A 72089-nucleotide genomic window follows, 5' to 3' on the forward strand; every position below is an offset into this window, starting at 1 on the left:
GCCAAGTAGCATTCCACATCAAAAAATCTGTTTTTATCATTTACATACTCGAGGACGAGCAGGAATTAAGCTTGGGGATGCTTGATACGTCTCCAACGTATCTATATTTTTTTATTGTTCCATGCTATATTATATTCTGTTTTGGACATTAATGGGCTTTATTATACACTTTTATATTATTTTTGGGACTAACCTATTAACTGGAGGCCCGGCCCAAAATTGTTGTTTTTTGCCTATTTCAGAGTTTCGCAGAAAAAGAATATCAAACGGAGTCCAAACGGAATGAAACCTTAGGGAAGATGATTTTCGGAATGAACGTGGTCCAGAGGACTTGGACCCTACGTCAAGACATCAACCAGGAGGGCACGAGGAAGGGGGGCGCGCCTACCCCCTGGGCGTGCCCTCCACCCTCGTGGGCCCATGTTGCTCCACCGACGTACTTCTTCCTCCTATATATACCTACGTACCCCCCAAACTACCAGATACGGAGCCAAAAACCTAATTCCACCGCCGCAACCTTCTGTACCCATGAGATCCCATCTTGGGGCCTTTTCCGGAGCTCCGCCGGAGGGGGCATCGATCACGGAGGGCTTCTACATCAACACCATAGCCTCTCCGATGATGTGTGAGTAGTTTACCTCAGACCTTCGGGTCCATAGTTATTAGCTAGATGGCTTCTTCTCTCTTTTTGGATCTCAATACAATGTTCTCCCCCTCTCTTGTGGAGATCTATTCGATGTAATCTTCATTTGCGGTGTGTTTGTTGAAACCGATGAATTGTGGGTTTATGATCAAGTTTATCTATGAACAATATTTGAATGTTCTCTGAATTCTTTTATGTATGATTGGTTATCTTTGCAAGTCTCTTCGAATTATCAGTTTGGTTTGGCCTACTAGATTGATCTTTCTTGCAATGGGAGAAGTGCTTAGCTTTGGGTTCAATCTTGTGGTGTCCTTTCCCAGTGACAGTAGGGGCAGCAAGGCACGTATTGTATTGTTGCCATCGAGGATAACAAGATGGGGTTTATATCATATTGCATGAGTTTATCCCTCTACATCATGTCATCTTGCTTAAAGCGTTACTCTGTTCTTTTGAACTTAATACTCTAGATGCATGCTGGATAGCGGTCGATGTGTGGAGTAATAGTAGTAGATGCAGGCAGGGGTCGGTCTACTTGTCTCAGACGTGATGCCTATATACATGATCATACCTAGATATTCTCATAACTATGCTCAATTCTGTCAATTGCTCAACAGTAATTTGTTCACCCACCGTAATACTTATGCTCTTGAGAGAAGCCACTAGTGAAACCTATGGCCCATGGGTCTATTTTCCATCATATTAATCTCCCGACAACAAGCTATTTCTGGCGCCGTTTTTATTTTGCTTTCTTTACTTTGCATCTTTATCATAAAAATACCAAAAATATTATCTTATCATATCTATCAGATCTCACTCTCGCATGTGACCGTGAAGGGATTGACAACTCCTTTATTGCGTTGGTTGCGAAGATTTATTTGTTTGTGTAGGTGCGAGGGACTCGTGCGTGGCCTCCTACTGGATTGATACCTTGGTTCTCAAAAACTGAGGGAAATACTTACGCTACTTTGCTGCATCACCCTTTCCTCTTCAAGGGAAAACCAACGCGGTGCTCAAGAGGTAACAATATGGTCCAATAAACATTGAGGCTCGCGGCGAGTATCATTATTTTCTGACCTTCATAGATGATTTGAGCAGATATGGGTATATCTACTTGATGAAACATAAGTCTGAAACATTTGAAAAGTTCAAAGAATTTCAGAGTGAAGTGGAAAATCATCGTAACAAGAAAATAAAGTTTCTACGATATGATCATGGAGGAGAATATTTGAGTTACAAGTTCGGTCTTCATTTGAAACAACGCGGAATAGTTTCGCAACTCACGCCACCCGGAACACCACATCGTAATGGTGTGTCCGAACTGAAGGAAATATGCCCTAGAGGCAATAATAAAGTTATTATTTATTTCCTCATATCATGATAAATGTTTATTATTCATGCTAGAATTGTATTAACCGGAAATATAATACATGTGTGAATACATAGACAAACATAGTGTCACTAGTATGCCTCTACTTGACTAGCTCGTTAATCGAAGATGGTTAAGTTTCCTAGCCATGGACATGAGTTGTCATTTGATTAACGAGATCACATTATTAGGATAATGATGTGATTGCCTTGACCCATCCCGTTAGCTTAGCACTTGATCGTTTAGTATGTTGCTATTGCTTTCTTCATGACTTATACATGTTCCTATGACTATGAGATTATGCAACTCCCGTTTACCGGAGGAACACTTTGTGTGCTACCAAACGTCACAACGTAACTGGGTGATTATAAAGGTGCTCTACAGGTGTCTCCAAAGGTACTTGTTGGGTTGGCGTATTTCGAGATTAGGATTTGTCACTCCAATTGTCGGAGAGGTATCTCTGGGCCCTCTCGGTAATGCACATCACTATAAGCCTTGCAAGCATTGTGACTAATGAGTTAGTTGCGAGATGATGTATTACGGAACGAGTAAAGAGACTTGCCGGTAACGAGATTGAACTAGGTATTGAGATACCAACGATCGAATCTCGGGCAAGTAACATACCGATGACAAATGGAACAACATATGTTGTTATGCAGTTTGACCGATAAAGATCTTCGTAGAATATGTAGGAGCCAATATGAGCATCCAGGTTCCGCTATTGGTTATTTACCGGAGACGTGTCTCGGTCATGTCTACATAGTTCTCGAACCCGTAGTGTCCGCACGCTTAAAGTTAGATGATGATCGGTATTATGAGTTTTGTGTTTTGATGTACCGAAGGTAGTTCGGAGTCCCGGATATGATCACAAACATGACGAGGAGTCTCCAAATGGTCGAGACATAAAGATCGATATATTGGACGACTATGTTCGGACACCGGAATGGTTTCGGGGAGTTTCGGACACATACTGGAGTACCGAGGGGTTACCGGAACCCCCCGGGGAGTTTAATGGGCCAAGATGGGCCTTAGTGGAGAAGAGGAGGGACTAGGGCTGGCTGCGCCCCCCCTCCCCGTCTAGTCCGAATTGGACAAGGAGGGGGGCGCCCCCTTTCCTTCCCCCTCTCTCCTTCCCTTCCTTTCCCCCTCCTGCTCCAACTAGGAAAAGAGGGAGTCCTACTCCCGGTGGGAGTAGGAATCCTCCCTGGCGCGCCCTCCTCCTGGCCGGCCGCCCCCTTCCCCTGGTCCTTTATATACAGGGGCAGGGGGCACCTCTAGACACAACAATTGATCTCTTGATCTCTTAGCCGTGTGTGGTGCCCCCCTCCACCATATTCCACCTCGATCATATCGTAGCGGTGCTTAGGCGAAGCCCTGCGTCGGTAGCATCATCATCACTGTCACCACGCCGTCGTGCTGACGAAACTCTCCCTCAAAGCTCGGCTGGATCGGAGTTCGAGGGACGTCATCGAGCTGAACGTGTGCTGAACTCGTAGGTGTCGTACGTTCGGTACTCGGATCGGTCGGATCGTGAAGACATACGACTGCATCAACCACGTTGTGCTAACGCTTCCGCTTTCGGTCTACGAGGGTACGTGGACACACTCTCCCCTCTCGATGCTATGCATCACCATGATCCTGTGTGTGCGTAGGATTTTTTTTGAAATTACTACGTTCCCCAACAGTGGCATCCGAGCCTGGTTTTATGCGTAGATGTTATATGCACGAGTAGAACACAAGTGATTTGTGGGCGATACAAGTCATACTGCTTACCAGCATGTCATACTTTGGTTCGGCAGCATTGTTGCGGCCCAGACCAACATTACGCGTACGCTTACGCGAGACTAGTTCTACCGACGTGCTTTGCACACAGGTGGCCGGCGGGTGTCAGTTTCTCCAACTTTAGTTGAACCGAGTGTGGCTACGCCCGGTTCGTGAGAAGGTTAAAACAGCACTAACTTGATGAACTATCGTTGTGGTTTTGATGCGTAGGTAAGAACGGTTCTTGCTCAGCCCGTAGCAGCCACGTAAAACTTGCAACAACAAAGTAGAGGACGTCTAACTTGTTTTTGCAGGGCATGTTGTGATGTGATATGGTCAAGGCATGATGCTATATTTTATTGTATGAGATGATCATGTTTTGTAACCGAGTTATCGGCAACTGGCAGGAGCCATATGGTTGTCGCTTTATTGTATGCAATGCAATCGCCCTGTAATGCTTTACTTTATCACTAAGCGGTAGCGATAGTCGTAGAAGCAATAGTTGGCGAGACGACAACGATGCTATGATGGAGATCAAGGTGTCGCGCCGGTGACGATGGTGATCATGACGGTGCTTCGAAGATGGAGATCACAAGCACAAGATGATGATGGCCATATCATATCACTTATATTGATTGCATGTGATGTTTATCCTTTATGCATCTCATTTTGCTTTGATTGACGGTAGCATTATAAGATGATCTCTCACTAAATTTCAAGATAAAAGTGTTCTCCCTGAGTATGCACCGTTGCCAAAGTTCGTCGTGCCGAGACACCGATCGGGTGTGATAAGCTCTACGTTCATCTACAACGGGTGCAAGCCAGTTTTGCACACGCGGAATACTCGGGTTAAACTTGACGAGCCTAGCATATGCAGATATGGCCTCGGAACACTGAGACCGAAAGGTCGAGCGTGAATCATATAGTATATATGATCAACATAGTGATGTTCACCATTGAAAACTACTCCATCTCACGTGATGATCGGACATGGTTTAGTTGATTTGGATCACGTGATCACTTAGATGATTAGAGGGATGTCTATCTAAGTGGGAGTTCTTAAGTAATATGATTAATTGAACTTAAATTTATCATGAACTTAGTACATGATAGTATCTTGCTTGTCTATTTTGATTGTAGATAGATGGCCCGTGCTGTTGTTCCGTTGAATTTTAATGCGTTCCTTGAGAAAGCAAAGTTGAAAGATGATGGTAGCAATTACACGGACTGGGTCCGTAACTTGAGGATTATCCTCATTGCTACACAGAAGAATTACGTCCTGGAAGCACCGCTAGGTGCCAGGCCTGCTGCAGATGCAACTGACGACGTTAAGAACGTCTGGCAGAGCAAAGCTGATGACTACTCAATAGTTCAGTGTGCCATGCTTTACGGCTTAGAACCGGGACTTCAACGACGTTTTGAACGTCATGGAGCATATGAGATGTTCCAGGAGTTGAAGTTAATATTTCAAGCAAATGCCCAGATCGAGAGATATGAAGTCTCCAATAAGTTCTACAGCTGCAAGATGGAGGAGAATAGATCTGTGAGTGAACATATACTCAAAATGTCTGGGTATAACAATCACTTGATTCAACTGGGAGTTAATCTTCCGGATGATAGTGTCATTGACAGAATTCTTCAATCACTGCCACCAAGCTACAAGAGCTTCGTGATGAACTATAATATGCAAGGGATGGATAAGACAATTCCCGAGCTCTTCGCAATGCTAAAGGCTGCGGAGGTAGAAATCAAAAAGGAGCATCAAGTGTTGATGGTCAACAAGACCACCCATTTCAAGAAAAAGGGCAAAGGGAAGAAGAAGGGGAACTTCAAGAAGAACAGCAAACAAGTTGTTGCTCAAGAGAAGAAACCCAAGTCTGGACCTAAGCCTGAGACTGAGTGCTTCTACTGCAAGCAGACTGGACATTGGAAGCGGAACTGCCCCAAGTATTTGGCGGATAAGAAGGATGGCAAGGTGAACAAAGGTATATGTGATATACATGTTATTGATGTGTACCTTACTAGAGCTCGCAGTAGCACCTGGGTATTTGATACTGGTTCTGTTGCTAATATTTGCAACTCGAAACAGGGACTACGGATTAAGCGAAGACTGGCTAAGGACGAGGTGACGATGCGCGTGGGAAATGGTTCCAAAGTCGATGTGATCGCCGTCGGCACGCTACCTCTACATCTACCTTCGGGATTAGTTTTAGACCTGAATAATTGTTATTTGGTGCCAGCGTTGAGCACGAACATTATATCTGGATCTTGTTTGATGCGAGACGGTTATTCATTTAAATCTAAGAATAATGGTTGTTCTATTTATATGAGTAATATTTTTTTATGGTCATGCACCCTTGAAGAGTGGTCTATTTTTGTTGAATCTCGATAGTAGTGATACACATATTCATAATGTTGAAGCCAAAAGATGCAGAGTTGATAATGATAGTGCAACTTATTTGTGGCACTGCCGTTTGGGTCATATTGGTGTAAAGTGCATGAAGAAACTCCATACTGATGGACTTTTGGAATCACTTGATTATGAATCACTTGGTACTTGCGAACCATGCCTCATGGACAAGATGACTAAAACGCCGTTCTCCGGAACTATGGAGCGAGCAACTGATTTGCTGGAGATCATACATACTGATGTATGTGGTCCAATGAATGTTGAGGCTCGCGGCGGGTATCGTTATTTTCTCACCTTCACAGATGATTTGAGCAGATATGGGTATATCTACTTAATGAAACATAAGTCTGGAACATTTGAAAAGTTCAAAGATTTTCAGAGTGAAGTGGAAAATCATCGTAACAAGAAAATAAAGTTTCTACGATCTGATCGTGGAGGAGAATATTTGAGTTACGAGTTTGGTTTACATTTGAAACAATGCGGAATAGTTTCGCCAGTCACGCCACCCGGAACACCACAGCATAATGGTGTGTCTGAACGTCGTAATCATACTTTACTAGATATGGTGCGATCTATGATGTCTCTTACTGATTTACCGCTATAGTTTTGGGGTTATGCTTTAGAGACGGTTGCATTCACGTTAAATAGGGCACCATCGAAATCCATTGAGACGACGCCTTATGAACTGTGGTTTGGCAAGAAACCAAAGTTGTCATTTCTTAAAATTTGGGGTTGCGATGCTTATGTGAAAAAGCTTCAACCTGATAAGCTCGAACCCAAATCGGAGAAATGTGTCTTCATAGGATACCCAAAGGAAACTGTTGGGTACACCTTCTATCACAGATCCAAAGGCAAGACATTCGTTGCCAAGAATGGATCCTTTCTAGAGAAGGAGTTTCTCTCAAAAGAAGTGAGTGGGAGGAAAGTAGAACTTGATGAGGTAACTGTACTTGCTCCCTTATTGGAAAGTAGTTCATCACAGAAACCGGTTCCTGTGACACCTACACCAATTAGTGAGGAAGCTAATGGTATCGATCATGAAACTTCAGATCAAGTTACTACTGAACCTCGTAGGTCAACCAGAGTAAGATCCGCACCAGAGTGGTACGGTAATCCTATTTGGAGGTCATGTTACTTGACCAAGGTGAACCTACGAACTATGAAGAAGCGATGGTGAGCCCAGACTCCGCAAAATGGCTTGAGGCCATGAAATCTGAGATGGGATCCATGTATGTGAACAAAGTGTGGACTTTGGTTGACTTGCCCGATGATCAGTAAGCCATTGAGAACAAATGGATCTTCAAGAAGAAGACTGACGCTGACGGTAATGTTACGGTCTATAAAGCTCGACTTGTTGCAAAAGGTTTTCGACAAGTTCAAGGGATTGACTACGATGAGACTTTCTCACCCGTAGCGATGCTTAAGTCTGTCCGAATCATGTTAGCAATTGCTGCATTTTATGATTATGAAATTTGGCAAATGGATGTCAAAACTACATTCCTGAATGAATTTCTGGAAGAAGAGTTGTATATGATGCAACCAGATGGTTTTGTCGATCCAAAGGGAGCTAACAAAGTGTGCATGCTCCAGCGATCCATTGATGGACGAGTGCAAGCTTCTCGGAGTTGGAATAAATGTTTTGATAGTGTGATCAAAGCATATGGTTTTATACAGACTTTGGGCGAAGCCTGTATTTACAAGAAAGTGAGTGGGAGCTCTGTAGCATTTCTGATATTATATGTGGATGACGTATTACTGATTGGAAATGATATAGAATTTCTGGATAGCATAAAAGGATACTTGAATAAAAGTTTTTCAATGAAAGACCTAGGTCAAGCTACTTACATATTTGGCATCAAGATCTATAGAGATAGATCAAGACGCTTGATAGGACTTTCACAAAGCACATACCTTGACAAAGTTTTGAAGAAGTTCAAAATGGATCAAGCAAAGAAAGGGTTCTTGCCTGTGTTACAAGGTGTGAAGTTGAGCCAGACTCAATGCCCAACCACTGCAGAAGATAGAGAGAAAATGAAAGATGTTCCCTATGCTTCAGCCATAGGCTCTATCATGTATGCAATGCTGTGTACCAGACCTGATGTGTGTCTTGCTATTAGCCTAGCAGGGAGGTACCAAAGTAATCTAGGAGTGGATCACTGGACAGCGGTCAAGAACATCCTGACATACCTGAAAAGGACTAAGGATATGTTTCTCATTTATGGGGGTGACAAAGAGCTAGTCGTAAATGGTTATGTCGATGCAAGCTTTGACACTGATCCGGACGATTCTAAATCACAAACCGGATACGTGTTTACACTGAACGGTGGAGCTGTCAGTTGGTGCAGTTCTAAACAAAGCGTCGTGGCGGGATCTACGTGTGAAGCGGAGTACATAACTGCTGCAGAAGCAGCAAATGAAGGAGTCTGGATGAAGGAGTTCATATCCGATCTAGGTGTCATACCTAGTGCATCGGGTCCAATGAAAATCTTTTGTGACAATACTGGTGCAATTGCCTTGGCAAAGGAATCCAGATTTCACAAGAGGACCAAGCACATCAAGAGACGCTTCAATTCCATCCGGGACCAAGTCCAGGTGGGAGACATAGAGATTTGCAAGATACATATGGATCTGAATGTTGCAGACCCATTGACTAAGCCTCTTCCACGAGCAAAACATGATCAACACCAAAACTCCATGGGTGTTAGAATCATTAGTGTGTAATCTAGATTATTGACTCTAGTGCAAGTGGGAGACTGAAGGAAATATGCCCTAGAGGCAATAATAAAGTTATTATTTATTTCCTCATATCATGATAAATGTTTATTATTCATGCTAGAATTGTATTAACCGGAAACATAATACATGTGTGAATACATAGACAACCATAGTGTCACTAGTATGCCTCTACTTGACTAGCTCGTTAATCGAAGATGGTTAAGTTTCCTAGCCATGGACATGAGTTGTCATTTGATTAACGAGATCACATTATTAGGAGAATGATGTGATTGACTTGACCCATCCCATTAGCTTAGCACTTGATCGTTTAGTATGTTGCTATTGGTTTCTTCATGACTTATACATGTTCCTATGACTATGAGATTATGCAACTCCCGTTTACCGGAGGAACACTTTGTGTGCTACCAAACGTCACAACGTAACTGGGTGATTATAAAGGTGCTCTACAGGTGTCTCCAAAGGTACTTGTTGGGTTGGCGTATTTCGAGATTAGGATTTGTCACTCCGATTGTCGGAGAGGTATCTCTGGGCCCTCTAGGTAATGCACATCACTATAAGCCTTGCAAGCATTGTGACTAATGAGTTAGTTGTGAGATGATGTATTACGGAACGAGTAAAGAGACTTGCCGGTAACGAGATTGAACTAGGTATTGAGATACCGACGATCGAATCTCGGGCAAGTAACATACCGATGACAAAGGGAACAACGTATGTTGTTATGCGGTTTGACCGATAAAGATCTTCGTAGAATATGTAGGAGCCAATATGAGCATCCAGGTTCCGCTATTGGTTGTTGACCGAAGACGTGTCTCGGTCATGTCTACATAGTTCTGGAACCCGTAGGGTCCGCACGCTTAAAGTTAGATGACGATCGGTATTATGAGTTTTGTGTTTTGATGTACCGTAGGTAGTTCGGAGTCCCGGATATGATCACGGACATGACGAGGAGTCTCGAAATGGTCGAGACATAAAGATCGATATATTGGACGACTATGTTCGGACACCGGAATGGTTTCGGGGAGTTTCGGACACATACCAGAGTACCGGGGGTTACCGGAACCCCCCGGGGAGTTTAATGGGCCAAGATGGGCCTTAGTGGAGAAGAGGAGGGGCGGCTAGGGCTGGCCGCGCGCCCCCTCCCCCTCTAGTCCGAATTGGACAAGGAGGGGGGGCGGCGCCCCCTTTCCTTCCCCCTCTCTCCTACCCTTCCTTTCCCCCTCCTACTCCAACTAGGAAAAGAGGGAGTCCTACTCCCGGTGGGAGTAGGACTCCTCCCTGGCGCGCCCTCCTCCTGGCCGGCCGCCCCTTCCCCTGGTCCTTTATATACGGGGGCAGGGGGGCACCTCTAGACACAACAATTGATCTCTTGATCTCTTAGCCGTGTGCGGTGCCCCCTCCACCATATTCCACCTCGATCATATCGTAGCGGTGCTTAGGCGAAGCCCTGCGTCGGTAGCATCATCATCACTGTCACCACGCCGTTGTGCTGACGGAACTCTCCCTCAAAGCTCGGCTGGATCAGAGTTCGAGGGACGTCATCGAGCTGAACGTGTGCTGAACTCGGAGGTGCCGTACGTTCGGTACTCGGATCGGTCGGATCGTGAAGACGTACGACTATATCAACCGCGTTGTGCTAACACTTCCTCTTTCGGTCTACGAGGGTACGTGGACACACTCTCCCCTCTCGTTGCTATGCATCACCATGATCATGTGTGTGCGTAGGAATTTTTTTGAGATTACTACGTTCCCCAACAAGTAGACCGACTCCTGCCTGCATCTACTACTATTACTCCACACATCGACCGCTATCCAGCATGCATCTAGAGTATTAAGTTCATAAGAACGGAGTAATGCTTTAAGCAAGATGACATGATGTAGAGGGATAAACTCATGCAATATGGTATAAACCCCATCTTTTTATCCTCGATGGCAACAATACAATACGTGTCGTTTCCCCTACTGTCACTAGGATCGAGCACCGCAAGATTGAACCCAAAGCTAAGCACTTCTCCTATTGCAAGAAAGATCAATCTAGTAAGCCAAACCAAACTGATAATTCGAAGAGACTTGCAAAGATAACCAATCATACATAAAAGAATTCAGAGGAGATTCAAATATCGTTCATAGATAATCTTGATCATAAACCCACAATTCATCGGATCTTGACAAACACACCGCAAAAGAAGATTACATCGAATAGAACTTCAAGAAGATCGAGGAGAACTTTGTATTGAGATCCAAAGAGAGAGAAGAAGCCATCTAGCTAATAACTATGGACCCGAAGGTCTGAGGTAAACTACTCACACATCATCGGAGAGGCTATGGTGTTGATGTAGAAGCCCTCCGTGATCGATGCCCCCTCCGGCGGAGCACCGGAAAAGGCCCCAAGATGGGATCTCACGGGTACAGAAGGTTGCGGCGGTGGAAATAGGGTTTTGGCTCCTGTTCTGATGTTCTCAGGGTACGTAGGTATATATAGGAGGAAGAAGTAGGTCGGTGGAGCTATGAGGGGCCCACGAGGGTGGAGGGCGCGCCCAGGGGGGTAGGCGCGCCCCCTGCCTCGTGGCATCCTCATTGATTGCTTGACGTCCACTCCAAGTCCTCTGGATCACGTTTGTTTCGAAAATCACGTTCCCGAAGGTTTCGTTCCGTTTGGACTCCGTTTGATATCCTTTTCCTTCGAAACACTGAAATAGGCAAAAAAACAGCAATTTGGGCCGGGCCTCCGGTTAATAGGTTAGTCCCAAAAATAATATATAAGTGTATAATAAAGCCCATTGAACATCCAAAACAGAATATATAATAGCATGGAATAATAAAAAATTATAGATACGTTGGAGACGTATCAATCCGCACGCTCAAAAAAATGATGCACCACTTGTCAGCACGAGAGAATGTGGGATTGACATTTACAAATGATTTCCCTTAATTAGTGACTAGTAGAATCTCGAGCGTTGCTACGGGCTTTTTGAAATGTTTTGCTAGAGTTGTTTATATAAACATAATGAATGGAAATTTTCAAATGTATATAAAAGATAGCAAGTAACAATTGGTTATTCCCTAAAAAGTAGCAATTGGTTAATAATTGAAGTCTACTTCACTTGCAATGTAAGTTGATAAAAAGGTAATTTGCTGATGTATGCATAGAGAGTGATGATCTAACTAAATAATCTATTACAAATTAAGATATACTTGATTTGCTTAAGATATTCTCACACAGTATCATAAATGTTGTCTTAGCTTCATTTGCACGATTTTTGAGCAAGTATAATAAAAACTTCTTCCTTAACTCATAACCATCCCGCCCAAGTAATAGATGTAGTTAGTATGAATATTTCATGTGGAAGGTCTACAATTGTGCAATGGAGAATACTCACCGCACAAAGCAGAGAAACAAATTCTTTACCCATGAGAGCATAAAATCGGAAACAAAATAGCCAAACACATCCCATAAATTTTCTAAATTAATATTATCTTCTTTTTAAACAGTTCTAAAATAATATTATATTTTTAGAAACGATTAATATTCTCTTGTGAATATAGTGAGATTCGATCCGGACTCCTCCCCCTCTCGCGACACTCCCGCGAGCGCCGGGAGGGGGGAACCTAGCGCCGCCCTGAAGCCCCCTCCTCGCGATCCTCTCCCCTTTGCCGCCGCCTCGACATGCTGGCGGGCAAAGCCCAGCCAGCGCTGGCGGCGGCGGGGTACTCCTTCCCCCCCCCCGCTCGGTTCTGGAGGGCGCGGGCCTTTTGGGTCGGGCGGCGGCGATGTCTTAGGGCGCGGCAGTAGCTCCTGTGGCGGAGACGCGGGTTGTGTACGGTGGCGTGGAGGGGCTGACGCGGTGGGGGTGTGTGCTTGGCTCCGGCGGCAGTGGACCTGGATCGGCTCAGATCTGGCATGGCAGGGGTCTGGGCGGCCGTCCGCGCGGTGATGCCCAGGCGTTGGCTCGCGCGCAGGTGGTGGTTGGCTCCGGCGGTCGTCTCCTACGATGTCTCCCTCGGGCGGGGGCGGACCTGCTGTCCTCCAGTCAGATCTGATAGTGGTTGGATCCTGACAGCGGCAGGGGACGCGGGCTGGCTTCCTCCGTGGCCTCCGGCGGTGGTGGTGGTCGGCGAGGCAGGGGTTGCAGGTGGCGGTGGTGTGGACCGGTCGAGCTCATGGCGTCGGATCTGGCGGTTGGGCTCTGGTTGGTGGCGCAGGGTGGTGGTGGCGATCTCCCGCCTCCTGGGACGAGCCGGCGGCGCGCGACGCTAGGCGGGTGTCAGCCGTGGTGCCGAGCTTGCCGCACGCGTGACGGTGGTGGCTCTGTCCTAGGGCCCTCGCTCGAGTGGGCTAGGTTTGGTCCCGAAGCGGGTCGGTGCGGTTTGCGCCGGGTAGGTGAGATTGGGCTTGGCCCGGGTGGTGCCCACGCTCCTCGCGGGTGCGGTGGTCGGTGGTGGTGGTGGTCGAGTCTCCGATATCCTGTCCGATGGATCGGTGCCGATGACCATGGTTGAGGCGTCGCGCGAACTGTGGCGGCCGTCGGGAGTCACGGGGTTGTGTCCCCCCGGTCCACCTGGACTGGCTGGGGACGCAAGTGTGGACGCCCCCTACTGTGGGAGTATCGACCCAGATCCCGTGACTGATGCCGGGCTAGGAAGGAAAGGAGACACCTTTCTTTCCTCCTCCCGAGGTTGGTGCTCGTGATGTGGACAGATGATGGTGGCCTGGACGTGGACGCCAGAGCGGCGACTCCGGATGGCGGTCCGCATGGTTGACTCTCCGACGGGCACCATGTCGGTGGTGGTGGCTCTCCTCTTGGTCGCGTGGGTGGTAGGAGGGTAGCGGTGGGTGGCCCGGGTGCTCTCCCTATCCTTGGCAGTGACGTCGCCCCGACCTGGACCTGGGGAGCTGAACTCGCTACATCTGTCCTGAAGACCTCTTGGTGGCACGGGGGAGCTGCCGAGCGAAAGTTGCTAATGTCTACTACGCAATTTTATTCTTGTAGACACGTGTTGGGCCTCCAAGCGCAGAGTTTTGTAGGACAGTAGCAATTTCCCCTCAAGTGGATAACCTAATGTTTATCAATCCGTGGGAGGCGTAGGATGAAGATAGTCTCTCTCAAACGACCCTGCAACCAAATACAAGAAATCTCTTGTGTCCCTGACACACCCAATACAATGGCAAATTGTATAGGTGCACTAGTTCGGCGAAGAGATGATGATAAAAGTGTAATATGGATGGTAGAAATATTTTTTTATAATTTGAATAAATAAAAACAACAAGGTAGCAAATAGTAAACGAGCACAAAAACGGTATTACAATGCTTGAAAATGAGGCCTAGGGTCCGTACTTTCGCTAGTGCAATCTCTCAGCAGTGCTAATATAATTGGATCATATAACTATCCCTCAACGTGCGATGAAGAATCACTCCAAAGTTCCTATCTAGCGGAGAACATAAGAATAAATTGTTTGTAGGGTATAAAACCACCTCAAAGCTATTCTTTCCGTTCGATCTATTCAAGAGTTCGTACTAAAATAACACAAAGCTATTCTTTCCGTTCGATCTATCCTAGAGTTCGTACTAAAATAACACCAAAGCAAATTCATATTCATAATACTCAATCCAACACAAAGAACTTCAAAGAGTGCCCCAAGATTTCTACCGAAGAAACAAAGACAAGAACGTGCATCAACCCCTATGCATAGATTACCCCAATGTCACCTCGGGAATCCGCGAGTTGAGTGCCAAAACATATATCAAGTGAATCAATACGATACCCCATTCTCACCATGAGTATTCAATTGCAACACATATATCAAGTGTCTCAAATCCATAAAAGTATTCAATCCGATAACAATGAAATCTCAAAGGGAAAACTCAATTCATCACAAGATAGAGAGGGGAAAACACCATATGACCCGACTATATTAACAAAGCCCACGATACATCAAGATCGTGAGATCTCAAGAACACGAGAGAGAGAGATTAAACACATAGTTACTGGTACAAACCCTCAGCCCCGAGGGTGGACTACTCCCTCCTCATCGTGGTGGCCGCCGGGATGATGAAGATGGCCACCGGAGATGATTCCCCCTCCGTCAGGGTGCCGGAACGGGGTCTAGATTGATTTTCGATGGCTACAGAACCTTGCGGCGGCGGAACTTCTGATCTAGGTTTACCCCGAGGGTTTTCAGAATTTTTGGGAATTTATAGGGTAAAGAGGGGGTGCAGGAGGCCACCGAGGTGGGCACAACCCACCTGGGCGCGCCTGGGCCCCCAGGCGTGCCCTGGCGGGTTGTGCCCCCCTCGGGGCACCCCCCAGGTGTTGCTCTGCCCATCGGGAGTCTTCTGGTCCATAAAAAAATCTCCAAAAAGTTTCGCGGGGTCTGGACTCCGTTTGATATTGATTTCCTGCGATGTAAAAAACATGCAAAAAACAACAACTAACACTTGGCACTATGTCAATAGGTTAGTCCCAAAAATGATATAAAATGATTATAAAACATCCAAGAATGATAATATAATAGCATGGAACAATTAAAAATTATAGATACGTTGGAGACGTATCAGCTGCTTTGTCACTGACTACGGTGACACTTGCAAGCGCCATTATCTTTCTGAAGACGTCGTTGTGGTGCTCCTAGTCGTGCCAGGGTTCCGGGTGAAGACCCTTGTCCCTTCTGGACTTGGCAGCGGCGACGCTTTGCGTCGTATTCCCTCCTGGGGACGTTGTCGTGGAGCTTAGGTGATTAGGGCAGTGTGTGGTGTTGTACTCGACTTTCCTAATGCTTTCTTTTGGTAGCATAGTTTGCGTGATCCGGTTATCTTGGGATTGGCATTGTATGAGGGCTACTCACCATCTTGTATCGTTCGACCATGTACTTGGTTCGATATTTGCTTTATATATAAAGCGAGGCGAAAACCTGTTTCGAGAGAATATAGTGAGATTCCGCAAAGTATATTTGATTTTTTTGAGACAAAAGTATATTTGATTTTTTTGAGGGGTGAAATTTTTTATTCATCACCAAAATCCACATGATGTGGGATACAACGGGGGTCACGAGGGGTGCCAAACCAGACGTGGCGGCCCAAACCCTGAAAAAGAGAAAAACGAGCTAATCTATGTGCTTCATAATTAACAACGCGTCCCTCGAAAATGAACACATAATTAAATAAAGATGCTTTTGCCCTGATCTCGGCAATGATTGCCCCATGAGCCCCTAGGGTTCCTTTAGAGATGTCGGACACCACTTGCTTACAGTCGCCGGAGATGACACAGTTCGTCAGGTTTAGATCCTCCGCAAGGGCTAACGCCTCCCTGCATGTTACTGCCTCCAGCGTGGTTGGGTTACTCACGCCATAAACGACTAACGCCGAGCTACCCAGATAATTTCCTCTGTCATCCCTGTATACCGCAGCTGTAGCTCCACCTCGCTCATGCCTGAAAGCAGCGTCCACATGGATCTTGGCATAACCCTGTGGTGGAGCCTTGGCTCTTGGCCGGGAAGATGTAGGAGGTATATTTGCCCGATTTGCTACAGGTTTTTGCTGATTTGCTACTAGCTGTAGATCATCGATGAATCTGCGTATGAATGCTTGAGTAGATTGTGGACTCTGGAAAATCCCTTCATGTATTGCTTTCCTCCTAGCATACCAGATGACCCACAATGTGACCGATAGCAGCAGAAACATGTCATGTTCGAGTGTCTCCTTCAATGTAAACAACCAGTGCATGGCACAAGGCCCCGTCACCATCATCATTTTATGTGCAAGCTCGTCATCACTCAACGCCGAGACGCATCTTGATGCAGAACATTCCACTAAGGAGTGCCTCCATGAATCTGGTGCTCCACACAATCCGCAGCTAGCCGAGTCAGTCATGTGTCGGTGTGCTCTTATATCATTTGTTGGCAAGGAATGTTTTGAAAGTCGCCAGAGAAACATTCTAACCTTTGCCGGGACACTAGTTTTCCATAGAGATTTCCAAGCGCCTTCCTTAGCGTTTGTACTTGAAGAGCCGGAGTTGCCCTCAAGCCAAGCCTCTCTCCGTTGCTTAGTGGCCACTAGCATTCTGTATGCTGATTTTATTGAAAAAACTCCATGCAACTTTGGCCCGGTCTCATGACGCGGACGTGTGATCGATTAGCTCTGACACTCTGGATGGCGGGTTCGTTGTGACGCACCATACGGTCGCAATATCTCATCCCGTGATAGCCAGTTGTCCCGCCATATGTGTGTTGTCTTTCCGTTTCCGATCCGTCTGATCAATCCTTGTTTCAGAGTATCTCATTTGATGGAGCGGAGCATAATTTTAGGGAGCCTAATAATTGACCCTAGAAGTCCACCAGGCCCGACCCATTCCAGACGACGCCGAAAGACAGCCCAATAGAAGAACATCGCATTCCCTGCTCTTTCATGCGCCTGAAACCACCCCGTTCCCTTCCTAAAACCCTCCTCGAGCTCCGCGTCGCCTCATCCACTGCCGTCTAAACCCCAACCCCTCCTCCCATTTCCCCCACCACAAGCAGCAACCCAGGCCAAGGCAAAGCAGAAGCTAGGCGGACGCGACGCGAGCTCGCCGCCGCCGCCAATGGCCCTCCTCCTCCGGCCGTCGCCTCCCCCACCCCATCTCCGCCTTCTTCTCCGCCGCCTCCTCTCCAGCGCCCCTACCCCCTCCCGTCTGCTCCCGGTCCCCTCCCCCTCCGCTCGACACCTCTTCAGACCCAGGTGCCTCCATGTCCGCTTCATCCTTCCTTTACGCCTCTTTGGCAAGGCAGATTTCTCTCGCTGGAGCGGCCTGGATGCTGATTTGCTTGTATTTTTTGGCGCGTGTTTTTACCTTCTAGGGTTGTGGCGGCGGCGGTCCCAGGGCGCAATGGGGTCGCGGTGAGGGCTTTCATGGCCTCCACGGCGGCATCCGATGCGATGCAGGAGAAGCGGGTAGCCGGCGAGTACACCGCAGCAAACGTCCAGGTGATTCTCTTGCACGGCTTCTGTGGCTAAGGGGTTAGGTTGGAGTTCGGGTGCAAGTGTTTGGAATATCTGCCTCAAATTTTAAACGATGTGCGGATTATTCGGGAGATTCGGGGAGTACATAACGGCAGGAACAGAGTTAATCAGCTCCAAGCAGCTTTGCAATCCTATACATACGTTTTCATCATGTTTTTTTCCCACCAGATTGCATGGGCTTGCACACAAATGTTACATTGCAGCTCATTTGTTAGGTGGCGGTGACATTGCACCCATTCAGTTGAGACAGTGATGCCGCGGAGCATTTTTGGGGGTCTTTTTCGGGGTTGCTATAACCCACTTAAGGCATCAAGTATTGTTTTGACGTAACGGTGTTTACCTTGAATAACATAATAATTGCATATTTAATTTTACATCATGTACAATGGTTTATACTCTTTCTTGTTTTGGTGCATAATTGTGGATTTCATACTTACATTGTGAGTTATGAACCTGAGCTGGGGAGATTAAGAATATCCCCGTCTTAATTGCTACAAGCAGGCTCTGTCTTCCTACTCTTCCCCTGACAATTTAGCAAATGCCATTATCAAGGCATTTAATTTTCCTAAGCCACTGTAGAATAGATAAACATTTATTACGTACTGTATATGGACTGTTAAGAACCCTGCACCATGTGGTTAGTTCATCAATCTGGTTAACTTTTAGTTAATGAAAAGCTTGCTACTGACGTTTATAAGATGTAAAGCTTGCTACTGAGATTAATGTAGTCCTTCATGATGACAATTTTAGTATATAAGATGTAAAGCTTGCTGACGTTTTTGTTGGAAAGAAAGAGAAAAATAACAATATACATTCCTGCACAGATTCATTATGTGTTTCTCCAGTGTGCCACTGTTAGCTATTACTCCCTCCTTCCCAAAATAAGTGTCTCAACTCTAGTATAACTTTGTACTAAAGTTAGTACAAAGTTGAGAAACTTATTTTGGGATGGAGGGAGTATTTGTGAAGCGTGAATGAATTGTTTTTGTTGGCTTGATATTTATTTATACCAAATTGCTAATTTGCAGGTCTTAGAGGCATTGGACGGAGTTCGCAAAAGGCCTGGTATGTACATTGGCAGCACAGGACCACGTGGGTTGCATCATCTGGTAATCTCAACTGATTAAGCTTTCCCTTTTTGCATGTTATTAGGTGTTCCACTTCGTTTCTTGCCTGATCATCATTTTTTTGGGTGTATTCTAGGTTTATGAAATATTGGATAATGCTGTGGATGAAGCTCAAGCAGGCTATGCTACTGAGATTAATGTAGTCTTTCATGATGACAATTCAGTTAGTGTAACCGACAACGGCCGTGGGGTATGCAGTTTTCCTAAATCCAAGGAAGACTTCCTGAATGCTCAATGCTTTTACAAATATTGTGAATAATGTGACTGTTATGAATTTACTTGTTGGCAAATCAAACAGAAGTTTAGCAAATGTTAATGAAGCCTTTATATCATATTCACTCGTGAGATTTGTTTTGCTGTTAGTACATATTTGACACACCAAGCAAAGTCATCAATGAAATAAACAAAAGAACAGCTGCATGCCAAGTCATCTGTGTAATCACACTTTTGCACTGTTCTCTTTAATGTATTCAAACTCTAATTTACCTGGATTCGTAACAGTGCAACTAACTGACTTCTCGTCCCAACAGGACTCCTCTTGACTACCAACTCTTAATCTTACTCCTACTGCTGGATGCTGCTGCACCGGCTAGCTTTTCCTGTGCGAATATGTTTGTGGCTTATGAGTTCCTTGTCTGATTTCCCCTTGAATTGCAGTTAACTATTTCCTTGGACTATATTCTCCTGCCATTGCTTGGATTATTTCGTGCCACTGCTATCCTTTGACGATACCTTTTCCTGGGCACTCTTGGATGAACTTCCACATGCATGTTGCATATATGACACACTATTCTGTATGTGAACAATAGTGCTTTAGCTGTGGTCCATGGAGGCCATAACACATACAACCATTCATAGATCTAACACAATCAACCAGTCAAGTAGGACGGTGGGAAGGGTCTCATTGGCCTGTTTCTCTTCGATAGCAGTTCGTTCCATCACTGCTGCTACATGGCCGACAGATGTTAGTTAACACATGGAGAAGGTCCTAGCAGTTGTTTGCTTATAGTAGCTATGATCCGTAGGTGGTCACACCCTACTGGGATACTTCACTTGCACACCTGCCTTATTGCCTAGTTGAGTGCACTGATTTTTTGGTAGCACTGTGTGTGTCTTTGTATTGTTACGAAAAGCTCTGCTGGTTAGAACGTCCACAAGTAATAGTAATACACAAGATCACAGGACTAGACTGAATATTCTGTATAACCCTTGTCTTTAAACACAGTCGGTTCAACATTCATAGTCTAGAAAAAGGGGTTATCTTACAGAGTTACAGTTATGCAATCTATGCCCAATTTGATGTAGTTCTGCTAATTGAATATCTCTGTTACCATTTTGCTTCTTAAAATTTTGTGTTTCCTTTCTTCTTGAAAGTTGAGATTTACATAGCACCAGCTTTTGAGTAACTAACATGCAACCTTCTGTTCCGATTACTTTATGAATTATCTTCTCCTTTCTTAGTTAAAATTACTGCTAAATCCTGGATATACTGCAGATCCCTACAGATATACACCCGCAGACGAAGAAATCATGCGTGGAGACTGTCTTAACGGTATGGTTAAAGCTTTATTTGTTTGGCAAGGCTGTATATTGCAATGTCAACCATCCTGACCCAAATCCCAGTAAATTTTACTTATTTATTAAGATCATATTCTGGGAATGAAGAACTCTGACTTATGGGTACCTCTACGATCATTTAGTTTTTAGGTCATTACCATACTGGGAGGCTTGTGTGCTGTTACTATACTTGCATGCCCGTATTCATAGAGATGCTACAATACACTTTTATTGCCATTCGCATCATATGCTTGTCCATAAGGCAAGACTAAACTTTTCTTTTGGGTGGTCAACGACATGCCTAAATGTTCAACAGCTTCCATCTTCTGTCTTGTAAAGATTTTCTTTTGATTATGCAGCTAATGCATGCTGGCGGCAAATTTGGAGGCTCAACGAGTAGCTACAGCGTTGCTGGAGGGCTGCATGGTGTTGGCCTATCAGTTGTTAATGCGTTGTCAGAGGTTCTTGCTTTCACCTTTATTGAATATGAACCATAGATGCTTTAAAGAAAGAGTATCAATCGTAGATCTTCCGGAAATTGCAATTCTCTCTACACAAAATCACGATTCATTGGGTGAAGTTAAATTCTATCCACATCAAACCAATCCTCTCAAGCCTTCCATGGGTTATAATAATAAATGTGGTTGTTATGCTTTTTCATATATTCCTTCTCTATGAATACTATCATTCCGTGGACCAAGTCTAATAATGATTCTACCCCCAGAGTCCAGACAAAACACAATCAGTAAATTTCACAGATATGCTCTTTAGAGATCTCCTTTAGGGGGGTAGGGTGGAATCACTCCCAGGAAAATAAACCTTAATGAGTTTTTTTCTGAGCACATGCGATCACCATGCAAAATGAACTCTTTTAGGGCAATGATGCTTGTATTTGCTTGGTACATTAGTATATATGCCAATAAATCTGTCCAGGACGAGCAAGCTCCATTCTTAATGATGATGCATGTTGGAATAGGAGAGAAGTGGCAGTTTGATGCACAGTGCAGTCAGAGGGGTGAATAAATGCACAGCCGCCATGCCATACCATGTATGGTTCTAGTCGAAAAACATCACCAACATGGTGAACTTGTTGGTCTAGGGAGGGGTCAGCAACCATGTGACGTTTGGCGACGACACACGTGGAAGACGAGGGGTTGATGTGCGCTGCACCAAGAAATACTAACAATTGTGCTTGTGGCGGCAGCAACTGGGCGGTGCAGCTTTCACCTTGTCGCCGTTTAAGCTCCACTACCCTGCCCTTGCAGTGTCAACTCTCCCCCTCAAGCCCTTCTTTATCGAATTAGATTGCCGCCACATCTTTCCAGATTTGTGTCAATGTATCTGGATGTTGACCTGCTGTGACCGGACAATGACTCTTTCTCCAGAAACGCAAGTGCATAGCGGACGGTTAAGGCGTGCTGATAATGTCAAGAGAGGTCGGGGTAGACCAAACTTGACATGGTAGCAGTCTGTAAAGAGAGATCTGAAGTACCGGAATATCACTAAAGATTTGACCATGGACAGGGGTGCATGGAAGTTAACTGTCCACGTGCCAGAACCATGACTTGGTTTTGATTTCTTTTGGGTTTCAACTCTAGCCTACCCCAACTTATTTGGGACTGAAAGGCTTTGTTGTTGTTGTTGTTATTGGTCATTAATTAGCTTGTTTGTGGAAAGGAGCGGTGTACATACATAGTAACACAGTTGCTTGATCACCATGAAATAAAATTAGAATAGTAGTATGAACTACCTATATTTCAGTTTAAGAATAGGATGAGAGCCTGAGCCATGACCATAGAAATCTCTATCACAGTGATAACGTGTTTTGGATATACTACTCGTACATATTTCTGCAATTGATGTGCAATTAATTGTCATTTTCGCGATATTACTATGTCAGGCACTAGAAGTTACAGTTTGCCGTGATGGGAAGGAATATCGACAACACTATTCTCGTGGAAAACCACTTACAACGCTAAGTAGTACCACACTGCCTGATGAATCAAGTCGTCAAGGTTCATGTATCAGATTTTGGCCTGACAAAGAAAGTATGCATCTATTTTTGCGGAAAAGTTTTCTGATCTAAGCATTACTAGTTATGACATGTTGTGTTGCCGGAATGCTCAGTTTTTTTTTTGATGTAGTATTTACAACCACAATTGAGTTTGACTTCAGCACGATCTCTAGTCGGATCCGGGAACTTGCATTTTTAAATCCTGAGGTATGATAGTCCTTCAACTAGAAACATGATCTGTTCTGTAGTTGGTTGTTAGTTCCAGAGATCGCACATGATTATGATTATTTCCTTCGCTTGTTTGTTACCTGACTGATTATTGAATAATGATTGCTCTGTCAGGCTAACATACCTTGGTTATCAGATTATTGGAGTAAGTTAGTGTGTTAGCAAGATTAGAAAGAAGCTTCTATTGATATTTTATTCATTAATAAGAATATGATTCACTTCCTGTTTTTATTCAGTCAAGACACTTGTACTATATATTACTCCCTCCGTCCCAAAATGTAAGATCATTTTTGACGCTATGATACATTTTGGGACGGAGGGAGTATTGGCCTTCTGTGCTAACTGCTAAGGTAGCATTCTGCCTCATAAAATCATTTGTTGGAGACATGATGATATACTTTGTGAAGACAACATCAGCTAATTGTGGATATCAATGGAGCTGTTCCACTACTGCTGGTGATACCCCAAGCAACAGAAAGAAAAAAAATGAAAGACCAATGGGAATTTTGAGTTAAATATTGACCAACTGCTCAAACCAAATGCCTTTTGCACACCTCGGTGCATATTATGTTTACAATTCTCTCAACATATCTTACATGCATTAAAGTGCATTCAAATTTCTGTTCGTTTTACTTGTATCATTGGTTGATTTTCAGTTAAATCCTTATGTGTCCTTTTCAAATTTCAATTGGGTAGCTTGGTTTCGTATGTCATTATTTATGCCCTTTTTTTTTAAAATTTTTGCTTTGCATGCACAACTTTCGTGTGATAATTGTTATGCTTAAAGGTAGACCTTTGGTTGATTTCTCATGTTCTGTACTTCCCTCAATGCCAGCTGACAATAACACTGACAAAGGAAGAACAGGATGCACAGGTTCAACACAATGAATACTGTTATGCTGGTGGCCTGGTTGAATATGTTGCCTGGTTGAATAATGACAAGGTTTGTCTCCCACAGCATCTAGAGCTATATGTTTCATGCTGACTCAATTTGGCTAAGGTTTCCAGATATACAAAGTCATGCATATATGCTATTTCATGTACTCTAGCCATTACTGCCTACAGTTTGCAGTTGGCCTATTTAATCTTCCTGAGTGACTCATGAAAAATAAGGGCCAGATTTATTCCTTTCTCTTGCTATTAACAGTTAACTAAAAAAGCAATACGTGAACCTACTAACCTGCTTTACATAACACTGATTCTGACAGCCATTTATTAACTCTACTCCTTGTCCCATCCAACATTATGTTGCCCAGCTTGCGCCTGTCCTGTTGCTAATTTAGAAACTATGCTATAGACAGTGAAAAATTGAGCGTACGCCTACGCTGGGCGGAGGCCTACCGCTTCGCTTTTGGGGTAAGCGTTGAAAAAAGCGCTCAGACGCCTAGGGTTAGACACAGGAGAGCAAGGTGAGAAACAGAGGAGAGCAGGGCGACCTTGCGCTACCAGATGTGGGGCTTTCTTCCCTGACCTCACCACCCATCTTCTAACCTGACCTAAAGCCGCTGGATCTCAAGCTCCCCTTCCCTGACTCGCTGCCAGTCCTTCCCCCTCTTCCCCGATACCGGGCTCCTCCTCTTCTAGGCTGGAGCCTGGTGGCTTCTCTTCCCCGACCTCGCAGCTGTCAGCTTTCTTCCCCTTCCCTGACCTCTAGCTCCTCGTCTCTCCTTCCCAACATGTTTGCGATTTTAGGCTTAACATACATGCTTTACATGCTCTGAAAATTGTTTTTTGGGTGCCCCTGTTCCTGCCCGTACGACGTCCGTACAGAACGCTTAAGCGCGCCTAAACGCGGTTTAAGCTGTCGTTGCACTAAGCGGAAGCACAACCCTCGCTCAGCGCCTAGCGCTTAAAAAAACCTTGTCTATAGTTTGTGAAAGAACTGTAATGGGTTGAATTAGACCAGTTGTGCATAGACTGAACTGATCTGTGCCTTCTCTTACTGGAGTTTTAGAAAATAAGGTCTACATTTTTCGTGGTTAGTTTCTCCTATCACACTTTTCTTTGATAATCCTCTGAAGAGACTGGCATCACCTGATCCCACCCACAGTAAGGCCAGTAGAGTGCACGTTGGTCATACTAAGCCATCAGATTGGAGGCCAACTCTACTGCATATAACAAGCTGCAAATTATATTGATATATCTATAATGACCTTAACACCATTACTTTGTGTATGCTTCTTTTCCCAGAAGCCCCTCCACGACCCAATAGCATTCAGAAAGGAATTGGATGGAATAATTGTTGATGTCTCCCTGCAATGGTAAAGTATATTTCCTCGGCTTGAATTTTGCTAAGAAAGGAAAAGTAACGTGGAAAGTTAAAAACCACCACTGTGTTAGGCACTGAACTTGCTTATATATTCCATGTTCTGTCTAGCAAATAATTGTGGTTTATCTGATTGAAGATACTGATATTTTGTTCTCTTTTCTAGTTTATATACGTGATTCTTATTTCTAAGTTTCTGATACTGTGTTCTATACTATTAGAGGTTCTAAACTGAATGACGTATCTTCCTGAAATTTGCCACCAAAATCTGGATTACATCAGTATCATTTTTGGATTTATATTTGACTGTGTTAATTACAATTATTCAAACTTGTCTTTCATAACCCATCAGATGTGCTTAAAGTATGATGTTTTCAACTTCCTGTTACCTTGCAAGTTCATATTTCTAATTTCCCCTGCTAGACTGGTGCATTGATTTATAAACTTTGTCGAGTTCGTCAAATTTTATTAAACCCTACAACTATGCTGCACATGCCAATTCCATTTGAATTCCTAACTACCGATTGTCTTTCAACTATTTTCTTTACCATATTTGTATTCTTAAAGTGAATCAGTTTGATCTTGTAGATAAGAAATATTAATGAAATGGACCCCAAATTCTTCCCTTGTATTTATGCAGTGATGAAGATGAATTCTTCCTGTACGTTATTTCCTAATTGTATGATCACAGTGATCAACACATACAGTTTTAGTATGGTTCAGTACATACGTATACATCATATTTCAAACACTGAAGAATATTTTAGTCTACCGCAATGTATAGCTTGCCTGATAGCCTGCTATAACCGTGATAGTTTTTCCTCCTCTTGGCATGATGGTTCACATGCTGTGATCTACAATCTTGATTAAGCCATTTAGGATTATAGATGAAAGATTGTAAACCTTTCTTTGTTGGAGGGGCGATGTGTAGCTCACTGGCTCTGTATATTAATCAATATCGTTGTAGTCATCATGTATATATTCGAGAATATTCGAGACTGATGAGTATGAACATGTGCCTACCTTTCCCCATCAATCTGAGCTTTAGGTGAACTGGTTGGTCCCTGCAACTCAATAAGGTACCAGAGTCACGATCTCTGAAGTTTGAGACCTGGTTATCACAATTAAAAAAAAATGCAAGTTTTCATACCTCTTTTGATCTACGGGGTATTTGCTTGGAGGCCAAAGTTCATCACAACTTGCCTAAGAAAGTTAGGCAGGCTAGACCTGGTGTTTGGTTCACTACCACAACTATTGCTAGTCACACATCTAATTGGCCACATTTGTCAGACTCTTTTTTTTGCTAAGGTTGCCTCACTTGTGGTTCCATTTTTTTGGCCCACAAGTTATGGAAGCTAGTCAAAAAAGTTTCGCATGCTTAGGGCATGTTTAGTTCATAGGTACACATTGCCTTAGGTGTGGCAGCTGCTTGTTTCATTTTGCCGCAGCTGTGGCACACCATGCTTTTTCAGCAGCCTGTCCTTAGTGTCATAGGCTCATATCTTTTCCAAACTTGCCAAAGCTGTGGTGATCAACCTTTTGAAGAATGCCATGATTTAGCAAGAAAAGTCTGGCAAAGTTTTGGCTATCAACCCAACATGCCCTTAGCCTTTCTGTGGCTTCGACAACAGTCCCGTGGGATTGACAGAACAAGACCCGAGAGCTAGTGCTGGAGTTATGGTATATTGTCTTTCACAATTAGCTTGAGCTTTTGGGTGTACTAGTAAGGTAAATATTTACCTGTGATGTTCTTCACTGATGCAATCAATTAGTGTGCACTGTGCAGCACCAACTCTGACCTTTAGCCAAAGGAAAGAAATGATGCTGACCATTTGGAAATAACAGCTGTAGGGGTTTCGCTTTCCTTCCCTTATAGGCTATATAGCATTATTCCTGGCACGTAGCAAAAGCTATTTGGATTTTATAACACAACGTTTCATGGTCAATTTCGAAGCTTTTGTCACATTTCATATGCTCTGTTTCTAGAGAAGAATTGTATGCCTTTCTGAAACAATTGATTGTCATGATTTACAGGTGCTCTGATTCCTACTCTGATACAGTGCTAGGATATGCCAACAGTATCCGTACTGTTGATGGTGGTACTCATATTGAGGGGCTGAAAACTTCCCTGACAAGAACAATTAATAGCTTTGCAAAGAAGTCGAAGATTATGAAGGTTATAACTGATAGCACATACTGTATATTTTAGTTCTTCCCTGATAAATGCTACCTTATGTCCTGGAGTATTCGCAACTCTAGCCTTCTGACTTCAAACCGTTCTGTTAAAGTTTGTTTGATAAGGACTGTAGTAACAGCTGTTTATTAGTATATACTCCTTTCCGATAAACATAACCTTTTGAGAAAAACGAGTGTCCTTGGCTGAAGAGATTTTGAAATTGAGCCCTATAAATCGGAAAGGAGGGAGTATATATTTTCTCAGTCTGCACTTTGGATGCTTACTTATTTGTTCCATTGAAGGAATATTTCAATAAGCTGGATCTGTAATTTGTTGAGGCCTTTTTCTAAACAAATGATGGTTTTTGCAGGATAAAGATATTAGCTTGAGTGGGGAGCATGTAAGAGAAGGCATGACATGCATTATTTCAGTGAAGGTCCCTAATCCAGAGTTTGAAGGGCAGACAAAGGTAACTTGAGAAACTAGTTACCGTGTATGTGCAATGCACGTCTTGACATTGAACAGGAAAATCTATTTTTACATCTACACCCATATGTGTTGTTTGTGTCTTTCTTTGGACTGAGAAAACTGTTGATGTAAAAAAACCATAAACAAAAACTGTACACTAAGGTGATACTCCCTCCATTCCTTTATGTAAGGTGTATTATTTTTGGCACGGTGACCAAGGCATAATTATAAAGAAGTTAGGACTTGCTACGAAATTACCTTAGAAAATTTGTTGGTTAGTGGCAAGTAAATCAGTTAGTCCAGGAAAGTGAGAGATACATGCAATCAAGAGAGAGATACTTTCCTTCTTTTGCTACAAGGAGAGATACACACAGTCGGGAGAGAGATACTTTCCTTTTTTCTGGAGGGCTAAAAAGGGAATTATGAGGAACTAGAAGAAATGTACCTTACATTGTGGAATTTTATCAAAAAACAATGGGTGCTCTTGTTCATATAAAAAGCTATGAAAAGAAAAATAACTACAAGATAACTAATGGGATAACGTGAAGGAGTTTCATCTTAGCTCATCTGTTTAGTGCCATTGAATGATTTATCAAGGCCCTGAACAACAACGTTTCTCTTTGCATCACAAAAGCACAATGAAAACATTTTGAATAATTGATCCAGCATATAGGGCTTGTTTAGTTTGAGCCCCAACTAGCCCAGCCAAATTTTTGGCATGACCAATATTTTGGTAAGCTGTTGTTTGGATTAAAGCCACTATTTCTGCCAAAAAGTTGGTAAAATGATAGGCGATAGGCCTTTGTTTGGTTTGCAACCTGCAACCTGGGTCTTATAGTATTTGTTTTAGTTTCCATTCAGTTACAAGATTTATGTACAAACTTAATTGACCGCAAAGTGCCAAGACAAAAGTAGTATTATGCCCACATATCACCATGCACACCAATTTAATTTGAGAGCAAGATAGAAGCTGGAGATCCATGTGCTATTATTCAAGTAGGATGTTCACGTCAAAACAAAAAAATCAAGTAGGATGCCACAGGAGCTTGAGGGGTAGCTGACCAATTGTTTGCGTGTGAGAGGATGGGGAAAGGGAAGTGATGTGGTGGGTCTCACTGGGTAAAGAGCATGTGAGCCAGAGGATATTTTTTGGCGAAGGTTTTCTACGCCTTCAGCACGACGCCCATGTTTTGGCACAGAGCAAACGGGCGCACCTTTGGCAGGTCGGGCGAGCCAAACATTTGGCATGTATCCAAACAGCCGCCAACTCTTAAGGGCTAGCCAATATTGTGGTATGGTCAGTTTTGGTTGAACAGACCCATATATCCGGTGCTACCATTGTAACATTATATGTACAAAGATAGTGTTTCTTTACATTGATGATAACTATGCCTTTAGTGATGTCTTTCAACGTGAGGCCTTTGACTGACATTGTACTGTGCACAAGAATTTTTCCAGACATGTCTTGTAGTTTGCATGCACTTAGATATCATCATCCTATAATAAGAGGATCACACATCATGTCTAAATCAGTAAAATATCAGGGAAAACCTGGTACCCCTATTCCGATCTCATATACCGCCCCGAAATTCCGGTCAAGATGCTACAAACAATCGGTTATTCAAGATGTCCTTGCTGCAGGAAACCAAGGATCAGGTTAAAAATATATCTTCCTCAGGAATTAGTCATCCTCAAACATACTTAGTTTTTCAATTATGTTATGATGAAGCAGAGCTCGTGGCCTTGCTAACACATTTTACCACAGGTGAATTACCTTGCCAACACATTTTACCACAGTTGAATGATATGTATGTCGATCTAAAATAAATGGCTTGTCTAGATACAGTTGTACAAAAATTCTTAATGACAAAAACTACTATTTGGGAATTTTTGCATAAACAACCATCACCAACCTACCTAGAGGTCATAACCTAGTGGCTGAAGAGGTCCCCTGGTTGGATAGAATGGAGATTGATTTCCTTTAGGTCTTCCAATGCGAGTTCATCTTAGAACCTCAATTGTTGCAAGATTAAAGCCTAAAAGGGACAAAAAAGAAACCAGAGCAATTAGTTCAAATTTGAGCTGAATAGCCAAAATAAGGAACTGGCTAAAAGTGAGTAATGACTATTTTATGTATTTCATGTGAAATGTAGCCAGGTGTCCCCTGAAAATTTCAGTACGGAACATGATAGGGCAAGTAAAGTCATTTGCTCAAAAATTAATAGGTTCCAAAGCTAACATGAATGATAGCTGTGGGCAAGTTGACATTGCATGCATATTTGCAAATCATGCTTAACTGGTATAACTTTTTGGAAAAACTGAGTGCATACAAAAATAAGTAGAAGTGCTAGCATGCCATTCTACCTCTACAACACATTTTGAATATTCTGCAACCACCACTGCCTGAACCGCAAAGGCATTGCCAAATTCCTTCTAGGGGACTAACCGTTGTTTGTCCGTATTGGCAAATCTGCAAAACATATTGATTGAAATTGTAACAATAATGTGCTAACCAACCAATTTTTAACTGCATTCATTCATTTAGTAGTTATTGCACCATAATTTTTTAACAAATGAAGTTAGCTGTATATAGTAGTAGGTTCTTTAACTAATCAATCACTGAGACACACCAAACATTCAATAGACAATAGGTTATTTAACTTGTAGAGGGGATCAAATCAACTTTGTCACTCGTTTTGATGTTACAACTGAACAATTACAGTCTTACAGGGTTAGGGGCTCAAATCAATCTTTTGCTAATCAATAAAGCAACAAAATATGAGTCTAAACCAGAATATGGTTTCAGCAATCTGAACCAAAATAAGGATCATCAACAAAGCACCTCCTTCCATGCATATTTTAACACAGGCAACAAACTCATGATTCAGTTATGATTTAAAGGAACACATGGTTCAGTTATATGGATTTTGGAAATACCATTAGATTTGTTGTTGATTTTTGACAATTTTGGAACACACTAGTAAAGGTGTACGTGCAATGCACGTTGAAATTTGGTAGAACATTAATTGCCCGTTGATGGTTGATATTTGGTAGAATATTAATTGAACGATGATAGTAGGTAGGATATCAATTGCATGTTAATTATGTGATTGGCACTGATATTGATATTTGGTATGATATTAACTGCATGCTAAACATGTTGGGCACTCGCCATCGGAGCAATCTAGATCGTTGGATTGACATGTTTTGATGGCTGAGATTAGTTGGATCTGCCCCTTTGGGTCTTTTTATATTTTGGAAAACATATATGGATTTTTTTATTTCCAAAAGTATCTCCTTAAGAATTCAAATATTTAACAAATTTATTTCTTATGTGTTTCGAAACTGAAGTAGTATCCAGTAGATTTCATAGTTTCGTATCCTGAAATCATATTCCGAATACGCATATATGAAATTTTTGGAATAACATTTTCTTTTTTGAAAGAGAGCTCATACTATATGAGATAAGCATATACCTGATATCAAATTAACATCAACACCAAGTTCAGATACCAATGTGCTATGCCTTTCAGTCAGCAGCACCCCCCCCCCCCCCCCCCCCCCCACCAAACACACACACACACACACCATTTTTTTTTCTGGAGGTAGGAACTTGTACAGCTGTACTTCATGGAGATCATAAACTGTGTTTTCTCCAAATGGATGGAGAGAAGCTAAAATAAGCTGTTCTTTTTAAATATTCTTTTATACATTATAAGATTCTTAAATGTGAACCCGTTGTGGAATCACATCACTAGAGGTACATCTATGATGCGCTGTCTAACGTAGTGGAACAAGGGAGGCTGCAGGGCATGGCTCGAGTGTTGTTCGGCTGCACATCATTGGCCTAATCTCATGCATTAGTAATAGGTGATTAAGGGCTACGAGTAAGATGGATTAGTAATTGGTGATACAACATTGGATAACTGTAGGAGGAAGCCAACCATAGGTCTGACTGGTTGATGTTATATGAATCCAACTCAGCTCAACTCTTGCTTTTAATAGTGGTGGAGATGTGCTAGAAGATTAATGCCATATGTTAGGAAAACAACTTATCTTTATTGAAGGCCCAAGGGGCATATATATATTACACATGACTTGAGGTGTAAGGAAACTAAACATAGACTAATAAGGACTCCTAGACCAATACTAATACTCCTTAACACCCCCCCTCAAATACAAAGCGTATGCAGTAGCATTGCATTTGAAGAAGTGTAATACTAAAAAAATGATAATCCAAATCCGCGTCTTGAGAGTGTCGTCGTAGCATGAAGAGTCTTCAAACTTGTCGAGTCGCCAAAGGGGATAACGAAGAGATGGCACATCAGAGAAAGACACCGCATCGATAGAAGATACAATAGAAGTATCAAGAGAAGATGGATTGTCGAAAGAAGATGGCACATCAAAAGAATGAAGCATTGCTTAAAGAATCATGGCCCATGAAAACCGACGGCGAAAGAAGCTCGGCGGCAAGAGAATGGGCTTAGATCAACAATGTAAAGAGAGGCCACATAAATCCTATACAGAGGACAATGAGCAGAAAAAGGCTGACGGACATAGGTATGGTGGACTCACATGACATGAGAAAACACAAAATATCAACGGATTTGGTGGACGCAGCGGAAATTATAGAAAACTAGGAAGCTAACAAAACACATGAACTAGATACGATGGTAGCGAAAGAAAAAATCATGGTGCCGAGGGCCAAGACCAAGCAGAGCTCCCGTGTTGTGCTCCTGACTGTGAAGAGGGCCAAGCCGAGCTCCCGTGTTGTGCTCCTGACTGAAGAGGGTGGTCTCTCTGAGCTAGAAGAGTCAACAACAAGACCGGCAGAACCTGGTGAAGAAGAACCCGAAGCTGCAAGTAGACGCTTAGGTCGCACAATATCCTGCTCAGTCAGGGACACTGCTGATGCCATATTGAATTCATGCACCAGCCAACTCATCCAAAAGTCCGAACTGATGGAGGGAGGCGGGCAATATATTTCAACACTCCCCTTCACGTCTAGGCTAATTTAGGCCTTGGACGTGGGATCGATGTAGGCCGCAGAATCTTTTTATTTTTAATACTGCATCGGCAGGGTCTTGAACTCAAGACCTCTTGGCTCTGATACCATGTTAGGAAAACAACTTATCTTTATTGAAGGCCCAAGGGCCATATATATATTACACATGACTTGAGGTGTAAGGAAACTAAACATAGACTAATAAGGACTCCTAGACCAATACTAATACTCCTTAACACCATACACTTTTTTCCCCTAACGATTGCTCAATTTTTCTTTTTTCTTTTCTTTTTACAGACCAGGCTGGGAAATCCAGAAGTGCGAAGAATAGTTGAACAATCTGTTCAAGAAAATCTAACTGAATACTTGGAGTTACATCCAGATGTTTTAGATTCAATTCTGTCCAAGTCCCTTAATGCTCTCAAGGTATTGCTATAAATTATTGTAGCAAAAACTCCTTCCCAAGAACTCATTTTTCCGTTCTAGTGCAGTGCATGACATATTTTTCTGTTGCAGGCTGCATTGGCAGCCAAGCGGGCTAGAGAGTTAGTGAGGACAAAGAGTGTCTTGAAATCTTCTTCACTTCCTGGGAAACTTGCTGACTGTGCATCTTCTAACCCTGCAGAATCTGGTGAGTTGCCAGTTGTGCTGGGAAAATCTTGCATCATCTTCTTATGCAATGCATCTAGGTGCAGATTAGCATAATCAATTGACTGTCATACATCTGTTCACATTCTTCTTTTGACAGGAAGTTTCTCAATTCTAACAGTTCCAGTTATATGCTTTTGTTATAAATTACTATATTTACTATCTTATGTTGAGGCTTTGACTTTTGCTATTCCCACGTGAATTCAGAAATCTTCATAGTTGAAGGTGATTCGGCTGGGGGTAGTGCAAAGCAAGGCCGGGATAGGAAATTTCAGGTATAGTCTTTCCTTTTCAATCTGGTGATACTAACATATAATGACAGCTGTCTCCAAAACAACGCAATATTCTGGGTGAAATTAGGACTAATAAATAATTATAGGTATACAGTGTCTCGTTTTCCTTTTTACAGGAAAAAGTTTTACTTGACTAATTCTTACTTACACTGCTAGTGTAGGTAGATAGTGCCCTAACTATGAAATGCGAGATGGAAGTTCATAATATGGTTTTCTGTACCAAGTTTGTTTGCAGCGTACATATAATATTTCTGGCATCCACTCAGATCTAAGCATGCCTTCAATCATGGATGCAGGCTATTTTGCCTCTGAGGGGCAAAATTCTCAACATTGAGAGGAGGGATGAAGCAGCCATGTACAAAAATGAAGAGATCCAAAATCTTATTCTTGGTCTTGGATTAGGAGTGAAGGTTCATGTTGTTTTGTTCTAAACTTCTGTTACTGTTGCTCGTTATAGTTGAACTACCAAATGTTATGCACTATACATCTATTGGTGTTACTTCTTTCAGGGTGAGGATTTTAAGAAGGAAGCTCTTCGGTATCATAAGATAGTTATATTGACAGATGCTGATGTAGATGGTGCACATATCCGGACTCTTCTCCTCACTTTCTTCTTCAGATATCAGGTACTTCTGCTCTTAGTTATCTTGAATCATATGCTAACTGTTAGAGGTATTGAAGCAGGTACTTCCGTGGAGGCACATGAGAGCCTCACGTAGCACGGGAACACACTTCTTCACTGAATACACATGCATGTCTATACTTTATTCAAGTATGGATCATAGGTTACCACTTGTGTTTCCACTTTCACTTTCAACTCTTGCACAACTAGGCCTGGAGCTGGGCTCAATATAATTGAGAAATGGGGAAGAAATATGGGTTGTGTATTTGGGTCTGAAATCCGGTTGATATAAATTTTGGAACACTCAACCCTGATGGTTGCACTGATGGGAAGTATACTGTTGCTTCTCAACCTAAAGATCCATTAGACTCTTGTCCACTGAAGAAAATCCCCAAAGGACAAAAATTGCACAGGCGGTCTGTCACTATGGACTGGTTTGTTGGGAGCTAAGATTTAGGTGACAATGGGGCCAGGAGTGTTTTAATTCTGCCATAAGGATAGGGGAGAGCACACTTATCCACTAGGTTCCTCCTCCCACCAACAGTAAGCTCCAAACCCCCCTAACTGATCTGGAAGTGGTATGGTTGGGTTGGGTTGGGTTGGGCTGGCCGGGTTCTGGTTTGTATATGATCAATTGCACTTGCTCGAGGTCTATCTGGATGACGTGCTTGTAAGCAAAGCACCTATTTACATGCTCGTTATAGTTGAACTACCAAATGGTATTCGCTTTAAGCGCAGCTGTCCAGTACCATATATTATGATGGCATATGATTGCAAATTGAAACATGATCACTAAAGCTTTGCTTTCTCATACTGTGTTTGTAGAGAGCACTTTTCGATGAAGGTTGCATCTATGTTGGTGTGCCTCCTCTTTACAAGGTTCGATCATGACCCCAGCACTTGAAATTTGGAATAAATAGTTGATCTTAAGTTTGTACTTGATATTTATGTTTTTGTGTTAGGTTGAGCGTGGGAAACAAGTGCACTACTGCTATGATGAGGCTGATCTTAAAGAGCTAGTCAACACCTTCCCTACAAATGCTTCTTATAATACCCAGAGGTTCAAAGGTACAGTGTTTCAACCCATCCAACTAAAGACCCAACTATGAATATCCAAGGGAATAATGATCGACTATGAACTATGGTGAACAATATTCTCGTACATGCTTGTATGACATGCATGCACATTTTTTTATGGCATGTGTTTCTGTTATTTTGATGGCAGATATTTACCATGTCCTTTTATCCTGGTTGCTAAAATAGGTTTGGGCGAGATGATGCCCTTACAATTGTGGGAAACGACAATGGATCCTGAAAGGAGGCTGTTGAAGCAGCTAACGGTTGAAGATGCTGCAGAGGCCAATGTTGTGTTCTCGTCTCTTATGGGTGCTCGGGTAAGCAACCGGTGAATATTCCGAGTACTCTTCTGCTTGCGAGTTTACATAACGTTTCACTTTGACGCCATACCATTCTATTCCAGGTTGAATACAGGAAGGAACTAATCCAGAAGGCCGCAAGCATGGTCAACCTAGATCACCTTGACATCTGAGAGCGTTAAACAAGGTTGACCATTGTGTATGATATAGAAAAGACCACAACTTGCCACCCATTCGACATAGAAGTTGTTTTGGTGCTAGTTTAGTAGCAATCTAGGCTAGAACGGAGAAAAGGGTTGATCCCCTGGTGCTTGTAACATGAAGTTCATTTGTTGACACGCTGTACCCATCTCATCTTGAGGCGGGGGTTAAAACCGCAATATCATTGGAAGTGGTCAACTTGCTCATGCAGCTGGCAACTCATCAAATACATGGCCTGTGCTAGAGTAGTTGAATTCCTGTTACTTTTGAGCCGTGCTCCAGTTTATTCATCCAGTCATGCATGGTTTTCTTCACATGGGAGGATGGAAGCTTTTAAGTGTGTACCTGCTCACCAGCCGCGTTCAGAACCGGTATTGCCCCATTTGACCACTTCCTGAGAAAATAAGGTTAATGGATTTTGCATAAAAAAGAAACCCAAATGATAAGTGCCACATGGCATGAAGCAATTTGACCTTGACGTTTTTTACAATTAAAGTTGCCATCTAAAAAGAAAAGCAGACCCAAAAAAATTGAAACTTGCCATCTAAGAAGAAAGTTGCCATGTTTGACAACTAAAATTGCCATCCTCGTGTCAGTAAACTTGCCATAAAGTTCAGAGTTACCATGTGTTCGTGCCACACGTGTGACATTTATTAGAGTCCAAAAGGAAAAAAGGTTAATGGGATCAGTGGACACATGATATCCGTACTTGATTTGTCGAACCTACTGTCTTGGTTTGTTTTCTAAGTTTTCTTGACGTTTACGTGTGCGTATGCTCGATGTTGGCAGCAGTCATAGGGATGAAGGTGTCCGGTCTTTCGATGAGATGGTAATTATCGTTTTTGGGGGAAGTCGAGTTTGACGATTCGACTACGATCGTGCTAAGACGTCGCGCCTTAGCTATCACTAAAGCAACTCTGAGTGGTTATTGACCATAACAGAGCACGATCAACCTGACGATGAGGGTCTATTTCCTGCACGCAAACGAAGAATAAGCAAAAAACTGAGATTGCAATCTGGCTATTGCGAATTTAAGAGGAAAACTTTATTGATCAAAGTGGAGTTCTGTGACGTCCTGGTCTGATCATTGGACACAAACAAATGACGCGAGTTACAACTCTGGCCAACTTTAATCTAAACAAAACCCAAGTCTAAAACGACGTCCTAACGGCTGTATTTCCAGGGTGACAGAGGGGAATTTCGTCGAACCTTGCAATGTGGGACTAAATTACGTCCTAAGTCGTTTCCCCTATTAATACGGACTCTAAAAACAATCTATTAAGTGTATTTCAAAATTACATGGGCCTAGCCCAAAAATAAGGTGGCGCAACACCTATATTAAGCTATGGACAAAATTTATGAAATGTCATCTTGTATATTTCGTCCATGTCCTTGTTTGTCATCATGGTGGCTTCAAAGTGCTAAAAACTCCACCAGAAACTTCGTTCTTGTTCCCCTTGCGTGCGCCATCAGCTCCATGCTTGATCATGCTCCAATGTTCATCCTTCTTGTCCATGCTGGGCCGTTCATTTGTAAGCAAAACAAATGCATTCAATTTAGGCAACATCATATTCTCATGAACACTAGAATCGTTACCAAGAAACAAGAGTATCTGGTAATGTAATTGGCGTGCGCTTGCGCAAGCTCTTGTAATTGATCCAATATGTGTAGCAGCAGGGGTTGTGGGTGTAATTGTAATAGTGATGTCCTCATCATCCTCCCCTTCTTAAATTGAAGTCGTCTTCGACGGAAGCTCATATTCCGCACCCATATAAGGCTTCAAATATGCAATGTTAAAAAGTGGGACTAACCCAAAATCTACAAACAGCTCAAGTTTATATGCATTATCATTTATTTTCTCTAACACCTTAAAATGACCATCAACACGTGGCATTAGCTTAGATTTGCGCAAATCAGGAAACCTATCTTTGCATAAATGTAAACAAATAAGCAAGTTCGTATTTAGCATTCATGCGCTCAATGTTTTCCTTAGTTAACTCATGCATTTTCAAGATCAATTCAACATGTTGTTTAGCATCAGAATTAACCTTCTCCGAAGATGGAAGATGCAACAAATCAATGGGTGCATGAGGTAACCATACACAATCAAAATGCACATCTTAGTAGTAGAATGCAGCGAACGATTATAAGAAAATTCAATATGAGGCAAGCATTCTTCCCACATTTTTAGGTTATTCTTCAAAATAATGCTAAGCATAGTAGATAATATTCTATTGACTGCTCCAGTTTGTCCATCAGTTTGGGGGTGACATGTAGTACTAAAAAGCTGTTTAGTCCGCAACTTAGACCATAAACATCTCCAGAAGTGGCTAAAATTAAGTATCACGATCTGAAACAATTGTATTTGGCACACCATGCAAGCGAATAATTTCATGATAGAACAAATCAACAACTAGCAACATCATTGCTTGTATGACATGGTATAAAGCGTGCCATGTTTAAAAATCTATCCACGACAACAGATATGCTATCCCTCCCCTTCTTTGTTCAAGGTAAACCTAAAACAAAGTCCATAGATATGTTCTCTCATGAAACACTAACTACACGGAAAAGCATATATAAACTATGAGGATTGAGTCATGACTTAGCTTTTTGATGTAATGCAGCGAGCAACAAAACGCTCAACAACCCGTCTCATCTTTGGACAAAAAAATGTGTAGTAAGTACGGCCTCCATCTTCTTCATGCCAAACTGTCCCATTAAACCTCCTCCATGCGCCTCCTGCAACAACAAAAGACAAACGGAGCTAGCTGGAATGCATAGCTTGTTAGCACGGAACACAAATCCATCATTAATGGTGAACTTGTTCCATGTTCTTTATTCTTTACAATTATGCATTACATCTTTAAGTTCAGCATTATGCACATATTTATCTTTGCTGGTATCCAAACCAAATATTATAAAGTCAAGCTGTGAAAGCATAGTATAGCGACGAGACAGTGCATCAACAATAACATTTTCTTTACCCTTCTTGTGTTTAATGACATAAGGGAAAGTCTCAATAAGTTCAACCCATTTAGCATGTCTATGGTTTAGTTTTGTTTGACTTTTAATGTGTTTAAGATTCATGATCAGAATGTATAACAAATTCTTTGGGCCATAAATAATGTTGCCATGTTTCTAATGTCCGAAGAAGAGCGTATAATTCCTTATCATAAGTAGAATAATTCAAACTAAGCCCACTCAATTTTTCAGAAAAATATGCAATAGGTTTACCATCTTGTAATAAAACACCTCCTAATCCAATTCCATTAGCATCACATTCAAGATAAGAAGTCTTATTAAAATCAAGAAGTTGGAGTAAAGGAGCACGCATTAAGTTATCTTGCAATACCATGAAGGCTTCTTCCTGTGCAAGACCCCAAACAAAAGGCACATCCTTATTTGCAAGATCATTGAGAGGTATAGCAATGGTGCTGAAATCTCTCACAAAACGCTAGCGAGTCCAAGAAAACTGAAAACTCCTTGCTTGTGTGACCGTTTTGGGCTGCGACCAACTCTCAACTGCTTCAATCTTGGGTTTATCAACTTCAATTCCTTGTGGAGTAACAGCATAGCGAAGAAAAGGTACTCGGTCGGTGCAAAAGGTGCACTTCCCAAGGTTACCAAACACTCGTGCATCACGTACCACAATAAAAACAACACACAAATGATCCATGTGTTCCTCAAAGATTTACTATAAATCAATATATCATCAAAATAGACTATCACAAATCGTCCAGTGAAAGCACGTAAAACTTCGTTCATTCATCTCATAAAAGTGCTAGGTGTATTAGTTAACCTAAAAGGCATGACTAACCACTCATATAATCCAAACTTAGTTTTAAATGTCGTTTTCCATTCATCTCCCAATTTCATACGAATTTGATGGTACCCACTACGCAAATCAACTTTGGAGAATATAGCAGAGCCAGTTAATTCATCAAGCATATCATCTAGTGTAGGAATATGATGATGATATCGAATAGTAATATTATTAATGGATCTACAATCAACACACATACGCGATGTACCATCCTTTTCGGCACTAGAATAATAGGAACAACACAAGGACTAAGGGATTCACGTATATAACCTTTGTCGAGCAACTCATGTACTTGACACATAATCTCCTTTGTCTCCTCTAGATTGGTACAATATGGCGCACGGTTGGATAGCAAAGCACCGGGAATTAAGTCAATCTGATGCTCAATCCCTCGAATAGGTGGTAATCTCGGTGGCACATCTTGTGGAAAGACATCAACGAACTCTTGCAAAATGTTAGTGACAGCATGAGGCAAAGAGGGAGACACGTCCTTGATTGAAAATAATGCCTCTCTGCACACAAAAGCATAGCAAACAGATTTGTTAAAATCTAGATCATCAATATCAGATTTGGTGGCAAGTAAATATCCACTTTTGAATTTAATTTCAGAGGCAACACTAGATGATGGTTTGTTCTTAGGCTTAAGTTGTTGCTCAAATTCTTTTGCCACAATTTGATTTTCACTCTTGTTTGCTCCTATTTTGCTTTACTAACTCTATTAAGATCATCTTTCAAAATATGTTCACGAGACATAGGAAGCAGAGTAATATGTTTATCCTTATGAACAAGAGTATACTGATTTTTCCTACCATAGTTGACGGTGTCCTGGACTAGGGGGTACCAACCTAGTTGGCCCACAGTCCGTGAGCCAAGCTTATGGCCCATCGTACTCATAAGGAAGGACTCTGGAGGCCTCACACTTTGACGTGATCAAGATGGACTCTGTCGAAGACTTGACGTGTACTCCAAGGACAACATCGGCCGCCGACATGTTTATCCCTAGTTTGGCAACCGACCATGGGTAACCCTAAGTACCCCCCAACGTCTATGTAAGTTGTGGGGTTTAGTCCATATAGAGGATGGTCACAATTACATCCACCTAGCCCTAGGGGTAGAACACAACTTACGATCTCGAGGTAGATCAAGCTTGTACTCGATACACAACCATCAATACAATCAAAGCAGGACATAGGGTATTACCCCTTCGAGAGAGCCCGAACCTAGGTAAACACTATCTCCTTCGTCCCTTTTTACCCATAGATCCAAGATCCACAACTCGGGACCCCCTACCCCGAGGTCTGCCGGTTTTACCACCGACATTGGTGCTTTCATTGAGAGTTCCGTTGCTGGCCAACTCTTTGCATTCAACAACATTGTTCTACACGCTGATTTGATGGGTCATCTCGTCCAAATCAAAAATTTCGCTCCAGACCAGGTTGTTACGTTTCAGAGTTTGAAATACATTGTAGACTCACGTGGGGAGCTCGTCCTTTCTGGTTGGACGCCTGGTCAGATCGATAACCCTTCAGCCGCTGTAGGTTCGACCTAGGAACCAATATACGATGTGGATCACGGATTAAATTCCCTAGTGGACCCAACATTAATTGCGGAACCAGCTGTCGTCGTATGAAGCTTTGACTCAAGCCCGGATCTGGTCATCGCATCGGGCCTGGACCTCGATCCTAGCCCGACTACGGATCTGGCGTTCAATTCGGATCCAATCTCCCCTGGTGGCGCCTGGGGATCAACCTCGGCCAACCAATTCACTGAGGCCACGTCAAGTGACCTGCAAACCACACTTCATATCTGCCTGACCCTTAGCTAGGCCATGAACTCCGAGGACCTGTCTCACCTTAATGAGATGCTGGATCACATTCAGAGGATGTCAACTCGGACGACCAGACCTTGGTCCGTGAGAAGATCAGACTTAAAGCCGACGACAGGGAAATTTACGTCCCACCAACCACCCACCTAGTCGCCACAGTCGATGACTAAACTGACGTGTTGGACTATGCCACCGAGGAGGCAACCGACATGGATGACGATCTCGGCGCCACACTTGAAGCAACCACACCCTTAGTTAATACAGGCAGATGGACCGCAACATGGTGAATACCCTTAAGAATCCCTCAAAATGCCGTCGTCGACGCCCTAAGGGTACCGGCGGCGGCCCAAGCGGGAACAACATGGGCGCTGCTGATAACGGCGCAACAACCAATGACGCCGAGGACAAGGGAGAGGACATTCAAGCCTCCCCAAAATGGCAAAACAGCCCCACAGGAATACCTGAGGATGAAGACCCTAACGATCTCTTCGACGGAGCCGACAACAACTATTTACCTGAATCCAAAGGGGATGAGAGCCTCGGAACCGAGGACCACATAGTCCCTGAAGACTCATATGAGCAGGAGCGGTTTAGACGGCGCCTGGTGGCACTGGCAGGAGCATGAAAAATAAACAGCAACGACCGCGCGCCAATCAGAACGAGCTTAACGACAAATGGGGTGGTTCTCGCAGCCGAGCAAGACCTCGAAGAACGGCGAGAGACCGCAACCAAATCCTACCCACACCGGCATCTGTTATCCGAATTCGATGATGATGCAACTGACAACGCACTCCTGACATGTGGTCGTGCTGACCAACTTGATCGACCCCCTAGAGGGCGCGGCAGGCCAACAGCGGAGCACAGAAATCCCCAAACAGCAACACGTCATCATGGCAAGGATCCAGTTGACTACCCCGAGACCTATTATGCACGAAGACGTATAGAGGAAAATCGAGTGCCTCCTCGATACATCTACGGGTCCAGAGGACGTGTGCTAGCCGGACTCGACGGCTATGAGGCCTAGTTAGACAGGCGTGACAAGGCTCGGGAGCAGGCTTATGTACGGATGACTCCCGACGTCTGACACAATACGACTCGTTTTTGAGGGCCCGCGCACCCGGTCTGTTTCATAGATGAGGTGATGGAACATCAAGTCCTGGATGGGTTTAAACCCAATAAACATCAAACAGTACGACAGGACGGCCGATCTGGCCGTGTGGATCAAATATTTTCTCCTCCACATACACATGGCCAATGGAAACGAGCTCCACGCCATCAAATACCTACCGCTCAAACTTAAAGGACCGGCGAGGCATTGGCTTAACAGCCTGCCTCCTCACTCCATCGGAAGGTGGGAGGTACTCAAGGATGCCACTAGGGCAAACTTTCAAGGCACTTACGTTCGACCTCAGGACACCGACGACCTCAACCACGATATTCAACAGCCTGCGATTTAGCCCATAAGTTTTGGAATCGGTTCTTGACTAAAAAGAACTAGATAATCGACTGCCCCGACGCAGAGGCAATTGCCACCTTCCGACATGGTATCCGGGACGAGTGGCTCGCATGTCAGCTCGCGCAGGACAAGCCGAGGACCATGGTGGCCCTTACTTCCCTTACGACCCACTTTTCCGCTGGAGAGGATAGCTGGTTGGCCCACAGTTCTCACAACGGCGAGGCCGGTACCTTGGAAGCCCACGACAATAATGGTAAACCCACGCGCCATAAGAATAAGCGCCGACATAAGAACATCAATAGTGACACGGAGGATGTTGCAGTCAATGCAGGGTTCAGCGGCCCTAGGGCCGGCCAGAAAAAGAAGCCCTTTAAAGGGAATAAGGACGGTCCCAGCCATCTTGATAAAATCCTCGACGGGCCGTGCCAGATTCATGGAACCTTGGATAAACCCGCGAACCACACCAACCAAAATTTCTGTGTCTTTATACAGGCCGGTAAGGTGGTGGCAGAAGGGCAAACTAAAAGCTAGTCACTCAGCAAGGATGCGGATGAACCTCAGCGGCCTAATAACGGAGGCCAGAAACAATTCCCTCCCGAAGTAAAGGATGTCAACATGATCTACGTCACCCACATCCCTAAAAAGGAGCGGAAACACGCACTGCGAGATGTCTACGCTTTACAGCTCGTCGCCTCGAAGTACAATCCATGGTCGGCTTACCCGATCATATTTGATAAACACGACCACCCGATGAGTATTCGTCATGGAGGGTCTGGGGCGTTGGTCTTGGACCCCATTGTCGATGGGTTCCATTTAACACGCGTCCTCATAGATGGAGGCAACAACCTCAATCTGATCTATTCGGATACGATCAAGAAAATGGCATCGATCCCTCTACCCGATGTCGAAGCACGCTGCAGGGGAATGGTAACATTGGAGGTAGTCTTCGGGTCACCCGAAAACTTCCGAAGCGAAGACTTGATCTTTGACATCGTCCCCTTCCGCAGTGGCTACCATGCATTGCTCGGGCAAACTGCATTCGCTCATTTCAACGCAGTCCCGAACTACGCATATTTAAAGCTAAAGATGCCGGGGCCAAACTATGTCATTACAGTCAATGATAACACCGAACGTGTAAGTGCATCAAGTGCCCCCTTAGTGGTTTTGGAGTATTGATGACAAATCGGTTAAGGAACTAATGAGTTTGTGAGTATACACAGGTGACAGAGTCATAGAAGATTTGGTTTAACACATGGAAGACGACCCCTAAAAATGTATTTATTCAAGTGAAGAAATTGGTGATGAAATTGGCACGGCCTTTGAAGAAATTGACGTGAAGACTTTGAAGCTTGAAGACTTTGTTTCATAGTTTCTTTTCTTCTTCTTTGAGTCATAGGAAAAACCGTATTGTCAAAGGGGGTCTAGGTGAATCATATTTCACATTTCCAAAGTGATGCTCAAACCTATACACAAAAGCTGCTTCGAGCGAAGCCTTTTGAAATCTCCTGTACATCTGACGCAGTTGACAGTGGCAGTGACATAGTTCATTTGGCCGCTGACGAATTTGGTCATGCTGAGGAGTTACGAGTTCGCCAGTGCGTTCTTCCTAAAAGTGAGGAAATTGAGTGCCCCGACGAATTTGAGAGTTCAGATTCCGACCATTGCTGCGCCACGTGCCAGCTGTCGAGTGGATCCTTATCCTAACAATGGTCGAATAAGAGAAGGGCATTTATGACAATTCATGTTGGGTTGCCCCTGGCTATAAATAGCCCCCCCCACAACCACTTGTTGGTTGGCTGCTCCGAGAGAACTCCACACTTGTCATAAGAGAGCAACCCATCCTCTCACGACTTTGAGAGAATCCTAAGTGAGGAAAAACCAAGAGCCAAAGTGATTGAGCATCACTAAAGATATTGATTTGTGTGATCCGACGCCTCTTACCTTTGAAGACTGTCATTCTTCCAGACAGTTAGGCATCAAGTTCTGAGTACACCAAAAGTAATTGTGGTGTGCCGGTGAACAAGTCTGTGAAGGTTTTCAAAGTCTACCTTGAAGACTTACCATGAGTGATTGGGTGAGGTCTGCGGGCCTTAGCTCAAGAGAAATACGGTGAGGACTGTGTGTTCTCTGAGTTGCGATTCAGGCGCCTCAACCAGATGTATAGTTGATGCAGCAACTGGAACTGGTCTACCAAACTCCATTGTGTTCACCGAGCCAACCTGGGGTCAAATTCCTCAACCCTCTCTTACTTTATTCCGTTGCGATGAATTTGTGATATGTGCTTTGACGAATTTGAACTGACGAATTTCACATCTCTATCTGTCATTTCCCCAGTTCATTTCCTTCATGCGTGTATGATTGTATGATTGCATGTTCTTCACTCTTACGTATTCTGATTGCATGCACTTTGATTCTGTGATGACTTACCTTCCCTTGTGTTTCTATTTCTTCACTCTGATTTTCATCAAATTCATCAGAGTTTGACGAATTTCTAAAAATCTCCCATTCACCCCCCTCTGGGAGTAAACCTGCGCTTTCAATTGGTATCAGAGCAAGGTACTCCCTTGTTCTGTGTGATTTTGGTTTAACCACCTGGAGTTTTAGTTATATCGACCGCAGGTATGATCAAGGTTTGTGCTGCGTGCCCATCTTCGATTGCACAGACTATCCTTACTGAAAGAACAAGATGCGCATGCACCTTGAGGCAATTGACAACGACCTCTGGTTAGTCGTCGAGAATGGCATCCCCGTTATTGCTCCTAGTATCAACGCTGCTGATGTGAATAGATTCAAGCAAATCGACTCTCAAGCGAAGAACATCATTTGTGAACATCTCAACAAAGGACAGTATGGCCGTGTGAGCGCTCTGGAAACAACTAAGCTTATCTGGGATAGACTTTCCAAGGTCAACGAAGGTGTTTCCACTCTACGTGACTCACGTGTTGATGTGCTCTGCAATCTCTTCAACCTCTTCAGAAGACTTGACAATGAGAACGTTCATCAGACCTTCGACCGCCTCACTGATATCTCCAATGAGCTTCAAGCTCCTGATGTTGCTGACATAACTGATCATGAAGTAGTGAAGAAATTGCTGAGATCTCTTGATAGCTCCTTTGACACCTTGGCCCTGATTATTCAAGAGCGCCGCGATTACAAGTCACTTGACCCAACTGATATTCTGGAAAGGCTCAATACTCATGAATTTCAGCAAGCTGAGAAGAGAGATATGTATGGTCCTAGCTATGGATGATCCTGCACTCTGAAAGCAAAGGCCAAAGCCAAGGAAATTTCCTCATATGAAGAAGAAGAAAAAGAGTCAAAAAGCAGCACTAATGGCGCTGAAGAAATTGAGAGAGAACTGGCTATGCTCGTGAGAAAGTTCCAAAAGTTTTCCAAAAGAAACCGACTTGGAAAGTCTTGAAAGTATGACTCAAAGAACTCTGGAGAAGCTTCTGCTCGAGAGTACGACAAGAGAACATGCCAAAAATGCAAGAAGCCAGGCCATTACATCACTGACTGTCCCCTCTAAGAAAAAGGATCAAAGAAGAAGAAATCTAGCAGGGATGATGAATCTGACGACAAAAAGAAGAAATCATCAAAGTCTTCATCAAAGTCCTCATCAAAGAAGAAAATCACCTCCAATAGAGGTCGTGCTTACATTGGGAAGGAAATGGACTCAGAGGAAGAATCTGAGGAAGCTGAAGAATCTGACTCTGGGGATGCATGCTTGGCACTCACTACGGAGTTCGTCAACAAGTCTATCTTCGACACTAAAGAAAATGATAACTCCACCAACACTGAGGACTTTGCTGATGACTACGCTCCCACCTACTGCTGTATGGAAAGAGGTGCCAAGGTAACCTCACTAGAAGCTTACCTCAATACTTCTAGTGATGATGACTCTGAATGTGAAGCAAAACCTAGCTATAAAAAACTTGTTAAAATTGCTTCTGAACAACATAATGCTATGGAAAAGATGAAAAAATTGCTAGACAAAATTGATGATCTGTTGGACAAGGAAATGGATCATGGTCAAGCTCTGTCCGAAGACCTTAGAGGTCTTAAGTCAGAACATGACGAACTTGAAAGTCGTCATGTGGCTCTCTCAGCTGCTCATGAGAAACCGTCCTATGAATTTCTTCAAAGGAAGCAAGAGCTCGAGAAGTCAAGAGCGACTCATGATGATCTTCGAAAAGAGAACGCTTCATGACTCAGCCAACAGATCAACGCTTCTCAGGAAGAATTTGTTGCTCCATGCTTAAAATGCCGAGAACATGACAATGCTAATTCTTCAGCTGAATGTTCAAATGCTTCAACTACTGCTATTTCTTCAATTGTATCTGTGGTTTCAATCTCCTCATCCGAGGAGACCACAAGTGTTACTGATGAAAATGTAGGTCTGAAGGAATTTTATGTCACATGCATGCACAAAAGCCTCAAAGGGCATCAGACTCTTTGTGATGTGCTCAAGAAGCAGATTCTTAACAGGAACCCTAGAAAAGAGGGTATTGCTTTTAAGAGAAAGCTGAATGCTGATGGATCTTCTTGGAAACCTGAGAAGTATCCCAAAACCACATGGGTTGCTGCAAAAGGACCTCTAGTTGATCCATCCACTCTATCTGGCTTTAACCGTGATAGTCCACATTCTGCTGATGAGCCATTTGGCTCCAACTATAAGCTATTCAAAAATCGAAATGGTGAAGTATTTGCTAGATTTGTTGGTACTAACTATAGGAAAGGTTCCCCTGTGAATAAAATCTGGGTGCCCAAAACTGTTCTTCAAAATCTTCAGGTGAATCATCATGACACCACCGAAGAAAAGGAACAACCTCAGGGCAAATTCTTTACCTGGTCCAAAGTCGTCAAATGGACGCATGCCAACTCATGCTCATACTAACACTTCTGTGCAGGAAAACAAACAACATTTTGATGAATATGTGCATTATTCTTCAAATCACTATGTGCACAAAACATTGAAGAATTACTCTGCTTATTCATTCAATTACTATAACCCTCCTATGAAGAGAAATGCATATTCTTCAATGCCTAAGTTCTTTATCAATGCCCTACGTCACATTGCTTCTGAGCCACCCATTCATATATGGGTGGTTAAGAAGAAGAACTAATCTCTTCTGCAGGATCAGGTTTTCAGACACTATAGATGTCTGATGAATTTGCTGAAGGCTTGACACAAATACTTGTTGGGATGCAAGCTAATCGTGATGAAATGAATTCCTCATTTCACACATCCCCATGCTGCTTAATTGTGTACTGATGAAATTCACTGACAAAATTGATCATCATATTCTTCAACTGAAGTATATGAATTTGTAAGTGAAACTAATGCTTCTACATGATGATACTCCAAAAGCCATTGAATGGGTTCTGGACAGTGGATGCACAAATCACATGACCGGTGACAAGAATCTCCCCACTAATGCTCCCCTTACTGCGTCTCATCTGAAGCATATCACCTACACTGACAAAGGAAAAATCAAGGCATTGGGTCTAGGTCAGGTTGCTATCTCAAAGGATCGACACATGGAAAAAGTGATGCTTGTCGAGTCCTTAGGATACAACCTCATGTCTGTTTCAATGCTTTGTGATCTTGATATGATTGTTATCTTTGGCAAATATAGATGCATTGTGCTTATGGAATCTGACAAGTCCAAAGTCTTCGAAGGCTTTAGGAGAGGTGATTTGTATATTGTAGATTTTTCTCTAGGTCCTCAACCCGCCACGTGTCTCCTGGCAAAAGCTTCAGAGTGCTGGCTATGGCATCAATGACTTGGACATGCTGGCATGAGGAATTTGAGCACAGTCATCAAGAAGAAGCATATCATTGGCGTCGAGGGCGTCAAATTCGTCAAAGATCATCTTTGTGGTGCTTGTGAAGCTGGAAAGATGGCCAGATCCAAGCACTCTGTGAAGACAATCATGACCACTACTCGTCCCTTTGAATTACTTCATATGGATCTCTTTGGTCCCACTCATTATGCCACACTAACCAATGCAGCATCACTCTGTGGATTCATCATAATTGATGATTATTCCCGTTACACCTGGGTGCATATCATTACCTTCAAGACTGAAGTACATGGCATCTTCAGACGATTCGCTAACTGTGCCATGACGAATTATGGCATCAAGATCAAGCATATTAGAAGCGACAATGGCACCAAGTTCAAGAACACAGGCCTTGACGACTTTCTTAATGAACTTGGCATCACTCAGGAGCTCTATGCTCCCTATACTCCTCAGCAAAATGGAGTCGCCGAGCGCAAGAACAGAACACTCATTGAGATGGCTTGCACTATGTTTGATGAATACAAGACTCCTTCTCGCTGGTGGCCTGAAGCAACTGATACTGCATGTCACATCATCAATCGAGTATATCTTCACAAATTCATCAGGAAGACCTCATATGAGCTCCTCACCGACAGGAAACCCAATGCGAGTTATTGCAAAGTCTTCAGTGCTAAATGTTGGATTAGAGATCCTCATCATAGTTCAAAATTTGCACCAAAAGCACATGAAGGGTTTATGCTTGGTTACAGAAAGGACTCGCACGCCTACAGAGTCTTCAACACCTACCACAACAAGGTTGTTGAAACTGTGGACGTGCGGTTTGATGTCTACTACACAACTTGTTCTTGTAGACTTGTGTTGGGCCTCCAAGCGTAGAGTTTTGTAGGACAGTAGCAATTTTCCCTCAAGTGGATGACCTAAGGTTTATCAATCTGTGGGAGGCGTAGGATGAAGATAGTCTCTCTCAAACAACCATGCAACCAAATAATAAAAAGTATCTTGTGTCCCCAACACACCCAATACAATGGCAAATCGTATAGGTGCACTAGTTCAGCGAAGAGATGGTGATAGAAGTGTAATATGGATGGTAAAAATATATGTTTATAATCTGAATAAATAAAAACAGCAAGGTAGAAGTCGATAAAAGTGAGCACCAACGGTATTGCAATGCTTGAAAACAAGGCCTAGGGTCCGTACTTTCGCTAGTGAAATCTCTCAATAGTGCTAATATAATTGGATCACATAACCATCCCTCAACGTGCAACGAAGAATCACTCCAAAGTTCTTATCTAGCGGAGGACATAAGAAGAAATCGTTTGTAGGGTACGAAACCACCTCAAAGCTATTCTTTCCGATCGATCTATCCAAGAGTTCGTACGAAAATAACACCAAATAATTTCAGATTCATAATGCTCAACCCAACACAAAGAACCTCAAAGAGTGCCCCAAGATTTCTACCGTAGAAACAAAGACAAGAACGTGCATCAACCCCTATGCGCAGACTACCCCAATGTCACCTCGGGAATCCGCGAGTTGAGTGCCAAAACATATATCAAGTGAATCAATACGATATCCCATTGTCACCACGAGTATTCATATGCAAGACATATATCAAGTGCTCTCAAATCCATAAAAGTATTCAATCCGATAAAACAAAATCTCAAAGGGAAAACACAATTCATCACAACAAGATAGAGAGGGGAAAACACCATATGATCCGACTATATTAACAAAGCCCGTGATACATCAAGATCGTGACATCTCAAGAACACGAGAGAGAGAGAGAGAGATTAAACACATAGCTACTGGTACAAACCCGCAGCCCCGAGGGTAGACTACTCTCTCCTCATCGTGGTGGTCGTCGGGATGATGAAGATGGCCACCGGTGATGATTCCCCCTCCGCCAGGGTGCCTAAAAGGGGTCTAGATTGGTTTCTCGTGGCTACAGAGCCTTGCGGCGACAGAACTTCTGATCTAGGGTCTCCCTGAGGGTTTTTGGAATATTTGGGATTTTATAGAGCAAAGAGGGGGTGCGGGAGGCCACCGAGGTGGGCACAACCCACCTGGGCGCGCCTGGGCCCCCAGGCGTGCCCTGGTGGGTTGTGCCCCCCTCGGGGCACCCCCTAGGTGTTGCTCTGGCCCATTGTTGGTCTTCTGGTCCATAAAAAATCCACAAAAAGTTTCGCGGTGTTTGGACTCCGTTTGATATTGACTTCTTGCGATGTAAAAAATAGCAAAAAAACAGCAACTGGCACTGGGCACTGGGTTAATAGGTTAGTCCCAAAAAATGATATAAAGTTTCTATAAAATTATTGTAAAACATCCAAGAATGATAATATAATAGCATGGAACAATAAAAAATTATAGATACGTTGGAGACGTATCAACATCCCCAAGCTTAATTCCTGCTCGTCCTCGAGTAGGTAAATGATAAAGACAGAATTTTTGATGTGGAATGCTGCCTAACATGTCATCTCATATTCTTTTCTTTATAGCATGGACATTTGGACTTTTATATGGTTCAAAGCAATAGTCTAGTTTTTACACGAGGACTTAAATACTCAAGCATACCAACAAGCAACCATGTCTTTCAAAATATCAACGCTAAAATAAGTTATCCCTAGACCATTATGCTCAATCATTGATCCATTCATGAAACACATTCGCATATTAGCTACACCCAATACTCAAGTACGATCATAGTGCCCCCTAGTTGGTGCTTTCAGAAGATAAGATGGAGACTCAAATTAAAAAAAATAAAAATTGCATAGAGTAAAATAAAGGCCCTTCGCGGAGGGAAGTTGGGATTTGTAGAGGTGCCAGAGCTCAAAGCGAAAATTGAGAGATATGATACGTCTCCAACGTATCTATAATTTTTGATTGTTCCATGCTGTTATATTATCATTCTTGGATGTTTTACAATCATTTTATAGCAACTTTATATCATTTTTTGGGACTAACCTATTGACCCAGTGCCAGTTGTTGTTTTTTGCCTGTTTTTTTACATCACAGGAAATCAATATCAAATGGAGTCCAAACACCGCGAAACTTTTTGTGGATTTTTTATGGACCAGAAGACCACCAATGGGCCAGAGCAGCACCTGGGGGGGGGGGGGGGGTGCCCCGAGGGGGGCACAACCCACCAGGGCGCGCCTGGGTGCCCAGGCGCGCCCAAGTGGGTTGTGCCCACCTCGGTAGCCTCCCGCACCCCTCTTTGCCCTATAAAATCCCAAATATTCCAAAAACCCTAGGGGTTAACCTAGATCAGAAGTTCCGCCGCTGCAGGCCTCTGTAGCCACTGAAAACCAATCTAGACCCCGTTCCGACATCCTGCCAGAGGGGGGAATCATCACCGGTGGCCATCTTCATCATCCCGGCGGCCACCACGATGAGGAGGGCGTAGTCCACCCTCGGGGCTGAGGGTTTGTACCAGTAGCTATGTGTTTAATCTCTCTCTCTCTCTCTCTCTCTCTCTTGTGTTCTTGAGATGTCACGATCTTGATGTATCGCGGGCTTTGTTAATATAGTCGGATCATATGGTGTTTTCCCCTCTCTATCTTGTTGTGATGAATTGAGTTTTCCCTTTGAGATTTCGTTTTATAGGATTGAATACTTTTATGGATTTGAGAGCACTTGATATATGTCTTGCATATGAATACTCATGGTGACAATGGGGTATCGTATTGATTCACTTGACATATGTTTTGGCACTCAACTCGTGGATTCCCGAGGTGACATTGGGGTAGTCTACGCATAGGGGTTGATGCACGTTCTTGTCTTTGTTTCTCCGGTAGAAATATTGGGGCACTCTTTGAGGTTCTTTGTGTTGGATTGAGTGAGGGAGTCCTAGACTAAGGGGTCCTCGGGCGTCCGGCCTGTTAGCCATGGGCCAGACTGATGGGCTGTGAAGATACGAAGACCGAAGACTGCACCCGTGTCCGGATAGGACTCACCTTGGCGTGGAAGGCAAGCTTGGCGATCAAACATGTAGATTCCCTTCTTTGTAACCGACCCTGTGTATCCCTAGATCCTCCTGGTGTCTATATAAACCGGAGGACTTAGTCCGGAGGGGGAAATATTCATTACCATAGTTATACAGGCTAGGCTTTTAGGGTTTAGCCATTACGATCTCATGGTAGATCAACTCTTGTAATACTCATATTCATCAAGATCAATCAAGAAGGAAGTAGGGTATTACCTCCATAGAGAGGGCCCGAACCTGGGTAAACATCGTGTCCCCTGTCTCCTGTTACCATCGACCTTAGACGCACAGTTCGGGACCCCCTACCCGAGATCCGCCGGTTTTGACACCGACATTGGTGCTGAAGCCGACGAATGGCCAACTCTCAGATTTAATAAAAACGGCCGCACAGGAGGTAAAAATCTAACACAAAGCATTATATTACATAAATTGTCTTTGTTTCATAATACAGGGCGAGACAAAATATGAATGTGTTCATTCAAAGATCACGTCTTTCGCACACTGCTCCACAGCAATGCGGGACCCTTCCAGGACGTCTCCAAAATATCGCTCGGGTGTGCGATGCTCCTTGCCCTCGGGTGGCCCTTCGGTCGCTAGCTCGACGGCATCCATCTTCGCCCACCACACCTTGACATAGGAGAAGGCCAGGCGTGCGCCCTCGATGCAGACGAACCGCTTGGCGGCATCCAGCCGAGGACAGGCATCCACCAGCCGCTTCACGAGGCCGAAGTAAGTGCTGGGTATAGCTTCGGCTGGCCACGGCCGGATTATTAAATCCTTCATGGCTAGTTTGGCCACCCTGTGCAGCTCGACCAGCTGTTTTAGCTGATCGGTGAAGGGAACCGGATGTTCTGGCGCAAGATATTGCGACCAGAACAGCTTCTCCGTGGAGCTCCCTTCTTCGGCTCGGAAGAACTCCGCGGCGTCGGACACACTACATGGCAGATCAGCAAAAACCCCTGGAGAACTCCGAATCCGGGTTAGTAAAAGATACTTCCTCCTTACACATTTGCTTTGCATACTGAATGCCTTACCCGCCGCGATCTTCCTGGCCTCCTGGATCTCTTGGAGGGCGCCCTGGGCCTCACTCCGGGCTGTCTCCGCACTCCGACGAGCCTTGGCGAGTTCGGTCTCTTGAGCCGATGCATCGCGCTCCAAGGTCTCGCACTTCCTCACCGCGTCCTGGAGCTCCTGTTGGACCTCATTGACCTGGGCCTTGAGCTTCTTATGGGCGGCCTGCTCCTTGACAGCCTTCCCCTCGGCTTCTGCCATGGCCTTTCTCAGGGCCTTGACCTCGATCATCGCTTCTATACATATCATGACACTTCGGTAAATGCATATCATTTTACCTTTTTCGAACATATAACAGGTTATTACATACCTTGTTTTTCTTGGAGCTGCCTCCTCACCTGGCCGAGCTCCTCCTCGGCCTGCCCCAGTCTCTGCTTCAGTCCGGAGACTTTGGTAGTATGCGAGGCTGCGGCCAACAGCGACGCCTGCGTGTTCATTTTAGACAAATTTAGTTAGTTTCCTGCAATAAGGGATTGATCCTCTGTCCGGCTTTTTCTTTCCGAACACCGGACAGTGTCTCAGGGGCTACTGTCTATATTGGGATTTTCTCTTTTCGCGTCGCTTACCTCAAAACCTGTCAGTATGCTGCTGCAGGCTTCGGTTAGTCCGCTCTTGGCGGGCTGAACCCTTTCAATTACCGTGCCCATAAGAACACGGTGCTCATCCACAATGGAAGCGCCTCGCAGTGCTTTCAGCAGATTATCCGGTGCCCCTGGTTGGACAGGGGTCACCGGTGGAATAGGCATACCCCCTTCTTTTGAAGGAGGTTGCGCGCCGGATTCCGGAGCCGTATCGGTCTCCGGAATCGAATCCGGCTGAGGGCCGAACTGAATACGGCCCTCATCGTCAGTCTCCATGGGGATCGGCTCCCCCTGGTGTCCGGCGACGGAGGCTTCGCCTCCTAGTGCCTCCTGAGCCTCTCCCCGGCCTGGGAAAGTCCTTCAGACAGCACCTCTGCGTCGTCCTTGGCCTTGGGGGAGTGAGCGGTCGGCGGTGACTCGCTGGCCATCGCCTTTGAATCCAACAAACCTCGTGACGAGGATCGCCGGGAGCTGTCGTGGACCGGACTGCAATAGCATAACTAATCATGTCAATACAACGAAGAGGAGAGGCTAGATTTATGGGCATATATGAGTCCTAGCACTTACGATGCAGCTCGAGGCTTAGTGCGGGAGCGTCGCTCCGGACTGCTGTCGACGTCCCACGCGGAGTTATCCGCGAGGGAGCCTTTCCCTTTCTTGGACGTCTCCGCCTCCAGGTTCGTGGAGGCCGCCCTCTTCTTCTTTCCCTCATCAGGGGGAGGGTTGTTCTCCTCCTCCTCCTCCTCCTCCTCGTCGTCCTCAGCCACGGAGGAAAGGGTCACTTCGTCTTCGGACGTCACGTCTGAAGCACCCTTGTGACGGGGGCCACCTTTGGCCCCCTTGGCCTTCTTCTTGGCCTTCTTTTTCGGCGGCCGATAGGGCGCCGAAACCAGCATCTTTGCCAGGAGCGGGATGACTGGCTCTTCGGGCAGCGGAGCCGAACTCTGGATCCGCTCCGCTCTCTCCGTCCACACCTGAAAAAAATACAGCAAAGATTAGGCATCCTCCTTGAATAGACAAGTAGAAGGTACGCCTTTAAGAAAGGAGAACTTACCGCATTAGCGGGATGGGTGTGATCGTGCCCACGGTCCGAATCTATGACCGGTGGCTTCTCGTTGCCCTTGAAGAGCAACTTCCAGGCATCTTCGTGGGTAGTTCCGAAGAGCCCCCTAGGGTATGGTGCTTCTTCGGATCGAATTCCCATAAAGGGAAGCTTCGTCTTTGGCAGGGGAGAATCCGGCGAACCAGCATCACCTAGATCACGTCGACGAGCTTGATGTTTTTATCCACCATGCTCTGAATACGCGTTTGCAGCGCTATCAGCTCGTCTGACGCAGACCAGTTAGGGACCTTCTCCGTCCAGGAGGTGAGCCGCATTGGAGCTCCAGCCTTGAATTCGGGAGCTGCCGCCCAAGTGGCGCCGCGTGGCTCTGTGATGTAGAACCACTGCTTCTGCCACTCCTTGACAGTCTCCACAAAAGTGCCTGTGGGCCAAGTGACGTTGGGCATCTTGCTCACCATGGTGCCTCCGCACTCCGCGTGCTGACCATCCACCACCTTCGGCTTCATGTTGAAGACCTTGAGCCATAGGCCGAAGTGGGGCTAGATGCAGAGGAAGGCCTCACACACGACAATGAATGCCGAGATGTTGAGAAAGGAGTTCGGGGCTAGATCATGGAAATCTAGCCCATAATAGTACATCAGTCCGCGGACAAAAGGGTGAATTGGAAACCCCAATCCACGGACGAAGTGAGGGAGGAAAACTACCCTCTAAGTAGGCTTCGGGGTGGGGATGAATTGCCCCTGGGTGGGCAGATGGTGGGCGATTCCCTTCGCCAGGTACCCCGTCGCCCGGAGCTGGGTGATGTCCTTCTCCTTGACAGAGGAGACCATCCACTTGCCTTGGCCTCCGGATCCGGACATGTTTGAGTGCTTCCTAGAGATGGAGAAGATGGGAACTTGGGCGCTGGAGCTTGAGAATGGAAGGATATAAAGGAAGAGAAGGCATGGGTGAAGGAGGGGAATCCTTATCTCCTTATAAAGGCTGTGAATATTGAACGCCTCTCCACTCGCCTTAAAACTCGCCCATTCCCAAGGATTGTGTAAACAGCATGGTTGGGTTACCCCCTCCCATATTGATGAGAATCCCGCAATAAGGGGACACGATCTCTGCTTTGATAAGACGTGCCAATGGCAACCGCGTCTCGAAACGTGGAGCGGCAGACGAAAAACAGTTCGAAATTATGACCGGGCAGACGTTATGTCATGTTACAAAAAGTTGTCAGCAGATTGGACTCGTGGAATATTATATTCTCTCTGCGTTGTTTGTGGTGTGTGTGTGTTACAGGTCCGGACACGTTCAATACGTCCGAAGACTATCTTGGAGTTCGGAAGGAGGAACCCGCCTTGCAATGCCGAAGACAGATCTACGCGCCGGATACCTTGTCATTGAAGCCAGGTTCAGGGGCTACCGAGGGAGTCCTGGACTAAGGGGTCCTCGGGCGTCCGGCCTATTATCCATGGGCCGGACTGATGGGCTGTGAAGATACGAAGACCGAAGACTGCACCCGTGTCCGGATAGGACTCACCTTGGCGTGGAAGGCAAGCTTGGCGATCAAACATGTAGATTCCCTTCTTTGTAACCGACCCTGTGTAACCCTAGATCCTCCCGATGTCTATATAAACCGAAGGACTTAGTCCAGATGGGGAAATATTCATTACCATAGTTATACAGGCTAGGCTTTTAGGGTTTAGCCATTACGATCTCGTGGTAGATCAACTCTTGTAATACTCATATTCATCAAGATCAATCAAGAAGGAAGTAGGGTATTACCTCCATAGAGAGGGCCCGAACCTGGGTAAACATCGTGTCCCCTGTCTCCTGTTACCATTGACCTTAGACGCACAGTTCGGGACCCCCTACCCGAGATCCGCCGGTTTTGACACCGACATTGAGCATTATGAATCTGAAATTATTTGGTGTTATTTTAGTAAGAACTCTTTGATAGATCGATCGGAAAGAATAGCTTCAAGGTGGTTTCGTACCCTACAAACGATTTCTTCTTATGTTCGCCGCTAGATAGGAACTTTGGAGTGATTCTTCGTTGCACTTTGAGGGATGGTTATATGATCCAATTATATTAGCACTGTTGAAAGATTGCACTAGTGAAAGTACGGACCCAAGAGGAATACAGTGAGGACTGTGTGTCCTCTGAGTTGCGACTCAGCCGCCTCAACCAGACGTACAGTTGATGCATCAACTGGAACTGGTCTACCAAACTCCATTGTCTTCACCGAGCCAACCTAGTTTCAAATTCCTCAACCCTCTCTTACTTTATTCCGTTGTTGATGAATTTGTGATCTGTGCTCTCATGAATTTGAATTGACGAATTTCACATCTATATCTGTCATTTCCTCAATTCATTTTTTCATGCGTGTATGATTGTATGATTGCATGTTCTTCACTCTTACGTATCCTGATTGCATGTACTTTGTTTCTGTGATGACTTAGTTTCCCTTGTGTTTCTATTTCTTCACTCTGATTTTTATCAAATTCATCAGAGTTTGACAAATTTCGAAAAATTTACCATTCACCCCCCCTCTGGGAGTAAACCCGCGCTTTCAGAATCCTCTCTCCGAATGGAGAGCAGACCCCGGCCTTCGTAGCCGAGGTCCAGGCGTCTGACTAGGCGGCTCGTACTCTGCTAAAAAAGGTACACCTGGCTCTTCAAAGCGCAATCAAGGTGCACCTACTGACCTCGGACAGCCTACCTCCCATGCTAAATAGGGATCGCACTCCTCGTTTGTCTCCTATTGGCTGAGGACTATGTCCCCAGGGTGCACAAATTCACACTGAAAATTCCACGTGAGGCCGAGGAGCATAACATACAGAGCGTGCCATCTTGGCTTGACCATACGATGCCCACTCCGAGGACTTGCACACCTATAGGGCACCGTCAAAGGCCCAAGAGGAGCAGTAGGATCACGTGGCTTAAACCATAGCGCGACAGCTACAACACTTCAAAGGGCCTGCTCCTTGAAATGCATAAAGCATAGGATAGGCAGATGCAAGGGCCGCACACACTACCCTCACCGTAAACGAGGATAAGCTAGTAAACAGCACAGAGGCGCAGACGTGCGGTGGGGAAGGATTAGGGCTATAAACAACATTCGCCCTGATTTAATTCCTCCCTTTCTTCCCCTATTTAATGTATCTTTCAAAGTTTCTTTGATAAAGCTCGGCAGATGTGGTTCGACCATATGAAATAAAGGATGAAAGGCCCCTTCGAGGTCGTTACACATGTACTCATGTCCCTCCCTTTTATTTCTTGCCTTTGAGCTAAAAGAAATCTCTCATGATACAAACCATTTTATTGTACTCGGCTCTCGACCGGGGGCTTGGATCTTAATCTAATGCTTAAGTTAAAAGCCCGAAGTTTGTTTTTAGCATCTCAGATATTGCATTCTATGAATCAGTTTTGAACCTTGATTTTGTTCAATAGTTGGGTTGCCCGGCTCCTGTGTTTACCTCTTACGTCCCCGCTTTGTTCGGCTAAGAGTGTAAAGGGAGAACCACTGCGATTGCACTTCTAGCTCGGATGGAAAAGCGCCTCAGTGGAGAAAGCCAAAAACTGACTGTCTTGGTAGGCGTAAACTGGTCGGCAAGCCGATGACCGTGTTAAACTGTGGATCAATGGAGGTCATCCGTGTCAAACGAGGGGCTCTTCTTAAAATGAGCCAAAGTGGCTTGCGGTTTAAACCTCAGCTAGGTCTGAACACTTCACACCCCTGGGCTCGTCACTAGCTCCCATAGTCAAGCTCCTTGACTAAGTGAAAGTTATAAAACCAATATAGTCCGATTGCCTCGTTTGTATATGCACGCACCGCCTCTGGGAACCAAGATGTCGGCTAAGGGTTATGGCTGCTATAGAAACACCCCTTGTATAATGTACAAGGGGGCTGACACCGACGAATGGTCATTTTCAATATTAAAACGCTCACACAGGAGTAAAAAACACATTGGAAGATAAAGCCGAATTTGTTTAACTTAAACCAAAAGCATGTTTTTTTTACATACTCAAACTCCTGCATTCCAAAGTATAAACTAAAAGTACATGGTGTCCTTACTACATTGGGTCTCAGTGATCCGAGCACCCTCCATCACACCGGCCAAAAACTGCTCCAGAGTCCGGTCCTTCCCTTCAGGTGGCCCCGAGGCCACGACCTTCACGTCGATGCGGGGATAGTGCATCTTCATACATGCATAAGCTCATTGGATGCCTTCCAAAGCATGCGAACCGCTTCCAGCGCGCCACCTGGGGGCTGACATCTTGAAGACGAGCCACCATGCCAAAGAAGCTGGTCGGAAGCACCTCTGCAGGCCAAAGGTGGACGCAGATGTCCTCCATGGCATGGCTTCGCCACGCGATAGAACTCCATTAGCTACTTCATCTGATGATTCAGCAACGACGGATGTGACGGTGCCTGGAACTGTTGCTAGAACGCCTTCTCCGTAGAACGACCCTCCTGAGCACCAAAGTGACGGCCGACGTCCGACGTGCTTCTCGGAAGATCCATGAAGGCATCCGCGGATCGCCAGAGTTGGGTGAGCTCGGCAAGCCCTTTGCGGCCAAAAATGCACTGAAGTAAATATGACTTACTAGCAGTGATCTGTATCACTTGCTAGAGCACTTTGCAGTCGGCTCGGTCCTGTGTCTGGGTCTCAGCGTGCACCGAGCTCAGCTTCTGGAGCTTCGCGGCCGCCTTCTTTTGCTCCTCCTGAAGGGCGTCGCATTCCAGGTAGACCCCTTTCAGGCTTTCGTCGACCTCGACAGCCCGAGCCTCGTCCCTACCGCGGGCTACCTTCACCCTAGCTAGGTCCTTCTCGGCCTTCACCGTCGCAGCTTTCTACTGCTCTTCTCCTGCTGAGCCTTTTTCAGCTCGGCCTTTAGAGCCTCAAGCTCCATAGTCGCAACTGCCATAAAACAGCTCGACATCAGCAATAAAGCTTAAATAAAACACAAAGTAACCTCGACCAACTGTCAGTCTTCAGCTTACCTTGGGCCCACTCGATCTGCTTCTGCATTAGATCGAGGTCCTCCTCGGACCACTTAAGCTTCAGATTCATCTCCGCTATCTTCTCGGAAGCGGAGTTCGGAGGTGAAGACGAGGCCTACACGTATATTCAGTTATCATTCTCCCAACTTTGAAATTTGATCCTCTGTTCAGCTCTTTCTATGCCAACCAAATTCTCGGAGGCTACTGGATCTTTGCTTTAAAAAATATCTCAACCCCAAAGTCGGTTTTCTAAAACTAACTCTGGATTCGGGGGCTACTGCTTGCTACATGTTCGCATGTGCTACTTTGCAGTGTCTTAAATCTTCTGACAAGTGTTGTGCCTTCCGCGTCCGACGAGGGCTACTGGATAGGACCAGCATCAAGCCAAGTTGCATACTATGAAAAGGGAAGGGATGTACAAAACATACCTCAAAACCTCTGAAGAGGCCCTTGAAGACCTCGTGCATTCCGGCCTCTACGGACTAGAAGCCGCTCAACGCCGTGCCGATAAGGGCGCGATGTTCTACTGTGATGGAGGCGCCCGCTAGGGACACCTTCATCTCCTCGGGCCACCCCTTGTAGATCGCCCTCGGGGCGAGAGGGTTGGGCAGAATCACCTCGGGCCCCCACCATTGTGGAGGGGATGGAGGCCACTGGCTGCTCTAATGACACCAGAGTCACTTGGAGCCGGGCCACTGTTTGACCCAACCCCCCGATCCGGACCTCGAGGATTCCTCCCCCTTGGTCCTGATCGGCCAAGGCCTCGACCTTAGCTAGATAGACCTTGATACCAGCCCCCGCAGTATTGACTGCATGTGCCGGGTTTGATGTCGCCTCCCCCAGCTCTTCATGAGCAGGGGGAGTCACGACGTCCTTGGCGGTCCCGCTATCCACCATAGAGGGCGGAGGGAGCCTGTCTGAGATGTCATTGCCAATACAGAGGTGCTACGGACTATGAAGAGAGGAACATGTTACAGGTGATACGTCTCCAACATATCTATAATTTATAAAGTATTCATGCCATGTTTACAACAATTATGTATGGTTTTGGTGTACTTTCATATGACTTTTATATGATTTTCATGGACTAACATATTGACCTAGTGCTTAGTGCCAGTTGTTGTTTTTGCTTTTCCAGAAAATCCATACCAAACTAAGTCCAAACGCGACGAAACTTTTTGATGATTTTTTTAGAACATAAGAGACCCCTGAAGCTTCCAGGGAGTACCAGAAGACCCACGACAAGGTGACAACGTACCTAGGCGTGACCAGGGGTGGCCGTGTCAAGATACCTTTTGGCCCCCTCGTAACTCCTTTTTGCGTGATTCCAACGCTGAAAATTCTTATAAATAGAGAAACCCCCAGAAATAAACCTAGAACTTTGAGTCCGCCACCGCAAGCCTCTGTAACAAGGAGATCCCATCTGGAGCCCTGTTCCGGCACCTTGCTAGAGGGGGAAATCATCGCGGGAGGCCATCTTCATCATCCTGGCGGTCTCCATGACGAGGAGGGAGTAGTTCACCCTCGGGACTGAGAGTATGCACTAGTAGCTATGTGTTTGGTCTCTCTCTCTCCCTCTCGTGTTCTTGATTTGGCATGATCTTCATGTACCCCGATGTCGTGGTGGGTGCACGGTAGATGCCAAGGGATGGCTAAATATAGGAGGAGGCTCGAGGGCACTAGTGGGCTCCAGAGGCGAGTTCGTCATGAGCGAGCGCGGGACGCAAGACATATCCAGGTTCAGGGCTCTCCGGAGAGATAACACCCCTAGTCCTGCCGAGTGTAGTTGATATGTATCAGTAAAGAGTTGCTCCTAGAGCTGTATTGAGGAAGAAGGGAGGCTGGCCAGGGCTTAGGCTGCTCCCTCTCCCGGTGCGGCTAGTCTAGTTGATCTAGAGTGCGCTGTGGTTCTCGTCGTGCGTGAGTGAGTTGCTTGCCCGTATGCATGAGGGCTCCTAGGGGGTTTTATAGGCCAACCCCCAGGGGTACAAGGGTAATGTTACAAGGCCGTGGGGCCGGGTTGTCATCGTCCGGGAAGCCGACGCTGGGACCCGCCGGGTGTCAGGGCTCGCCGGGTTCCCCGGGCGCGGGCCCCGCGGCCGTAGGGGCACTGTTTGCCATCTTATCCATCATTAGGGAGTGGCAGAGTTGAGTCGGCTACAGTGGCGCTCCGTCAGGTTGCCGCTTGCTGGTGTCAGCAGTGACGATGGTTGCACTGTTGCCACGTCGGTCCTGGTCAGCGGGTAGGTGGGGCACTATTGCCACGCCCCGGCTGACCAGAGGCATGGGCGGGGCACTATTGCCTCGGTCATCGGTAGATGGAGACTCGTCCCATCGTACGGCTGGGATGGGACGGGAGCTGACCCGCGGCCGGATTGGGGAACACGCCAAGGGTGGAGCTGGCTTGTTGGAGAAGTCTTGATGTGCCGGGTTCGGCCGTCTTGAGCTGGTCGTTGGGGCCGGGTTGAGGAGTTGGGCCGGGTTGGAGAGTTGGGCCGGGTCGAGGGGTTCGGCCGGGTTGAGCGACCCGTTCAAGCACGAGCCAGCTTGAGGGGCGATGCTAGCCCTGTTGTTTTTGAAAAGGATCCGGGTTCCGTTGCCTGCCCGGGGTTCATCCCCCCGACACCCGAGCTTTGTTAATATAGTTGGATCATATGGTGTTTCTCCCACTATATCTTGTTGTGATGAATTGAGTTTTTACCTTTGAGGTTTCACGATTATCGGACTGAATATTTTGGATTTGAGAACACTTGATGTATGTCTTGCATGTCGATACCCATGGTCACAATGAGGTGTTCTATTGATTCACTTGATATATGTTTCGGCAATCAAATTGCGGATTCCCGCAGTGACATTGGGGTAATCTATGCATAGGGGTTGATGCACGTTTTCGTCCTACTTTCTCCGGTAGAAATCTTGGGGCACTCATTGAAGTTCTTTGTGTTAGATTGAATATTATGAACTTAAAGTTGTTTGATGCATATCGAATAATCAACTCATGGATACTTGTGGTGGCATTGGACTATCTAGGTGACATTAGAGTTGGTTGATGTGTATCATATGGTGTTATTTTAGTATGAACTCTGGGGCTGTTTGTGACACTTATAGGAATAGCTCAATAGATTGACCGGAAAGGATAACTTTCAGGCGGTTTCGTACCCTACAAACAATTTCATCTTATGTTCTCCGCTTGATAAGAACTTTGGAGTGATTCTGTGTCGCACGTTGAGGGATTGTTATATGATTAAATTATGTTAACACTGTTGAGAGATTGCACTAGTGAAAGTATGAACCCTAGGCCTTGTTTTCAAGCATTGCATTACCGTTTATGCTCACTTTCGCCACTTGCCACCTTGCTGTTTTTATATTTTTAGATTACAAAAACCTATATCTACTATCTCTACTAAACTTGTATCACCATCTCTTCGCCGAACTAGTGCACCTATACAATTTACCATTGTATTTGGTGTGTTGGGGACATAAGAGATTTCTTGTATTTGATTGCAGGTTTGTTTGAGAGAGAGACCATCTTCATCCTACGCCTCCCACAGATTGATATACCTTAGGCCGTCCACTTGAGGGAAATTTGCCGTTGTTCTACAAAACTCTACGCTTGGGAGCCCAGCACATGTCTACAAGAATAAAGTTGTGTAGTAGACATCAAGCTCTTTTCTGGCGCCGTTGCCGGGGAGGTGAGTGCTTGAAGGTATATCTTTAGATCTTGCAATTGAATCTTTTAGTTTCTTGTTTATCACTAGTTTGTTTTATAAAAAGAAAACTACAAAAAATGGAATTGAAGTTGCATCAAGTTATTTATCTTTATGATGTCTTTCTTGAAAATGATGGATCAGAAAATGGTGCCAAAGTGTTAGAAGAAGATTTCAATAAATTGTTTGGCATTCAATCTTTGAATGTTAAGCATGATTGCAATGATTAGTATCAATTCTTTGAATATTCATGATGCTAATGATATGCAAAGCCATAAGCTTGGGGATGTTATGTTTGATGAAGATGATCTTTTTAGTCCTCGTACTTTTGGTGAAGAAATTTGTTATGATGATTGCATGCCTCCTATTTATGATGATTACAATGATGAAAGTGGGTTTGGAAGAGCGTCAACTCTAGGTAGTAATGATCCCACTATTTTGAAGGGTATTCAACCTTATTGTAATAATTATGAAAGTGGATTTGGAGAGGTCATGACTTTATTTAATGATGATTCCACTACTTTGGAAGAGGTTTAAATTGATTATGACAACAAAGTTGCTATATATGATTATTATGGTGATGGTATAAAGAGTAATCATAACCATGAAACTTGTCATCATGATTTTAATGTTCAATTTGATTATGTCAATCAAGTATCCCATGATAGTTATTTTGTTGAGTTTGCTCCCACTACTGTTGATGAGAAATTTTCTTATGTGGAGAGTAATAAAATTTCTATGCTTGTGGATCATGAAAGGAGTGTTGTATGTGAAAGTTATTTTGTTTAATTTGTTCATGATGCTACTGAAAATTATTAGGAGAGAGGAACATATGCTTTTACATATCTCAATAATATCAAGTTTCCTCTCTATGTGTTGAAAATCTTGAAGTTTTGCTTGTTTTACCTTCCTATGCTAGTTGATTCTTGCTCCCATAAATTTTTTGCTCACAGAATCCCTATGCATAGGAAGTGTGTTGTAATTAAATGTGCTTGCCATGTGATTCATGATGCTCTCTTTTTGTTTCAATTCTTTACTTCTATGTGAGCATCATTGAAATCATCATGCCTAGCTAAAAAAGGCATTGAAGAAAAGCACTTGTTGGGAGACAACCCAACACTTATACCTACTGTTTTTTGTGCTAACATGATTAAGCTACCGTAGTAATCATGTTTTATAGCTTTTGTTTCAGTAAAGTGCCAAGTAAATCCTTTGGGATTGTGTGGATGATAATTGACTTGATTCTGTGCAAAAGCAGAAACTTTTGCGTCCAGTGCATAAATTCCCATATTTTACTGGAACGTGATTTTGATCTGAATTTTTTACACATGATTGATATATAAATTTCCTACGTTGTCCTAATTTTTTAGAATTTTTGGAGTTACAGCAGCATGGTGGTTGTTCAGATCATTACGGACTGTTATTTTTTTGATAGATTCTGTTTTCGGTGCATAGTTTGCTTATTCGGAATTTGCGTAGTAGATATCAACAGGTTACGAACTATGCAGGATATTGAGCCTGTTCAGACTGTTGAAGTACCTCCGGGGTACCAGCTTTGTCCGCTTCGGCTGGAAGAGATAGCCATCCGACGAGTCAGAGAGCATGACATTGGTCAGCGCGGCTTGTTGGCCGATATGATCGACCAAAGCCTTGCACAACCTTTTCTGGCCTCGGGGATGCGCTTCCTCCTCGGCATCTTCGGATGCCACTTTCTCCCCCTTTGGGGAAGGTACTCCTTCCCCGATGTTCTTCTTGGCTCCTTCTTCCTCCTCTTCCTCATGGGTAGAGGAGGCGTGGGTTTCCTCGGAACGGGCCTCCGAAGGTTCCCGGATGCGAGGCCCGCCTTTGTCCTTCAGGCGCTTCGGCTCCTTAGGCGGAATCGTGTACGGCTCCTTAGCTAGGAGGGACGTGAGCTCAAGCAACCGCTCCTCCTCGGGCAGCGGTGCTAGGCACAACATCTGTTGTGCCTTGAGGATCCATTTCTAAGGAAGGAAAGGAGTGGGGTTTCAATCATTCTAATAAAGAAATATAAGGGAAGTACACTGTGCTGTATTATGTATTTACCTCAGAGGCATCATGTGCAGCATCAAAACCGCGGTCCTCCCCCTTCGGGGGAAATTTGTTCTATGACAACATGAATAGCGGCGTCCACATCCTGGCCAGGGAAGTGTGGAAGAAGTGCTTCCTAGAGGGGCATCCTCGGGCTTGTGGGCCCACATCAGACTCGCTCGAAGGTGCAGTGGTAGGATGCGGCAGTAGAGTATGACATCTACCACATCCACCAGCTTGATCTTCTTCTTGTCTGCCAGAAAATGGATTTTCTATTGCAGACTGGCCACCTCTTCAGGGTTACCCCAATCCAGGCCCTTCTTTTTCCAAGAAGCGAGCCTGCTCGGAGAAGCCGCCGAGAAGGCTAGGGTCTCAGCCTGGCTGTCAGCGAGTGGTTTGGCGATGTAGAACCAATCCCTTTGCCATTCCTTGATGGTCTCAACGAATATGCCCTCGAACCAAACAACTTTCTATTTCTTGCTGATCATGGCCACATCACACTCCGCGAGTTCGGAGCTGCTGGACTTCGGCTTTATGCCGAACATCTTTAACCACAACCCAAAGTGTGGATCGACACAGAGGAAGGCCTCACATGCGATTATGAACATTGCGAGGTGGAGGATCGAGATCGGGGCCAGATGGTGGAAATCCAGCCCGTAATAGTAGAGGACCCCGCGCACGAAGGGGTGCAGCAGGATCCCCAGACCTCAGGCGAGGTGGGGAATGAAGACGACCCTCTCCCCTGGCTTGGGAGTGGGCACTCGTTGGTTTGGCTCCAGTGGCAGGGTGGCGACATTGGCGGGGATGGACCCCACGCTCTGTAGCTCCAGGATTGTGCCATCTGTGACAGAGGAGCCGACCCAGTGGCCCTTTAGGGTGGCTTCGGCCATTGCTTGGAGTTCGAAGTTGTGGGCGCTAATCGGGTGAGTGGATTCGAGGTTGGATCTGGGCAGTGGAACTCAGGAGGTAGTATGCGAGGGAGGAGGAATGGAAGCGTGATATTGTTACCGCTTTCCTTTACTCTAATAGGCCTCCGAAAGGCAAAGAGTCACCCTTGCTGCGACGTAGAAATCACCATGACCAAACAAAATATGTCGTTATGCGCGTGGGAAGAAATGAAATCTTGATGATATCCCTTAAAATACGGGCACAATCTCTGCTTTGATGAGATGTGCCAATGAGAAAACTGCCTTAGGCCACGATTCGAGGGATAGTAACTGACCTGCCTAGTTATGGGTCGTGGCGCTTCGGAAATTTTTTCAGGGCATAGGCACTATTCACACCTATGCGGTTGGCCTTCAAGGCTAAGTTATCTCGTTTCTTCGGATGCAAATAAAATTTGGTTAAGTCATGGTCGGAGGGCTGATTCCTTTGAGAACAGGCCCGATTGAAGCTTACAATGGAAAAAAGACCCGGATCATAGAAAGAATCATCTGGGAAAACTTGCCTATCAAGCTGAAGACTCTAACGCCGAACTCAAATTACCGGTGGGAACTCGTCTGTCAAGCCGAAGACTCCAGGGCCGAATACATATGCCCAAAGAAGATCGTCGTCCTCGGCATCGAAGACTTGTTCAGGGGCTACTGACGGTGTCCTGGACTAGGGGGTACCAACCTAGTTGGCCCACAGTCCATGGGCCGAGCTTATGGCCCACCGTACTCACAACGAAGGACTCCAAAGGCCTCGCACTTTGTGGCACCCCGGCTCAGAGAAACCGGAACGCCCCGTATTCCAGCCCAGAGATCGAGGTGACGTCTTTTGGAATACGGTACTGCTTAGCATAGAACAAACCGGCTTTCTATTATTACACGAATATGAATACTAGGTCTCCGATATTACAATGAATAACATTGGCACGGCGACACTACGCCATCCTCAGTTGCTCTATGCAAGCAGCATAACAAGTTGAGGCAGCGGAACAATGAACGACGATGATGGACTCCAATCCGCAGGGACTCTGGCTGGAATGTTTACCCTAGCTCGCGAACACAGGAACCACACCAAACAAGAAAGAAATCCAGGCACGACCTGCAAACTGGCATGACACGCCAGGTCAGTACATTGAATGTACTTGCAAGCTCACAATAAACCAAAAGCATTCAAGACGAACAACAGCATGGAAGTTACAGGTTAAGCAGGAATTATCATGACATCATCAGAATAACATGGCATGCACAACATGAACATGATACAGGTAGAGCAATATGAGCATGGCATGAACATATAAATCTGACGGTACTAGCTTGCAACATGATGGCACTATATGCACCACTTATTCTGCTCGGGTTACCTCGTAACCAACACATGCATCACTTACCAACCTCGGACATCACACGATCATCTCAAGATCAAATCAAGCTTGGTATAAACAATACCGTAGTAATCATTAAATGACCACAAGGATCTTGATCTTTACCCATGATTCTCGCACAACATCACGAATATCCAACAACTCGGTATCCTCGATACCACGGTGATCATTCACGGATCACAAAACGGAGCCACTCTTGGCTCAACGGGTTACCTCGTAACCAAACGATGATCATTCACGGATCACAAAACGGAGCCACTCTTGGCTCAACGAGTTATCTCGTAACCAACGATGATCATTCACGGATCACATAACCAACTTATCTCATCATCGAACCGGGGTTGTTATTAAGCATATCATTATTATTATTACTGTTGACCCATAGTGTGACCGACACAAACTGGGCCCTTATCTGCGGGCACGGCTATCGATAGATTTAATACACACTCTGCAGAGGTTAGCACACTGTACCCACACCACGGAACCCATGGCCTCGCACTCCCATTCGGGTGGACCAATGGCATTCTGACAAAACCGTCCTACTGCCAGGACACTCTCCCGGCCATTCCGACCAACTCCCCTCTGGGCTAGGTCATGGGTGGCCCCGTGCCTACCAAAGGCACCAACGGCCACCGTCGTGGCAAAACAGCCACCATCGTGGCAAAACGGTCCCAAACGGGGACAATCCGGATATAACAACAACGAGCACACAAGGTTATGTCTGCTTACCGGGCCAGGGTACCACACGCCCGTAACCTTCCCTCGTTGGAGGCACCGGCGAGAGGCACGACAATAGCCCCGGTTAGGACCTTCCCATAAAGGCAAGCGTGGTTGCACTGGTCAGCTCGATATGGTGGCACCATGACTCAGCCAACAGTTGTTCAAGTTCAATTTAATCCGGTTAAACTTGAATGCAAATATGCTGAGCCATGATAAAATGACATGATGCAAAATACAATGCATGAACATGATATCAACATAAGCATGGAGGTGCAACATAACTATTAACCATATCAACAATGAATCATATCCAACTGAGCATGGCATACTGACTAGCAGGAACATCACAAGTGCATACTTCTCAGAAACATAGTATGACCACTAACATCAACAATAAATATCATGCAAGAACATATCAACAATGCCACCATGCAAGCATTTAACCAACTGGATGCAATGGAACATGCATAGCAACGGTACTCGGGACAGACGACAGTCATGCACCAAAGACCATTACCATCATCAACATGTGCTACTAGCAAGCATAAGCATATGAAAGTAATACTAGCAACTAGCAGAGCGTGATAACCAGGTGCATAACAACATAGCAAGAAAGTAAGCACAAACCCAGAAGCATTACCTAAACAACAATAACCATATTTTAAACAAGCAAACATTTAATAAATATTCAAGTTGAAAACCATGGCTACTGCATGACTATCATGCAAGTGGGTATTGTGGCTTGCCTGGGGTGGAAGAAATCACTGGGAGAAAGTGCGAGAAGCTCGTAGAACGAATCACCGAAAAACGTTCTCTCTCGGAGGGGGCTGATTAAGCGTAAGGGAAAATGGTCATTTTCAGAATGTCAAAACATCATGAAGATATTACCAACAAAACGGGCTTGACGAGAAGAAAATGTGGGCTTTGGAATCACCTCAAACGGAGTTGCGAGCAAAAAGTTATAGCCCGATGAAGTTCAGGGACCAATCTGTAAAGATTTCTCCACAAACAGGTCCCTGGGCTGAAAAACAGAAAACGTATTTCAGACAATACGCTTTCAGAACTGGAAAGCGTATTCTTGGCCGCAACAGAGAGAAATACGCCTTCCTGAAGAGAAAACGCATTTATGGTTGAAGCAAAGCAAGAATACATTTTCGGACAAAGGAAGACGTATTCCGAGGAATACGCTTCCACTTATCCAGCGTGGCAAGGTGGGGTCAGGCGGCTGTGAGACTTACAGGTGGGGTCCACTTTATCCTCTCTCTCTCTCCTCTCGGTCCTTCTTCCTCCTCCCGACGCGAAGAACAGAGGAGCAGGGGAGGGGCGACACCGGCGACGGCCCGACCAGCTTCGGTGGTCTCCGGCCGAGCTCCGGCCACCGGAGGGTTCAGGAGACGACGCCGCATCTGACCAGAGGGGAGAGCAGGCGCCGGGGAGGGTCGAAGCAGCTGCGGCACCGGGGTCCACAGCTGAACAGAGGGGCACGACCAGCGGTGGCTCCGGCGAGAAGAAGATGGGGTGGGGAGGATCTCCGGCGTGTGGGTGAGCCGCTGGTGGAGAAAGGAGGAGGGGAGAGGCTCGGGCTTGCTCGAATTTGAGCAGAGGCTGTCGGCGGCATTGGCGGACAGAGGAGGGCGAGGGGGCGGTTCAAGCTCCGGGAAGTGAATAGGCGAGGCTATGGGAGTGAGGCGAGGCTAGTGGTGAGGTCGAACGGGCTCGGGGAGGGCTATTTATAGCCGGGGCGAGGGGCACGGGCTCGGGTGTCGCCGCGGGGATCCGGCCAACGTTCTGGCAATGGCCAGCGAGCACGGGGTGGCACGGGAACACGACAAGAGGGGGTGCGGACGAGCTACAGAGGTGCACAGGGCAGGAGGGGCCGAGGGCACAGGAGAGGCGTGGCCGAACGCCATTAAGGCTCGGTCGGCCACAGTGCGCCCATGGGCGCACGACGACGAGCATTGACGGAGGGCTTACGGGGGGAAGATGGCTCCAGGAGGACGGCGACAATGCGGTAAAACTGTTAGACATGCTCATGAGTGCGAAGACGACGAGAGGGGGAGGGGCATGAGCAAGAAGACGCCCTGGACACGGCCAACACCAGCAGAGCGCGTGCATTGCATGCCAAAGCTCGTGATCACCGTGTGCACTGGTGCACACAATGTCACACGGCCGACCAAATGATGTCTGTGGTGGAGTCCTTCCTGGGTAGGTTGCAACTGAGGTGGTAGTTCGATTAAAGACGCAGTGGTTAAATGGTAAGTGAGCTCTGACGTTTATTGCAGTAAACTTGGCCAAGAACTACTGATCAACAGGAAAGGGATTGGAGCCAGAGAGTTTGTCTGGGGTGATCAACTTAGGAAGGACTATAATCCTGGGGGTTTTGGAGCATAATGGAGCACAAACTAATATAGTTGCTCTGTAACCCCAAAATTGGTCCAGAATCAAGATTTGGATGATGCACTCGCATGGTGTGACCACTTGGGCTGAAATTTGGCAAGTCTTGATTATTTGGTCATAAGAGTATGTTGTAGAAATTTCATACCAAATGGACAAGCCAAAGTGGTACTTGTTTCACAAACATTCTCACTGACCAGAATCTTGGAATAATTTTGGTGATCAAATGGCTCAATGAAATGGTCCCAAATTTGGTGGAGAGATGTTATTTTGGTAGGAGAACAATCTGGTATTTTCTCAGAATTAATGAGGCAATATAAAATGCACTTGCTTCACAACCTGAAAATATTGCCAGAATCAAAGATTTGGTCATGTGCTCACATAGACAATTGTATGGGGATGAAACTTGGAG

At 44.9% G+C, this 72089-nt stretch overlaps 2 protein-coding genes across 2 annotated transcripts; both read left to right on the forward strand.

The window, feature by feature from the left end:
* Window positions 1–17325: 17325 nt before the first annotated feature.
* LOC109769425 (DNA gyrase subunit B, chloroplastic/mitochondrial) lies at window positions 17326–36153 on the forward strand. The gene is made up of 21 exons (XM_020328172.4): window positions 17326–17627; window positions 17747–17873; window positions 18938–19018; window positions 19113–19226; window positions 20532–20588; window positions 20953–21054; window positions 22494–22641; window positions 22738–22814; window positions 23671–23778; window positions 25026–25096; window positions 27136–27277; window positions 27648–27746; window positions 33048–33176; window positions 33267–33381; window positions 33606–33673; window positions 33988–34101; window positions 34201–34317; window positions 35139–35192; window positions 35276–35381; window positions 35577–35707; window positions 35794–36153. The coding sequence occupies exons 1-21, from the start codon at window positions 17491–17493 to the stop codon at window positions 35860–35862; spliced, it is 2166 nt and encodes a 721-aa protein (XP_020183761.1). The 5' UTR covers window positions 17326–17490; the 3' UTR covers window positions 35863–36153.
* Window positions 36154–45689: 9536 nt separating this feature from the next.
* On the forward strand, window positions 45690–46247 carry LOC141042820 (uncharacterized). Its single transcript, XM_073511717.1, has one exon. The coding sequence runs from the start codon at window positions 45690–45692 to the stop codon at window positions 46245–46247; it is 558 nt and encodes a 185-aa protein (XP_073367818.1).
* The last annotated feature ends 25842 nt before the right edge of the window (window positions 46248–72089 follow it).

This window comes from Aegilops tauschii, chromosome 3, assembly GCF_002575655.3.
Source record: "Aegilops tauschii subsp. strangulata cultivar AL8/78 chromosome 3, Aet v6.0, whole genome shotgun sequence".
Classification (NCBI taxonomy): Eukaryota; Viridiplantae; Streptophyta; class Magnoliopsida; order Poales; family Poaceae; genus Aegilops; species Aegilops tauschii.

Bases quoted from the DNA above. Each gene is read 5' to 3' on its own strand.
- LOC141042820 (XM_073511717.1), top strand. From the start codon at position 45,690: ATGCACCTTGAGGCAATTGACAACGACCTCTGGTTAGTCGTCGAGAAT.
- LOC109769425 (XM_020328172.4), top strand. From the start codon at position 17,491: ATGGCCCTCCTCCTCCGGCCGTCGCCTCCCCCACCCCATCTCCGCCTT. The intron at 25,097-27,135 runs GTAAAGTATATT...CATGATTTACAG, and splicing joins GTTGATGTCTCCCTGCAATG to GTGCTCTGATTCCTACTCTG. The intron at 33,674-33,987 runs GTATAGTCTTTC...TCATGGATGCAG, and splicing joins GCCGGGATAGGAAATTTCAG to GCTATTTTGCCTCTGAGGGG.